The 72089-nt window shown below is 42.7% G+C and overlaps 1 long non-coding RNA gene across 2 annotated transcripts; it reads left to right on the top strand.

Moving 5' to 3' along the window:
• The first annotated feature begins 20177 nt into the window (after positions 1 to 20177).
• On the top strand, positions 20178 to 65610 carry LOC115098635. 2 transcript variants are annotated; one of them, XR_003858586.1, is made up of 3 exons: positions 20178 to 20256; positions 63398 to 63919; positions 65224 to 65610. It is a non-coding gene; the product is annotated as an uncharacterized LOC115098635 (long non-coding RNA). The 2 variants fall into 2 exon arrangements; XR_003858583.1 differs by lacking the exon at positions 20178 to 20256 and adding an exon at positions 55957 to 56112.
• The last annotated feature ends 6479 nt before the right edge of the window (positions 65611 to 72089 follow it).

Genomic DNA, 72089 nt, shown 5'->3' with positions numbered 1-72089 from the left:
CGCATGTTATAAAATCCGGGGTCGGCGCGCACAAGGGTGCACACTTGTGCAACCTTGCGCGCGCCAAGCACTAGGGAGAATAGTAGGCCCTATGGCTTTCCCATTCCCTCACAAGGCCTTCTCCGAAATCGGAGCAGCATGGAGGGGAATTTTTTTTTGGTCCCCCTCATCCTTCCCTCCCTTCCACTATTTAACCCACCCCCCAGCCCTACCTAAATCGAGTTACGCGTGCCAGCCGCTGCCGGCGAGCTGTGCCGGAGCACTTGGCCCCGGACCGCTGCCACGCTCCGGACTGACCCCGCACCCCAGGCCACGCCCATGGACCGCCCCTTTTTTGAAGCCCCGGGACATATGCGTGTCCTGGGGCCTGTGCACGCCGCCGAGCCTATGTTTTTGGGTTTTTGCGTGTATCTTACGCGCGTAACCCTTTGAAAATCTACCCTTATTGTAGTCTACATAGCTGTTTTTTTTATAAGCACCCATATGAAGATTTTTCTTACAGCACTGTCTCCCACCCTAAAAGTAGGATCTGAGAACGATATGCATCTTTACTGTTGTCTGAGTGCAATTGTAATAAAAGCATTGCTATTCTGTCGGGGGCAGTTTCTCCAAATGAGTTTATTTTGTGTATATAACAGGAATAAACCTCATTCCTAAGCCATGGCATGTTAGAGCTGATTTCAATCTCTCAAATTTACTGCTAATGCCCTTCTAGTACTTGGATTGTGCCAAAGATCCTTGAAGCTGCCTTCCATCTCCTACTGCTCATTGGGATTGAGGATGTGGATGGAAAAGGATTGAAGATTGAGGGCAAAACAATATGGGTAGGGAAAAGGCTTCCTGGCCTTCTATACTACAGTGTGTCATAAACAAATGATGAACCTATGACATTGCCTGCTTGTAATGCTGAAGAGATATAGGAAGCCTAGTTTAAGGTATTTTGGACCACTAAGAGACAAATTCTATACGTTTCCCTCTGGATTTATTAATCCAAAACTAAAACACACAACATTTTATGGCAAATTCATAGCCACAGTGGTTTGGCTCATCTGTAATTCTATACCATGAGAAGGGCTTGATTGTGCAAAAACATATTCTGTATGCTGTAAAAACCATAATACTGCACTTGTATATGTTTCATAATAGTGATACTGCTATCCCACATCCAGCATCATATCCCATTAGGGGTTCCATGTATAGTTATACTGCGGTACACCATAATGATTTGCACCATTTTTTGTACTATGTGCAGATGGCGTTATTCACTGATGACATTAACTCACATCCATATTATCATTCATGGCAGTAGGTCAATAGTATCACTTTCAGGTGCATGTTGTCAGCATTCAAAGTGAATACACTCAGCCTCTTTGCAAATGCTGGTTTCTATCAAATCCTGAGATCATGAGATATCAGTAAACATGGGCTATTGCAAGTTTACCTCAGGTGGTTCATTGTGATAGAAATAGTGTTCAACATATTTGCATTTTAGGAAGGGAATAGCTTGTGTTGCAGAGAAAATATGCTCTGTAATTTTAAGATGTGTTGAAGGACTAGAGAAAGAGAAGAAACAAAACCATAATAAAAGTAGGCCATAATGAAGTATTTGAAAAAATTCAAATGTATTGACTGGGAAAGACATTTAAGAGGTAATTTTGTAAATATCCCGCATTGCTGTAAAGTTGGACAGGTATTTTACAACCAATTTTTAAAGGGAAAGTATGTGTGAGAATTAATCCACCACCAAAAACTCCTTGATGCATTTATGTTTTCCAATGTGAGCACATATATTTTTTGGAGGGAGAGGGGAGAAAAAGCCACACACACTTTTGGGAAATTGAAGAAACTCTATCAATGTGGGATCAGAAAGAAACAAGAAACCCAATGCGCACAGAAATTCCATAACACGGGGAGCCTACCTGGAGAGGACGCTCCGAAAGGAGAAGGGCAGCTGGGACAGAAGCTCTGGTGAGCGGAACTCGCCCTCCTCCCCCCACCCCGTGACGTCATCAACAGCGACGGCCCGGCTGTGTGGATTTAAGGGGAAGCACAGCGGCGCGCAGAGCCGCTGGCGCGCAGCCAAGCCGCGCGCCAAAGGGGCGCGCCCCTGGGGAATTTTTTTTTCTCTCCCAGCTTTCTTCTCTTTAAGACTGGTTCAGATAAACTGATGGGCAAAAAGAGGAAGATCAAGGCCACAACATCGACGCCATTGGGGAAGGAGATGAAAGGCCCAATGGACACTCATAGTATCCGGAATCAACCTTCTAGAGAAAATTGCTCAAGAATATATCATATCTCTTCGGGGGACCACGGCAAGTCCAGCCCAGGACCAGAACTCCAACAGCCCTCCCGACCTAGAGGGGTAAGTGTTTTTAAATAACCCCGGAAGAAAGGGAGGGAGGTAACAACAAGAGAAAATGGACAAAGTCCCTAGAGCAGGCTTCAGGGGAGATCCTGGTGCCAGATAACATCTCACTAGTGGGACGTATGGAAAGCCATCACCAAAGTGGAAAGGATGGTCTCCCAGTCCATTACTCAATCCACTGTCTTCTCAGCTGAAATTAATGTGAAAATGGAGGATTTCAGTAAAAGAATTGAAAAAGTTGAAGCCTCTAATGTGGTGATGGGATCTCAAATAACTTCCCTACAGACAACAGGGACCACCTTTATAAAAGACACTATGATCTTATATAGAATTTAGAGAGTATGGAAAATTCATTACGCAATAAGAATCTGCGATTTTTAAATTTCCATATACTACGAAATTACTTTCTCCTCAAGAACTTTTTAAAAAAATATGTTAATGAGATACTACATATTTCTAACTGATATATTTTAATATCTAAAATGTATTATGTATCAAATTATAGGAGAGAGGTAATAGAACCTGAAGGGAGGAATAGATGTTTTGAGTGAAAAAAGCCCAAATTTAACATCTTTTTTAGAGGCTTCAATGGATAATATATCCACAAGAGCCACATTAATTGTGGCTTTCTGTTTAGAACAAGATAAAAATCTTGTTCTACAAAAATATTTCCAGAAACAAGAAATTTCTTTTTTGTGGTAAATTGATACAATATTTCCTGATGTATCTAGGAATACTCAAAGCAGAAGGAGACAATTTCTTTTGTTGCGACAAAGAGTGTTGGCCCTAGGGGCATCATTTTTTTTAAAGTTTCCTTTGCAAATGTCTCGTGACATACCAAAAAAATAAGTTTGTTTTTCTTGAACCTTCTAACTTAGAAGTATTTCTAGCAGATAAAGGAGGATAGGGATTGAGAATTATGTTGGAAGTATAGATGGTCAAAAAAGTTTATTCTCTCTGTATTTCAGATATGAATATTTATGAAGTTTAATTTCTTAAATGCTCCCCTATAATGTGGACTTATATGGATAACAAGAAGATATTTTCCTGTGATGTAATATTCCAAATATGAGAAGTTTCAGCTTGTTTAACATTATGCTTATTCTTTTTCATTGTAAGAAATGTTTGAGAAATTTAATAAAGTATAAATTTAAAAAAAAAAAAAAAAAAAAAAGAAATTCCATAACACAACTATAAACCACAAAAAAAAGCTCATTGTGTTGGGAGACTCAATCAGAGGCACTAATTTGGGAACTCTTTTCAAGGGGCACACTATAGTTAAATGCTTTCCAAGATCCTCAGCTGGTAGAGGTCTATAAAAATAATGAGTGGAATGTTTATTCCTTCAAAAAGTACAAAGACCAGGGAACACAAAATGAAGTTACTAGGTGATACATTTAAAACTAATAAGAGAAAATATTTTGTACTCTGTGCATAATTAAGCTCTGGAATTTGTTGAGAATTTGTTGGAATTTGTTGACAGAGGATGTGGTGAAAACTATTAGTATAGCTGTATTTAAAAAGGTTTGAATAAGTTCCTGGAGGAAATGTCCATTAACATTTATTAAGGTACAGTTGCAGAAATCCACTGCTTATTCTTAGGATAAGCCATTTGGAATCTATCTACCCCTTGGGATCCTGCCAGGTTCTTGTGACATGGTTGGCCACTGTTAGAAACAGGATACTGGGCTTGATGAACCTTTGGTCTGACCCAGTATGACAAGTCTTATGTTCTTAGAAATGCTAATCAGATAATCATTGCAATCAATGAAGAAAGTAAGGACTCTGAAGTTGACCTTATCATCTATCTTGGAAACCAACGACCTTGCTAGAAACAACATCCAAGCAGTACAGAGAGATTTCCAGACTCTGTGGAGCAGATTAGGCACATGGTGAAGACTATTGCCTTTTCGGAAATGTAATGGTAAATGGAACCTACTCGGAAGAGAGAGCTGTGTTAAGTGGAATGCTACAGAGATCGGTTTTGAAATCGGTTCTGTTTAATATCTTTGTGAGCGTCATTGCGGAAGGGATAGAAGGTAGAGTTTGTCTATTTGTGAATGATACTAAGATCTGCAACTGAGTGGACATGCCTGAAGGAGTAGAGAAAATGAAAAGTGATTTAAGAAAGCTTGAAGAGTGGTCAAAGATATGGCAGCTAGGATTCAATGCCAAAAATGTGAAGAGTCATGTATCAGGAATCGGTAACCCAAACAGAGCGCTATGCTTGTATGGGAGGTGAATGAAAGACTGATGTGCACGGACTAAGAGAGGGATCTTAGGGGTGATAGTGTCTGGGTATCTGAAGAGGGTGAGAATATGACAAGATGATAGCTAATGCCAGAAGAATACTGGGCTGCATAGAGAGAGGAACAACAAGTAAGAAAAAGAAGGTGATAATGCTTTTGCACAGGTCCTTGATGAGGACTCACCTGGCACCTGTGTTCAGTTCTGGAGCCTGTATCTGAAAAAGATAAACAGGATCGGTGTGGGGTCTGTATCAGAAGATCTCTGATAAGAAGAGGTGCAGGGAGATATGATACAGATTTTCAGATACCTAACAGGTTTTAATGATGTACAGAATTTGAACCTTTTCCATTGGAAAGATAACAGTAGAATTAGGGGTCATGAAATGAAACTCCAAGGGGAGGGGACTGCTCAGAACCAAAGTCAGCAAATATTTCTCACAGAGAGGATGTTGGAGACACAAAGAATTCAAAGGGGCATGGATAAACACTAGAGGGGTGCATAGGGTTTTTTTTTATGCCCATTTCATTTTCAGATTGGGGGTGGGCCAATTTCGGTCCACCCCCAGATCGGAATTTGTTTTGCATTGAAATTTCATTAAAAAAAAAAACCATGCCCCAACGCTTCATATTTAATTAAATATAAAGCCCCACCCTCCTGACCCCCCCCCCCAAGACTAACCCCAAAGTCCCTGTGGTGTTCCAGAAGGGGGCCCCGCCTGGTGTTGGGGCGAGGTTTTTTGGGGGGGTTTCTAGGTATACACTTCCCGAAAAAAAATTGCTAGGAAAACCACTGAAATTTTGGGGGTTTTCCTATCAATTTTTTCGTTTCCGAAATGCAAACGACTGCATATCTCTAATAAATGCTTGTGGATCTTTAAAGGCTAGAGGACGGAAATGAGATAAGCATGCAGGGGGGTACTTGCTGGTATGGCAGTTACTACATTTAGGAGAAGGCATTGAGATTACTACCCCTTAACCAGTATGCTTTGATGCTTTTAATGCAACTGCAACATTACTCCCCACTTAAATGGCAGGGGGAAAAAGAGGAATTGGAGTCAGACGTTAACCGAGGGCCCCAACTTCCATGATCTGGGATACTGATACACAGACATAAGGGAAAAAAGCACAGGACTGCTTCTACAGCTAAGTCCTAAAGGAAACAAAGGTCCTACAGAAAATTACTGATAGTGGAATCTTCAACTCATGACCCAGCCTTCTCCCAAATCATCATATAAATATCATAAATAAATAGATAATCCTGTTGTACAGTTAATTGTACAGTATGTGTATTGCATTACCTCTATGTTGTGATGACAAACAGAGTTTATTTCCAGAAAGGCCAACATACCAACATTTCTCTTTGACCAGTAAGCTTGATGCCAGTCTCAAGAATAACATTTGTGTTGATAAAATTAATTGATATATTGATGTATGAATGAAAGCTTATTATCTGTTAAGAAAAAGAGTCTGTAGTATTTTACATTCCTACAGCAAAAAACACATGTTCATCATTTTCAGGTCCTTAGCTGATAGAAAACAATCCTAGCAGGTCAAACTTTTTATCACCATATTTTTATACCAGTATAAAAAGAAACATTTTGAGGCTGGAGAAACATGGGCATTTTATACCAGCAGTTCATGACTAGGGTATTAAAGCCACTAGTTGAACCCAATAGAATGTGTGTTTGAGAAAGCACAGACTGCCATGTTAATAACTCAGATTATTTAGGATACTGGTCGGCAATTTCTAATTTACACTACAGCCTTCATATCATCTATAAAGTATTTCTCAGAGTTTTAAATATATTCTTTAAAATTGCTTCATTGTGATGAAATCCTGTATGTAAAATTGCTGTTGTAATGTAACCTGAGTGAGAATGTCATAAAACAACAAAATAACCGTACAATAAACTTTTCTATAACCTGAAACATGTCATTAACTTTGACAATAATGTGGCACTTAATGTACCTTCATGGGTACATATGGCAGTCCATTCATATTGTGATGGTGCAGTAATCTGATGCTAATATTTTTAACAGATAACTTCTTAAGTAGCATAGTGGGATTGTGGACATTACAGTAAGGGATATACTGTAGCACATGACTTTAATTTTGGACATAATGCAGCTTTGCAATATCATAGTGTGAAATACATTCACTATCAATATGATTCAATTAGTAGAAGCTTTCAATCTGACATGAAAATGTAGTTTGAATAAATCATAGAGGTAGATCCTAAGATTACTCAGTGCCAGCAGATATTGTATACTTATGGATCACGCTAAGTAAATGCACTTTTATGCAAGAAATTATTCCAGTCATTTTCTGTGAACAGTTTCTAAGGGGTCAGCATCTTGATTTGCTTGTATTCATTTGGTAAAAATAAAACTGATAGGTTCACGTCGAAATACATTACCAGCTTTTAGTGGAGGCCACACATATTTTTATTTATTATTTATTTAAAGTCTTTTCTATACCGTTGCTAAGTTATATACCATCGCAACGGTTTACAAGTATGCACATAAGTAGTTTGGAGTAAGTGTACTATAGTACATTCTAACAGGTGCCATTAGTTTCGGTTACATTAAATCATAAAAATACGTACAAATGTTTAGTGATGTAGGTTCTGGCCAGGTATACCTAGAAGGTACTTTTTACAGGTCAAAAAAAATCACATTACTATGTTATATTATTAACATTCATTGTGTACTCAATTTGTTAAAATATTTGTAATGCACATTTATGAGATAGTGCTGTGTGCCGGTACTCTTCTGTTTATTTCCAGTGTAGTTTCTATTCTCCGGTCTCTTTATAAAAGGCTTGTTAAAAGCCATGTCTTTAGACTGCTCTTGAATGTTTTGGGTCTCTCTGTAATCTGGTCTCCAAAGGCATTGTGTTCCAGAGTGTGGGTCCTGCTAAAGACAATTGCCCTTTCTCTTACCTGGGTAGTCTCGCTGTCTTGACTGAGGGATATGGTTAAGAGAGCTTTGTTTGCTGATCGAAGGTTCCTGTGTGGGACACGTACCTGTAGTGCAGAGTCTAGCCAGTCCGGTTTTCATCATGTATTAGTTTATGTATGGTGCATAGTGGCTTGGTATTTTAGTCTTTATTCTATGGGTAGCCAGTGAAGTTCGGCCAGAGTTTCAGTTATATGGTCTCTTCTTCTTTTTCCAGTTAGTATTCTCGCTGCTGTGTTTTGTAGAATTTGAAGTGGTCTTGTTGTATTTGGGGTCCTAGAAAAAGTGCATTACAGTAATCGATACTGGCGAAAACTAGTGCCTGAAGCACTGGTTCTGAAATCTGCAGGAGTTAGTAACGGTTTAAGTTTTCTGAGGATCATGAGTTTTGGCATAGCCTTCTTTTACTTTTAGAGAGGGGCATGCCAAGAAGTAAAAAAAAAAAAAGGATGGGAGAGTGTAAATTCTAATTGTTTTCTAAAGCTTTGTTTTATATTTGATTTATTGTCTGTTAATTAAAAAAAAAAAGATTATTAATTATACGAGAATGAGTTTTTCTTCCTAGCTTATCCACAGAAAGCAATTCCCAGCAAGTTCTCTGATGCCACTTGTTGCAACATCATTTTCAAAATAAGCAGTATGCATATTCATTGTATTGAAAGCAAGTCAAAAAGCTGAAGGTCTTATAACCAAGAATTATGGATGAAGGATGTTGGAAGAAACTCAAATAAACCATTTGACAAGAATGAGCCATTTTTTCAAATGCTTTAGCAAAAAAAAAAAAGTTGCTTTTTTAGTAATACCTGGGATTAATTAGTCCATGGTAATTCCCTCTCAAAATTTATAGCTTTCATCAAATGTATAAAGTTATATCAAAGTACAAAAACTTTAATAAAGTTGCTTCGGGAAGCCATACTTTTAAGGGTTTTATAAGATGAAATCAATTGCAAAAATTAGTAATGTGCTTTAATTGTGGAGTCTTTTTAAATAGAATGGTGAAGTGGCTTTGATGTTTAAAATACCATTATGGAATGCATGACTGATTGACAGAGTAATTATTAAATATGTAGACCACAGAGAACAAAATAACTACAGTTCATGTTGAAGAGAGAACTAGGATTTCACACATCAACTTGGAACATGTTAATATACTCAGAAAGCTTATGCCAAATGCCTTTGTATGAAACAACTTAGTAAGTTCTTCTGAGAGATATACAGTTTTGTTGAAATCTAAATGCTTTTTGAAAATTGTTGTCCATACGATTATACTTTTTCAGACATTTCAAACTTTACATTGAACTTATTGATATAGTTGCTCATAAATTTCTATAGAATGCCTATGGTTCATGGATAAGGTTTATCGAGAGTGAAGCTGACTGCACACTAATGATGCTGTATGATTTAGGTTACTATCTCTTTTGGCACTCTGGTGTGTGACAGCCAAAACTGGCCCTCACAAGGGTCAACGTCATGAATATGTGTTGATGCTGGCTAACTGTGGAAAAGTAAATCCCTTCAACAGCTGCCATAGTGCCATGAAAATCTATTCAGTGGATTCACAGCATAACTGGCCACACTTTGCAGACTGCGGTTGTTTTCTTATCAGAGGGGTCTGCAGTTTTTTCATTCAACGTGATGACTTTTTAAAACATAAAACCCCCAACACATTTCTTATTATAAAAGAGTGACAGGGGAATTTTGAATATCATTAAAAATAATCCATCAGTGGGATATGTTGTGATGGAGAAGGTTTCAGAGAAGGGCTACCAAATGATAAGGGGAATGGAACAGCTCCCTATGAGGAAAGACTAAAGAGGTTAGGACTTTTCAGTTTCGAGAAGAGACGGCTGAGGGGGGATATGATAGAGATGTTTAAAATCATGAGAGGTCTAGAACGGGTAGATGTGAATCGGTTATTTACTCTTTCGGATAGTAGAAAGACTAGGGGGCACTCCTGAAGTTAGCATGGGGGCACATTTAAAACTAATCGGAGAAAGTTCTTTTTTACTCAACGCACAATTAAACTCTGGAGTTTTGTTGCCAGAGGATGTGGTTCTAGTGCCAGTTAGTATAGCTGTGTTTAAAAAGGATTGGATAAGTTCTTGGAGGAGAAGTCCATTACCTGCTATTAAGTTTCACTTAGGGGCGGATTTTCAGAGCCCTGCTCTCGTAAATCCGCCCAAAACCGGCGGATTTACGCGAGCAGGGCCCTGCGCGCCAGGAAGCCTATTTTACATAGGCCTACCGGCGCGCGCAGAGCCCCGGGACTCGCGTAAGTCCCGGGGTTTTCGGAGGGGGCGTGTCGGGGGGCGGGCCCGAACCGCGCGGCGTTTTCGGGGCGTGTCGGGGGCGTTCCGGGGCGTGGCCACGGCCCGGGGCGGCCCGGGGGCGTGGCCGCGCCCTCCGGACCCGCCCCCAGGTCGCGTCCCGGCGCGCAGGAGGCCCGCTGACGCGCGGGGATTTACGCCTCCCTCCGGGAGGCGTAAATCCCCGACAAAGGTAAGGGGGGGGTTTAGACAGGGCCGGGCGGGTGGGTTAGGTAGGGGAAGGGAGGGGAAGGTGAGGGGAGGGCAAAGGAAAGTTCCCTCCAAGGCCGCTCCGATTTCGGAGCGGCCTTGGAGGGAATGGGGGTAGGCTGCGCGGCTCGGCGCACGCTGGCTATACGAAATCGATAGCCTTGCGCGCGCCGATCCAGGATTTTAGCGGATACGCTCGGCTCCGCGCGTATCTACTAAAATCCAGCATACTTTTGTTTGCGCCTGGAGCGCAAACAAAAGTAGGCTATTCGCGCTCGTTTTAAAATCCGCCCCTTAGAGAATAGCCACTGCCGTTAGCAATGTTAACATGGAATAGGCTTAGTTTTTGGGTACTTGCCAGGTTCTTATGGCCTAGATTGGCCACTGTTGGAAACAGGATGCTGGGCTTGATGGACCCTTGGTCTGACCCAGTATGGCATTTTCTTATGTTCTTATGTTTTGTATCTATAAGCAAGGCTCAGTGTGAGTTTAATGTATTTTTTCCAAGAACCAAGACATTTATTTTTTGGCAAAGATGTTCTGCAATAATATAATTAGACAGAAGTGATAATGGGTTAAAGCCTCTCTGGAAGATGTATATTCAATGGGGTAGATTTTAAAACATATGCGCGCGCGTCCATATGCGCGCAGTACCCGGTACGCGCATGTGGACATGCCGATTTTATAACATGCGCGTGCATGTTTTAAAATTCATTGGCCATGCGCACATGTGTGCCGGATTTTATAATACACATGCACATGTGCGGGCAGCATGCACAAGGGGGGGTGAATTTTTGCAAAGTCCGCTTGGCGACACAATCGCTCCAATTAAGGAGCGGACTGGGAGGGAACTTCCATACCCCTGCCTAACCTTCCTTCCCCTTCCCTCTCTTCCTCCCCCCCTAAAACTAACTTACCTTGCCTCTATTTTTTTTTATTGCTTACTGCTCCTAGGGAGCCGAAGTAATTTATGTGTGCTGACTGGCTGCTGGTGTGCACTTCCCCGGGACAGTGGCTAATGGTCATTGTCCCAACCTGCATCTGTCCCACCCTACCCTGCCCTTCCCCGGCCCCCCCTTTCTCAGAGCCCAGCACTTGTGCGTGTATTGCCACTTATGCGCGTGGTCAGACCCTTTTGAAAATCCGCGAGGCACACACAGGATCCGGCCACACACATAAGTGCCAATTTAAAATTCATTCTTGTCTCCATTCAGGGAATGGAGACAGGAATCAGGAAATGTTTCCTTGAACAAAAAGGTTTTTAACTAGGACTTGAAAGAACACACTGATGATATATTTGGGGCCTTGTTGAGTTTGTTCCATTGATGAGAAGCTAGTAGGAAGAAGGCAGAGAAAGAAGCTACCTGCCTGGTGCAGGGAATGAAAAGGGGAGGATACAAGGCTGAGAGGGAAGAGCATGAAGTGGGAGTTTGCACTCGATTAGATAAGAAAGATAAGGAAGGGACAGTCTATGGATGCATTTAAAGGTGTCAACCAGAAGTTTGTATGAAAACAAATTGGAAGACAGTATGGAGAGATCCAAGAATGGAGTGAGATGGGTATGTCAGCCTGCTGGAAGAAGAGACAAACAGAGTTTTGGTGGAGCTAAAGAAGATGGAGAGAGTTATAATAGTCTATGTAGGACAGAAAAAAAATAATTAAGAAACAAGAAGTGGAGGAGTAGCCTTGTGGTTGCAACAGCAAGCTGAGAGCCAGGTTTCAATTACAACTGACACTCCTTGTAGCCTTGGGCAAGTCACTTCTCCCTCCATTGCTTTCGGCAAAACTTAGGGGCTGATGCAATAATTTTCGCAGAAAGTGGGCTCTGACTTTTCAGCGCCTGCTTTCTTAATGCACGCATGGCGCCTGCAAGGGGGGCGCCATGCAATAAGCAAATTAGGGGGTCACGCTAGCAAGGAGGTACTAGGGTCACTTGCGCAATCTTAGCGCCTCCTTGCTAATGCGACCCCGCAGCGGCTGCCGGTTATGAAGACCGACGCCGGTAAACTCGGCATCGGTTTTCATAACCGTCCATCTGCCAGTAATAAAAACGGACGCTGAGTTTATCGGTGGCCTTTTTCATTACTCTTATTTCCTACTTGGCACGAACCTCAGTGGCATCCCCTGTGATGATGTCATGCTGCCCAGATATTTAAAGCCTACAATGTTTGCTAGCCTTTGAGTTAGCAAGGGGGATTCTTACAGATGGAATTCGCTCTCCGTACTGCTTTTCTCTATTTCTTCAGTAAAAAAACAAACAAAGAAATAAAAACCTCGGCAGACCACTGTTATTGAAGACCGACGCCGATATACTCGGCATCGGTTTTCTTAACCGGCCATCTGCCAGTAATAAAAACGGACGCCGAGTTTATCGGTGGCCTTTTTCATTACTGGCAGATGGCCGGGTAAGAAAACCTCAGGAGCGTTTACCTGTGATGACGTCACGCTGCCCGGATATTTAAAGCCTACAATGTTTGCTAGCCTTTATGTTAGCAAGGGGGATTCTTATGGATGGGATTCGCTCTCCGTAACCAACTACTCTGCCTCTCCAATTTCCATTGGACTCTTAATGCTAACGGGGTACCCGCTCCTCGGGGGCCTCGCTTGCTTTTCAGGTCGCTATCAGGAAACCGGTACTCGCTCCTCGAGGGCCCATGTTCCCTGACTCGCTGCCTGCTCCTACCTTCTCTTCTGCCTCGAAGGATTCGCTATCTTCAACACCTCAGAGCTGTTCCCTGGAACCAGGTACTTGCTCCTCAAAGGCCTGCCTCCGTTCCAGCCCTAGTGCCATCTTCTATGTGGAACTGCTGAGTGAGTACATTACTTCAAGCCTCTCAGCTCTCAAGGATCAGGTAATCGCTCCTCGAGGGCCTGCTCTCCCTATCCTGGGGTCTCCATACTGGGACTTTGTGCATATTCCACTGTACTCATTATTCTCAGTTCTTTCCACTACAGCACTGCTACCAGAGGAGTCGCTGTTCCAGCGCCTGAGGGACACTAGCCCAGCCGGGCTAGTTCTACTGCTCACCACTGCCACCTCTGGTAGCTTCATCACATTGTCTAATAAAAGATAAATCTCTGTGTTTGTGTGTCCTAAACTGAGCCTGACCTGTGGCCCCTCAAGGGACTTCCCCCCGTGGGCGTGGTCAGCTGCCACAGAGTCCAAGGGTCCACCTAAACCTCACTATTTATAACAGGAGGGAGCTTCCCTAACCCTGACCCTATCATTCCTCCCTCTTCCTCTCTCCTCCCCATCTCCTAAACCTACCCTAACTATCCCCATATTTATTATTTTTGTACTTACTGCTCTTAACATAGAAACATAGAAATGACGGCAGAAGACCAAACGGCCCATCCAGTTTGCCCAGCAGGCTTTCACACTTTTTTTTTCTCTCACATACTTATGTTTCTCTTGACTCTTAGTAACCTTTTTTATTCTATTTCCCTTCCACCCCCGCCATTAATGTAGAGAGCAGTGTTGGAACTGCATCTAAGTGAAATAGCTTAATTAGTTAGGGGTATTAACCACCGCAATAAGCAAGCTACACCCATGCTTATCTGTTTATCCAGACTATGTAATTCAGTCCGTGTTGATTGTTGCCTGAATAATGATCCACCTTTCTTCATCCCCGCTGCCGTTGAAGCAGAGAGCCATGCTGTCTATGCATTGAAAGTGAAGTATTAGTCTTGATCCCCTGCTGTTGAAGCAGAGAGCTATGCTGGATATGCGTGAAGTGTCAAACTTCCTCCCCCTGCCGTTGAAGCAGAGAGCTATGCTGGATATGCGTGAAGTGTCAAACTTCCTCCCCTGCCGTTGAAGCAGAGAGCTATGCTGACTATGCATTGAAAGTGAAGTATCAGTCTTGCTTCCCTGCCGTTGAAGCAGAGGACTATGCTGGATATGCATGAAGTGTCAAACTTCCTCCCTGCTGCCGTTGAAGCAGAGAGCTATGCTGGATATGTGTGCAATGTCAGACTTTCTCCCCTGCCATTGAAGGCAGAGAGCTATGCTGGATATGCATTGAAAGTGAAGTATCATTGAAAGTGAAGTATCAGCTTATTTGGTTTGGGGGTAGCAACCACCGTAACAAGCAAGCTAACCCCCTGCTTTTTGTGAATTATATGTATTTTGAAATAAGATAAAAATGTTTGTTCTATATTTTTTGATATGTCCACATGTGTAATATGATGAAATATATATATGATATCTGTGAATGTTGTACAGATAGTTTAATTTTTGTGTATTTGTGCTGATATGTATAAAGAAAAAATAAAACAAATTGTGAATTTTTTTTATGTATGGTTGTTGGAGGATAGGATATACTGAATATACAATATATTAGATTAATGATGCCCCTACATGTATATGCTGTAATGTCCTCCCTGAGCTAGTACATGATAAAATATGAAAAAAATACCCACTGTTAGAGATGTGCAGAGGCAAAAAAATTTTTGTTTTGGTCTGTTCATTCATTTTGTAGGTCACCTTCATTCATTTCATTAGTTTCAAACAAAACAAAAATTGTTTTATTTTTTCAGTTTTTACTTTTACTGTCTGGGGAACTGATAAGCATGGGGGTAACGTGCACTGAGCAGCAATTGCTACCCTTAACACAAGGCAAGGGATTACTACCCTTAACCAATAAGCCTTCATGCTTTTAAGTGCAACTACAATATCACTCTCCGCTTTGATGGTAGTGGCCGGGGGGGGGATGGATGAAAGAGGAATTGGATTCAGACGACAATCAATACGGGCCCTGGACTTTTATGGTCCAGGGTACTGGCTATGTAAAACATAAGCGAAAAAGCAAGGACTGCTTCTAAGGCCAAGTCCATAAGCAAAACAGTCAGCTCTGTCTGAATTTTCAAAAAAGCTCATCAACCAGTAAAAATGTTGTTAGCCAGTAAATATTTTATGGATTATCATAAGGCTTGGGGAATAACTCTACGGAGCAGCAGTTGCTACCCTTAAGAGAAACATGGTGGTAACCTGCACGGCACAGCAGATACTACCATAAGAAGATAAGTATGTGCATTAGTTTCAAACGAAATTGAAAAATGAAATGAATATGGGCTGATTCATTTTTTTTCTGGGGACCCCCGAAATGAATTAAGATGGTCCCCTGAATTAAACAAATCCTATTTGTTTCAGTCATTGAAATAGAATGATTTCTATAAGCCATTATAGAAATTATAGGAAAGCAACGTGTAATGTGTACAGTTAAAAACTGATACAGTGTAGAGCCGACAGTCAGTAGAGAAGGGGAGATGAGCATGTTATTAAGGAGATGAGAGGAATGATGTATCACAACAAAGCAGTTTGCCAGTCTGACTTATCATTGCAGACCAGGTACAGTGACACTGTCATGCTGATCTTGAAAACTGTACAAAAATATAGAACCCAATGTCTATAACATGAAACTAAATACAGTAAATCAATACATGTTATATATAGATTGAGATTGAGTGTACCTTCATACGATGCGAACCTGCTAGGTTCTGCTATCGTGCCTGTGAGCCTTAAACTGGCTTCTAATCATTAGGTACCTCAATAAGATGGTTAAATTGTGTTAGTGTCCACTGTGGCCTCTTCAAATACATGTACATGCAAGTACATGGGGTGGCAATGGGGTCCCCGGTGGCCCCAGATTTGGCAAATCTCTTTGTGGCACAATTTGAAGAGGCCACAGTCTATCCTTCCAGTTACTTCAGTCATGTAACACAATGGACAAGATATATCGATGATATCTTCTTTGTGTGGACAGAAACTGAAGCAAACTTACTCCAGTTCCACCATTGGTTGAACCAAGCACATCCCAATTTAAAAATTTACAATCACATACCACAGCAACATCATATCATACCTGGACATCAAAATCATTAAGAACGGATCAACATTGCAAACCACCTTATATAGAAAACCGACGATAGAAACAATCTACTCCGCTTCGATAGTCACCACCCCAGAAGATTCAAGGAAGGTTTACCAGTAGGACAGTTCTTCAGGATACTAAGACTATGCTCAGAACAAGAAGAGTTTCATAAACAGGCTCAGGTCCTGACCACACGGTTTGCAGTTAGAGGTTACCCTAAACAGGTGATCAAACACGCTTATAAAAGAGCCACATATTCCGATAGGGAAACACTGTTGCAATACAAGAACAAACCAGATATTTCAGACTTAATCTGTGTTCTTCCACATACACAATTAACAACACAGATAAGGAAAGTGCTCATGAAATACTGGCATGTACTTAGTCCCTACCCAGAGTTCAATCATGTGCCCATGTTTTCCATATTCAAGAGGCCGCAACATACGTCAGCATGTCATCAGGGCAGCACTTCCCAGAACCAGTTAACCCAGTTTACTACAGGACAAACCATTTGCGGTAAATGCATTTTTTGCTCACAAGCACACCAGGGCACTACTTGGAATCATCCCATCACAGGACAAGTAGTCAAATTAAACCATGACGTCAACTGTAACACAGATCATGTTGTCTACACATTACAGTGCCCCTGCCCCTAGGTCTATATAGGGCAGAAACAAAAGAAAAATAAAGATCCGGCTGACGGAGCACAAATGTCGAATTAATAATCAGGACATCAAAGCTCCCATGGTCCAGCACTGCATAGATTCGGGACACACATTCAGTGATTTGAATTGGTCAGTACTGGAGCATGTACGTTCCTCGTGGCGAGGTGGGGACCGCGTTATATCCTCAACAGAAAGGAAAATGAATGGATTTACCGCCTTAACACTTTGGAACCAGAAGGGCTGAATGATAAAATAGAGTGTTCAAAATGATTTGAAATACACTCAGCCACAGTAACAACGTAAGCACAAATTTTGACGTCAGTAGGAACGCCCCCAAACGTCATGATTTTGATTCGGAGGAATCCCTTTAAATATGGCGGCATCATAGCCGCTTCCCGCGTTAGTAAAAGGAACCGCTCAGAAACAGCCATCAAAAATACAGTAAGTACAATGCGTCCTGACATGCCGACAATGTCCCTCTTATAAATTCATGAGGCAGTATTGATTTTAACAATAATAGAGTTTCAAAAGGTGTCTCCTTTATGCATTGTATAGCGGAGTATTACTGAGAGCCCTGCTAACGTCAAGTCCACAATATCGAAACTGCCGCGATTGCAAGTATTATCTTTCCATATTCACAGTAACCGAATTAAGTGACACAAAAAAGTCAATAATATAAGGATGAATGTTATGGTATGTTCTTTATGTTATGCAGATTTCCACAGTGTTCTAGCAGTCTCTCTCTATAAAGTACAGCCCTTGAAGAAGGAGCCTCGCTCCGAAACACCCGGTGTCGGCGGCTCGAGACTGACTGTGCAAACATGAGATAAGTGGCGTTCGAGAGAACGCAATACCGTGGACAATAACACAATTTAACCATCTTATTGAGGTACCTAATGATTAGAAGCCAGTTTAAGGCTCACAGGCACGATAGCAGAACCTAGCAGGTTCACATCGTATGAAGGTACACTCAATCTCCATCTATATATAACATGATCTTGAAAACTGAGCATGTCAGAGATTGCTCTGCATTGCTCCTCAGAACATTGTCTGAGTGAAAGGCATAGCCCTGAGTTTTTGCTAAAGTTTTTCTGCAGCATATTTTATAGTCTCACTGTGCTAGCAACAGCCCATCACACAAGAGGTGATAGCAATGAGGCAGCCCTGCGTCACAATATCTGTGTCTCAATAGCAGTTTTGTGTTGCTTCGCTTGCAGTTCCTGTCTAGTGATTGAAGCCTTAGGTACACTTGAGATTAGTAATTTATTTTCTGGTTGCCTGGCAGTGAGCACAGTGTGGGCAGTGGGTATAAATGAGCAGTGAGGGCAAGGCAGAGAGTGCAGCATAAAAGGCTGGGTTGTGAAGCCTATCTGTGTCAAAGAAGTAGTGCAGAGCAGAGAGTGTAACACTCACTGCAGCAGTTTCTCTGTGTTCTTCACACAGCAGTGGGCATTACAATAAAATTAAAAATATTAAATAATTGTTGTAATCTTTACATCCCCAGTGACATAAAAATAATCATGTGAAGGATAGGGAAAGCAAAGCAGTTAAAGTAAATGTAATGTGTCCACAATTGGCCAGGTTGGCACTGGCAATGGCAGTGCCAGGAAGGACTCAAAAAGTAGTCCCAGTAAAGCAAACCAAGAAGAGAGTATGTGTAGGAGGAACATCCCAAGGTTCTAAAAGAGGATACCACAAAGAGTGACTTCAAGGTGTAAGATCTGGGTATTATCACACTTAGCATATCTCAAAAGATGCTCAAGAGAAACCATGTTGATATAAGCATGTGATAAAATTTAGAGTAGTGCCAGAGGTTTCGTGCAAAACCAGAAAATTAGGAATGGAACAGACTGAGGGCAGCTCAATGATGTGGGAAATGTTATGTAAATAAAGTGGCCCTCACTACTTTCCTGGAAAAACATCCCACAATCATTAGAGAAACCTTTTGGATGTACTAATTGTGATAGTAACCTTTACATTTGGCAAACCCATTCTACAAGAAAATGTAATATTCACCCCTGCACCTTGAGGGTCTTGTGCCACTCAGCCTTGCTTCCATGCTCAGAACCTTACACCTTGGAGTTTCCTTTGCCACTGTGCCTTGCTGCCATACTCCAGAGCTAACAGCTTGCTAATCTGGGAGGGGGGAGGCTGCTTTGCACCTTTCAGGGTGCTTTGGAGCCTTCCAGCCATTCTTTCTGCTGCTTGGCCCCTTTATCAGTGCCTGTCTTGGAGGTTTTACTGCCACCTTTTTTGCTTTGTCTGTCTTCATGCCGCTATAGGATGCACTAATCTCAGTTTTGCCACATGAGAATGCCATCAGCGGCGTTTATGGCACTGTTGCTGGTGCCCTCTTTGAAGCTTTGGGTTGTACTTCCCCACTTTTTCTGCTTGTTTGTTCTACTTACAGTGACCTGGTAAATTCCTGCCAATACTGGTAACCCCCCACCCCATCCTTTGCCCCTTTAACGGGATTCGTACGCTATTCTGCCACTTTTGGTGCCACTTTCCAGTCTTCTCAGTTTTCTAGGTACTTTTGGAGATCTTTTTCCTTCTGTTGATTTCTTCCCACAGTTTTTAAAGACATTGATTAGAAAAAAAAAAACCCCTATTATGAAGTCCTGTTTAGGCTGAAAATGACCTGTAATGCCCTTCCCCCATTGACTTTAATGGCAAACAAAAATGAATCATACTAAAAAAAACTATTTTTTTTCATTTGAAATTAAGGAAATGAATTACAGTCCCCACAAAACAAATTTTAAAACAAAACAATGTTTTCCTCCTTATGTCTACAAGAAGCTTGCTGGGCAGACTGGATGGACCATTTGATCCTTTTCTGCTGTCATTACTATGTTACTGTATTTGTTTATGATTATAGTCAATGGGGGAAGTAATGCAGCCTATTGTGGGTTCCCAAATTGGGATTTTCTGATCATTTCTAATGAAACTGGTAGGTAGACTGTGCTGAGGGCTGTAGTGGAATTTCTGTGGGTGTCAGCTAGTTTTATTATATTCCTACTTTTTCACTGCGTTTTTCACAGGTGTCCCTGTTGGCCTGAGCTTTCATTGAAAAATGCATGCCTCAGCAGCACTAGAAAAGCATGCTTTATTGGGGCCTTTCCTTTGGAATCAGCTGCCTCAGGAAATCTGTTCACTTACAGATATCTGCTCTTCCATTAGCAGGTTAAGTAGGCACATCTTTTGTCCAAGCTTTTATCAGTTATTGATTATTATTATTTCTGATTAATGCTAATTTGAATAATACTTTAATTTTATGGTAGGTTTGATATTTTTGTTCCCAGTTTTAGATTGTTAACTTTTTTAAAACCATTAATGCTCTTTTTTTCTTTTTCAAGGATTTAATTTATTGTGCTATGTTTTCATTGTTGTTCCTTGCTTTAGGGGCACATTGTGCTAATTAGTGACTTAAAAGACTGAGAAATAAAGGTTTATTGGAGTGGCTAAAGGCTGCAGTATCTTTCTTGGATGTACTAATATCATCCCTTCTGTATATATCCTTATCTTCCCTTTCAGCTAATGCTAAAAGTGGAGTAGCCTAGTGGTTAGCACAGCAGACTAACCACCAGGAGACTGGGGTTCACATCCTGCTGATGATCCTTGTGAACTACAGTAAGTTATGTTGCCCTCTGTTGCCTCACATATAGTCTTTGATTGAAAGCCTGATGGGAACAGGAAAATATGTAAAGTACCTAACTGTAACTCACCTTGAGTGACCAATGAAAATAAAATAAGGAAACACTCCATGAAATAATAGCCATTAGATATAAAAATGAATCATCAAAGTATTTTTTCACACCATCACGCAATCAGGTGGTGGAATCTATTGTTAGAAGATGTAGTCAAGGTGACTAGCATGGTGAGGTTTAAAAAAGGTTTGAACAGCTTCTGGGAAGAAAAGGCCATAGATATTAGTTAGGTAGACATGGGAAAGCCATTTCTGTCCTTGGGAATGATTGATAAGAAATAGATCTACATTTTGGGATTGGCTGGGTACTTGTGAACTGAATTGGCCAGTGTCTGAGTCAGAATGCTGGGCTCAATAAACCTTCCTCAGCTGTGTGGCACCTGATGATGTCATTCGGGCCCCGGCAGCTGGGAGGGAGGAAGCAGCCCCTGCTGCAAGCCTGCGATCCTTTGATTTTTCAGAAGCAGGGAGGGGTGAATGAGGAGATTGTGGCAGCAACTTGGGGGTGAGCAGTATTAAGGAAATCTTGCACCGGCCACCTGCAGTGAGTGAGGGGACTGTGAGTGAGAAGGTGGGGGGAGGGGGAAGATTGCTGAGGACTGGGAGGAGATTGGGGAACAAGGTTTCTGAGGAATAAGGAGGCTAGGGAACAACTGCCGGGAAGTAGAGGTCTTGGAGGGGAGGGAGGATGTTGAGCAAGACTGCTGGGGAGTGGGGGATCTGGGTGGGAAGAGGGGCTGTGGAGTAAGACTTCTGGGGAGTGGGGTTTCTGGGATGGGAGAGGGATCTGGAGAACTGTGGAGTGTGGGATCTGGAAGGGGAGAGGGGGCTTGGAATAAAGGGGCAGATTTTCAAAGGGTTATGCGCGAAACTTACGTGCGCCGAGCCTATGTCCAGGGGCTTTGAAAAAGGGGCGGGAAGGGGGCGTGGGCAGGGCCCCGGTCCAGGGGCGGGACCGAAGCCTCTGGCACAGCGGCCGTGCCAGGGGATGGCACGCCAGCAGCCGGCCAGCGCACGTAAGTGGCAGGCGTAAATAATGAAATGAAGGTAGGGAGGGATTTGGGTAGGGCTGGGGGGTGGGTTAGATAGGGGAAGGGAGGGAAAGGGAGGGAAAGGTGGGGGGGAAGTGGAGGAAAAGTGGAAAGTCATCAGGGCTCCCCTAGGGCTCAGCGCGCGCAAGATGCACAAGTGTGCACTCCTTGCTCGTGCCGACCCCCGGATTTTATAACTGCGCAGGTTATAAAAAAGGTTTGGATAAGTTCTTGGAGGAGAAGTCCATTAACTGCTATTAATCAAGTTCACTTAGGGAATAGCCACTGCTATTAATTGCATCAGTAGCATGGGATCTTCTTAGTGTTTGGGTAATTGCCAGGTTCTTGTGGCCTGGTTTGGCCTCTGTTGGAAACAGGATGCTGGGCTTGATGGACCCTTGGTCTGACCCAGCACGGCAATTTCTTATGTTCTTAATTTCTTAAATCGGGTGTACATTTGTTCGCGCCGGGCAGCGCGCACAAATGTACCTTGCATGTGCAGGTTATAAAATCTGCCCCAAAGACTGCTGAGGAATTGGGGCTCAGAGAGGGGCTTTGAAGCAAGAGTATGGGAGTGGGGTTCTAGTAGGGGAGAGGAGGGGAGAGGAGGGGAGAGGAGCCTGGGGAGCAAGTCTGCTGGGGATGGGTGTTTGAGAGCCTGTGACTGTGTGTGCATGAGAGCCTGAATGTATGTGTGTGTGTGTGTGTGTGTGTGTGTGTGTGTGTATGACAGCCAGAAGCCTGAGAGTGAGAAAGAGAGAGGTTATGTGTAAGAGAGAGGGAGTATAAATGAAAGTATGTGTGTGAGAAAGGGACTGCAGAACTTCCACTTACTAAGGCCCTACTGACGATGCTATTAGTTTCGGTGGGACTGTGCTGCTTCAGAGGAAGAGGAAGTGTGCACCCTGCCAGAAGGCGCCTGAAGTCAAAGCTAGGTTGGACCCCAGAGCCGGAAGTTGTTCCCTTGGCCGGGGGAGCTGAAAAAGATACTGTTGCTGCCTGCTGCTTCAGTGTTCTAGACCTCTCATGATTTTAAACACCTCTATCATATCCCCCCTCTGGTGTCTCTTCTCCAAGCAGAAAAGTCCTACCTCTTTAGTCTTTCCTCATAGGGGAGCTGTTCCACTCCCTTTATCATTTTGGTCGCCCTTCTCTGTACCTTCTCCATCACAACTATATCTTTTTTGAGATGAGGCGACCAGAATTGTATACAGTATTCAAGGTGCAATCTCACCATGGAGCGATACAGAGACATTATGACATTCTCCGTTTTATTCAACATTACCTTTCTAATAATTCCAAACATACTGTCTGCTTTTTTGACTGCCGCAGCACACTGAACCGATGATTTCAATGTGTTATCCACTATGACGCCTAGATCTCTTTCTTGGGTGGTAGCTCCTAATATGGAACCTAACATTTTGTAACTATAGCATAGGTTATTTTTCCTATATGATTCACTTTGCACTTATCCACATTAAATTTCATCTGCCATTTGGATGCCCAATTTTCCAGTCTCAGAAGGTCTTTCTGCAATTTATCACAATCTGCTTGTGATTTAACTACTCTGAACAATTTTGTATCTGCAAATCTGATTACTTCACTTGTCATATTTCTTCCAGATCATTTATAAATATATTGAAAAGCAAGGGTCCCAGTACAGATCCCTGAGGCACTCCACTGCCCACTCCCTTCCACTGAGAAAATTGTCCATTTAATCCTACTCTCTGTTTCCTATCTTTTAGCCAGTTTGTAATCCACAAAATGACATCGCCTCCTATCCCATGACTTTTTAGTTTTCTTAGAAGCCTCTCATGAGGGACTTTGTCAAACGCCTTCTGAAAATCCAAATACACTACATCTACTGGTTGACCTTTATCCATATGTTTATTAACCCCTTAGGCAAGACTTCCCATGAATAAATCCATGTTGACTGTGTTCCATTAAACCATGTCTTTCTATATGCTCTACGATTTTGATCTTTAGAATAGTTTCCACTATTTTTCCTGGCACTGAAGTCAGGCTTACTGGTCTATTGTTTCCAGGAGCGCCCCTGGAGCCCTTTTTAAATATTGGGGTTACATTGGCAACTCTCCAGTCTTCAGGTACAATAGATGATTTTAATGATAGGTTACACATTTTAACTAATAGATCATAAATTTCATTTTTTAGTTCCTTCAGTACCCTAGGTGTTATGGCCACCGGCCGTGGCAAACCGCGACCGGGGCCGACTGTCATGGCCGCTGGCCGCGGCAGACCGCGGCCGGGTCCGGTAACTCACCCGCGACATCGGGGGAACCCGGAGGCTCTTGCTGGAGCAGGGAGCTCCTTCAGATGTTCTTCTTGCGGCCTCGGCCACTGCTCGGGCCAGCCGCGGAGCCCAGCGGGGCTGAGTTGACTCCTCCTCCTTCCTGGCTGCTTAGGGCCGCGCGCATGGCTGAAGAATAGATTTAAAGGGGCCACGACAGGAAATGTCGTGGCTCCCTTCTGAAGCTGCTTCCTCTTTTTGGGTATTTAAGGCAAGGTCTGCCTCTCAGACCTTGCCTTGGTATTGAGGCTCAGTTCCTGGTTTCCTGTTTGGTGTTCCGGATCCGCTTCTCATCCCGCTTCTGCTCTTCTCCCCGTTGGATTGATTCTTTGGCTCCTGACCTTTGGACTGGTGTTGGCGACTTCTCTGGCTTCGACGTGGACTGGCTCTGGACCCTTCTCCCCCTTGTTCCTGGATTGGCTTTGGACCATTCTCCCGTCTGCTCCTGGACCGGCTTTCGACCTCTCTCTGGATTTCGACCCTTGGATTGGACTGGGACCATTCTTCAAACCTACTCCCCGACCTCTTACGACCTGCTGGAGGCGCCAGCCGTCTGGAAACCATGACCTGCAGGAGGTGCCTGCATCCAGACCATCTTCATTCTTCATGGAGTCTCCTAAGTCCCAGCGGCCGTGTCCCTACGGGCTCCTCCTGGGGGGGTCATGAGCTTCCAGGGTGAAGTCTTCAGCTCTACCTCTCCAACAGGCCTTGCCATCTGACGGTAGAGACCGACAAGGGTTAACTCCCCTCTCGGCAGCGCTGACTCTACTTCGGAACAGGAGTCCACTTTCCAAATCGTAACACTGGGATGCAGACCATCCGGTCCAGGTGATTTGCTACTCTTTAGTTTGTCAATCTGGCCTACGATATCTTCTAGGGTCACAGCGATTTGGTTCAGTTCGTCTGACTCATCACCCTTGAAAACCATCTCCGGAACTGGTATCTCCCCAACATCCTCATTAGTAAACACAGAAGCAAATAATTCATTTAGTCTTTCTGCAATGTCCTTATCTTCCCTAAGAGCCACTTTAACCCCTCCATCATCTAACGGTCCAACCGACTCCCTCACAGGTTTCTTGCTTCGGATATATTTTAAAAAGGTTTTATATGAGTTTTTGTTCTACGGCCAACTTCAGTTCAAAATCTCTCTTCGCCTGTCTTATCAATGTTTTACACTTAACTTGACAATGCTTATGCTTTATCCTATTTTCTTCAGATGGATCCTTTTTCCAGTTTTTGAAGGATTTTTTTTGGCTAAAATAGCCTCTTTCACCTCACCTTTTAACCATGCCAGTAATCATTTTGCCTTCCTTCCACCTTTCTTAATGCGTGCAATACACTTGGACTGCACGTCTAGGATTGTATTTTTAAACAATGTCCATGCCTGTTCAACACTTTTAACCTTTGCAGCTGCACCTTTCAGTTTTTTTCTAACTATTTTCCTCATTTTTTTCAAAGTTTCCCTTTTGAAAATTTAGTGTTAGAGCTGTAGATTTACTTATGGTCCCCCTTCCAGTTATTAGTTTAAATTTGATCATGTTTTGATCACTATTGGCACATGGCCCCACCACCGTTACCTCTGTCACGAAATCCTGCATTCCACTAAGAATTAAATCTAAAATAGCTCCCTCTCTTGTTGGTTCTTGAACCAATTGCTCCATGAAGCAGTCATTTATTACATCCAGGAACTTTATGTCTCTAGCAAGTCCTGATGTTACGTTTACCCAGTCAATATTGGGGTAATTAAAATCTCCCTTTATTATTGCACTGCCAAATTGGTTAGCTTCACTGATTTCTCTTAGCATTTCATCATCTATCTGACCATTTTGTCCAGGTGAACGGTAGTATACTTCTATCACTATACTCTTACCCAAAACACATGGGATTTCTACCCATATAGATTCTACTGAGCATTTAGTCTCTTGTATGATCTTTATCCTGTTAGACTCTATACCCTCCCGGACATTGGTGGAGTTGTTGCTGTTTGAGTGCTGGAAGTTAATTATGTTTTGATATAGAAAGTTTATTTCATTGTAATTCCATTTTCTTGTGGCTCTCTGAGGGTCATGCTCTCAGTAGATGCATTACAGTAGGCCTAATACCATATGAGCTCCAAGTGTCTCTTGCTTTTTTGCAGGGTTTTCTGGTTGGCACCACAGCAGTGCAAGTAAATATAATATAAATATTCTAAGTGATATTTTTACAACAGAAGACTGCTTTGAATGTCCTTTTTCATGTGAAATCTGTTATTAAAAATTTTTAATTTTTAATTGTGTGTGAGGAGGGTGTGATGGGGTGAGGGGTGCAAAGCTGTAAGGTTTTCCTAGGGTGTAGGGATGTGAATCAGGTCCGGAATCGGATCTGCAATCGTAATCGTGTGATCGGGATCGGAATCATAACCATTTTTTTATCGGCTGCAACAGATCCCAAAACTGATAAACTCACCCCGACCCCTAAAATCAAATTCTATAGAATCCCCCCACCCTCCTGAGCCCCCCAAAACTTTCTTTAAGTACCTGGTGGTCCAGTGGCCCTCCCGATTCCCCCCCCCCCCCCAAAAAAAAAAACTTTTTTAAAGTACCTGGTGGTCTAGCAGGGATCCCTGGAGCGATCTCCCGCTCTCGGGCCGTCGGCTGCCAGTAAACAAAATGACGCCAATGGCCCTTTGCCCTTACCATGTGACAGGGGCTACCGGTGCCATTGGCCGGCCCCTGTCACATGGTAGGAGCAATGGATGGCCTGCGCCATTCATGGGGTTTCCTATCTGTTTTGGGGGGGGCTCCGATATCTGACCAATTTTGAAATATCATACCGATATTTCAAATCGTCAGAAAAACGATTCACATCCCTACTAGGGTGCTTAATATCCTTGTACCGGCCATGGGCATTGATGTACAAACATTTAACAGATTCTCTCAACTTGAGTGTCATGTGTTGTCATGTGTTGTGTAATGGGTAAGGGCGCAGTTGTTCACTTGGCCATCAGTGCCACATTGCCTGACTTCGGCCCTGAGGGTGAGGGGTGGATTGACCACTGCTCAGCCCTTAATTAACTGGCTAACTGTAGGATAGACATTTTTCCCAACTAGAATTGGTCAGATAACTAGCTGGCTAGTGCTGAATATTGACGCTAGCCAGATAAAATAAAACTCCACCTCCTTGTTCTGCCTCAATGTATCTGGTTAAGTTTTCACTGGGTAATGACTTTACCTGAATAAAATTTGGCCACTTTTGTGGAGAGGGAAATTGTAAAATCAGGGATTGTCTGGCTAACTCCCGAAGTTAGCTAGCCAAACCCTTTTGAAAATTTACCTTGTGCTTTCTCATCATTAGTCAAGTCATTTATACCTCAGTACACATTAATATCCAATTGATACTTTATTCATATTTTTCTGTATCTTTGGATCATTTTTATATTGGTCCCATAAAAGATTATATCATAACCTATAAAATAAATTACTAATTAAAGAAGTGATGCATGAAACTATTAGTTTATGGCTTTCAGTGATATTCTTTATTCATTTTGACACTTTTTTTTATTCATAATTACTCTTACTATAAGATATTTTATTTGCTTAGTTATGCACTTTAAATGTGTGTAGGTCTGCATGATTCAATCAGTGCATTTTATGCCTTCTTCCTTTTTGGTAATAATCTGTATAAGTATTCAATACAATTTTTGTTAAGTGACCGAAGGAAGAATTTTTGAAGGACATTTCAGATTAGAAAATTCTTGAGGAAGATCTCAGAAGGATGGGACACCATACTGAAGGAGTTTTTTCAATAAGGCATATCGTTTCCATTAAAAAGAAAACAATAGAAGCAGGGGTCACAAAATGAAACTCCAGGGAGGACGACTCAGAACCAACATCAGGAAATATTTCTTCAGGGAGAGGGTGGTGGATGCCTGGAATGCATGAAAACAGGCAAGGAATTCAAAGGGGCGTGGGATAAACACTGTGGATCTCTAAAGGCTAGAGGACGTAAATGAGAAAAGTGTACGGAGCGGTAACTTGCTGAAGGCATGGAGATTACTAACCTTAACCAGTAAGCCTTGATGCTTTTAATGCAACTGCAATATTGCTCCCCACTTAGACGACTAGAGAACGGAAATGAAGAATAGTGTGCAGGGGGATAACTTGCTGGTGCAGCAGTTACTACTGACAGATGCTCCCCGCTTACACGGAAGGGGGGGGGAGCGAAGAATTTGGATTCAGACGACAACCGAGGGCCCTGACTTCTACAATCTCAGATATTGCTACACAGACATAAAGGAAAAAACACAGGACTGCTTCTATGGCCAAGCCCTAAAGGAAATAAAGAAAGTGTGCAGGGAGGCAACTTGCTGGTGTGGCAGTTACTACTTTTAGCAGAAAGCATGGAGATTACTACCCTTAACCAATAAGCCTTGATGCTTTAAATGCAACTGAAACATCGCTCCCTATTTCAACGGCAAGGGGAAAAGAGGAACTGGATTCAGACAACAAGCAAGAGGGCCCTGACTTCTATGGTCTGGGATACTGATACGCAGACATAAGAGAAAAAGCACAGGACTGCTTCTATGGCCCATAAGCAAAGCACGTCAAGCAGCACTGTCTGAATTTTCAGGAAAGCTTCTCACCCAGTAAAAAATGTTAGTAGCTGAAATTTTTATGGGTATCATAAGGTTTGGAGATAACTGTACAGAGTGACAGTTACCACCCTTAAGAGAAATACAGGAGTACCTGCACAGTGTGGCAGTTAAGCTTGCTGGGCAGATTGGATGGATCATTTGGGCTTTTTCTGCCATTTTTACTATATTACTTTGGCATCAACACAAACCTTAGATTAATTGGAAGTCATGAGTTCCATATTCAGTCATTGTCCAGACACCAACATTAGCCGGATAACCTTATGTTAAAGTTAGCCAAATAACTTTATTCGGCTACCTTTAGGAAAGCTCTACAGCACCACCAGACCGTCGGGCCGATTCAGTAAAGTCTGCGGGAGAGCGGGCGAACGCCTGCTCTCCCGGCGCACACACAGGCCACTCGCCTGTGCATGTGATTCTGTATTTAAATGAGGCCCGGCGGTAGAAACAGGCAAAAGGAGGCGCTAGGGACACTAGTGCGTCCCTAGCGCCTCCTTTTGGACCGGAGCGGCAGCTGTCAGTGGGTTTGACAGCCAACGTTCAATTTTGCCGGCGTTGGTTCTTGAGCCCGCTGACAGCCACGGGCTCGGAAACCGGATGCCGGCAAAATTGAGCGTCCAGTTTTTAGACCCGACAGCCGCGGGCCGACTTCAAATTTTTTTTTTCTTTTTACTTTTTTTACCCTTCGGGACCTCCGACTTAATATCGCCATGATATTAAGTCGGAAGGTGCACAGAAAAGCAGTTTTTACTGCTTTTCTGTGCACTTTCCCGGTGCCGGCAGAAATTAACGCCTACCTTTGGGTAGGCGCTAATTTCTGAAAACAAAATGTGCGGCTTGGCTGCACATTTTGTTTTCTGAATCGCACAGGAATACCTAATAGGGCCATCAACATGCATTTGCATGTTGAGGGCGCTATTAGATTCGGTGGGTTGGATGCGCATTTTCGGTCCCTTACTGAATAAGGGGTAAGGGAAAACGCACATCCAATGGCGAGTTAACAGTGCGCACTGTACTGTATCAGCCCGTTAGCTGGATAAGATATCTGGCTAAGTCTAAACAACCTTCCTGGTTTTCTTAGTTGTTAATGTACAGTAGCCCCTTTTTCTGGTGGTAGGTATGAAGCCAGGGCCACTCTCAGTTCCAGGGCTTAGTTCTTGCAAAGTCCCACTAAACCCTGGCATAGAGTTGGGGATAGGATAGACCTCCCAGGCCCAAACCATATTGTAACTGTCCTTTATGTGGGTATACGTTCAAATTCTTAGTCTCTGTACTGGAGATGGCCAATAAACATGCTGGACACATAAGGAAGATGTTCCAGAAATAAAAGTTTAATCTTCAACTTATTAAAAAACAATAAATTGCTGCCAGCTGCATTTTTTTGTTGTTACAACCATATTTATTTCATTTTCAGATTTTTAGACCACCCTTCCCAGTAGAGGCACCAGCGCAGTGTACAACATAATTAAAGTACAATACGATAATAATTAATTAAACATTAACACAAATACACTAATCCATACCTAACCAAATAAATTATAACATAAAATCTGAATAATAAAAATCAGAACCAAAGCCAGAATTGGCCTCTTTTCCACCTACTTATTCTGAACACACATGTATGCATGCCCTTCCCGGCTTCTTAAAATTGACATGCATATGTGGCTGTTTTTGCACAAGCAACACTTTTAAAATGTACGTCTATGCCATTAGTGAGCCCTTGGTAAATACTGTGGAGTAGGAGCATACTACCCCCTTTTACCTTACAAATAAATAGTACACCTTCAGTTTCATATGATGCTCTTTTGTTTACTTGTGCAGATAGGCTAGTTTTAGTGTACTCATGCTAACATTTTTCCAGATCACTTTAATGTGCTCATTAGGTCTTTTTGCATAGTATGTTATTTTTATTATGCACAATGTGCATATTAAAGTGTTTTGCTTTGCAATCCTTTTCTTTAACTACATTAAAGTAGAATCTCTAGAAGGACATTAAGTTGGTTAAAAAAAATGTGAAATGGTATACACTTAGTTCACTCTGTGGTCTATGCTTCTATCCTGGCCAGTCTCTTTCCACTATTTTTTTCAAATGCAAGACATTCACAAGGGTATAGATGAGGGACAATAAAAATAAAATACTGAAGAACTGGAGTAACAAATGAAATGATATATTGGTGCATTAACAGAGAGTTACAATAGGTGATTGATTATTCAGCAGAATGCTGGAGTCTCCTAAGAAACCACATTTAAGCTGTACCAACCTAGGGCAGAGCAAAGACGCCTGGAGCCTGGCATCCTGTCTCTAACAGGAGCCAGTCCAGGTCACAAGTACCTGGCAGATCCCAGAAAGCAGATCCATTCTTTGTTGATCATAGTGAAAAGTGCTGGTTTTCCCATGTCTACCTGGCTAATATGGGTTTATGAACTTTTTCTTCAGGGACTTATCCAAAACTCTTTTAAATCTAGCTGTGCTAGATGTCTTGACCATATATTCCAGCAACAAATTCCATAGCCTGATTGTGCATTGAGCGAAAACAATATCTTTTGGTTTTAAACTGCTACCTGTTAAGGGAGTGCATCAGTAAAACTTTTGTTTCATTTTATTTCTTTTTATTTTTTCCCCCTTTTTTCATTTTTTGTTTGGTTAGGTTTTCTTTTGTTTGTTTTTAATTTTTCATTCAGTGTGCACTATTTGAGTTGTAATGGTGCACACTGATTCTAATAGTGTGCACTAATTTGAAATAATGCACACTAAATGAAACAAATTTTAAATGAAAAACAATAAAACTGCAAAGTTTTATGAATTTTTTAAAACATTTCAGTTTAAAAACAATATGAAATGAAATAGGCAAAGTTGTTGATACTGCTAATGTCTTTGAAAATGAAAGCACATCCCTTCTACCTTTTAGTTTCATAGAGTGCTACCTATCTGACAGGCCGATACAGTACAGTGTGCTCCGACGGAGCGCACTGTTAGTCTGCTATTGGACGTGCGTTTTCCCTTACCTCTTATTCAGTAAGGGGAGGAAAACGCGCGTCCAACTCGCGGCAGCTAATAGCGCCCTCAACATGCAAATGCATGTTGACGGCCCTATTAGGTATGCGCGCGGGATACAGTAAGTAAAATGTGCAGCCAAGCCGCACATTTTACTTTCAGAATTTAGCGCCAACCCAAAGGTCGGCGCTAATTTCTTCCAGCGCCGGGAAAGTGCACAGAAAAGCAGTAAAAACTGCTTTTCTGTGCACTCTCCGACTTAATATCATGGCGATATTAAGTCGGAGGTCCCGAAGAGTAAAAAAAAGTTAAAAAAAAAAAAAAAATTTGAATTTGGCCCGCGGCTGTCAGGCCGAAAACCGGATGCTCAATTTTGCCGGCGTCCAGTTTCCTAGCCCATAGCTGTCAGCGGGCTCGAGAACCGACGCCAGCAAAATTGAGCGTCGGCTGTCAAACCCGCTGACATCCGCCGCTCCTGTCAAAAAGTAGGCACTAGGGACACAATAGTGTCCCTAGCGCCTCCTTTTCCCCATTTCTACCGCGCCGCCTAATTTGCATAGTGAATTGCACGCACCGGCGAGGGGCCGGTGTGCGCGCCGGGAGAGCGGGCGTTCGTCCACTCTCCCGCGGACTTTACTGTATCGGCCCGTGAAAGAGTAAATGACCATTCCCTATTCACAACTTATGATTTAATAATCCTCTTATTTTGTATTCTGTTTTCTGGCACTTCAATGTGAATTATATTCAAGTACTGTAAGAACATAAGAAATTGCCAGACCAAGCCAGCATCCTGTTTTCCACAGTGGTCAATCCAGGCTACAAGTACCTGGCAAGTACCCAAAAACAAAGAATATCCCACGCTACTGATGTTCGTAATAGCAGTGGGTATTTTCTAAGTCAGTTTGATTAATAGCAGGTAATGGACTTCTCCTCCAAGAACTTATCCAAATCTTTTTTAAACCCAGCTCTGCTAACTGCACTAACCATATCCCTTGGCAACAAATTCCAGAGCTTAATTGTGCGATGAGTGAAAAATAATTTTCTCCGATTAATTTTAAATGTTCTACTTGCTAACTTCATGGAGTGCCCTCTAGTCCTTCTGATATCCGAAAGAGTAAATAACCGATTCACATTTACCCATTCTAGACCTCTCTTGATTTTAAAGATCTCTATTATATCCCCCTCAGTCGTCTCTTCTCCAAGCTGAACAGCCCTAACCTCTTTAGTCTTTCCTCATAGGGGAGCAATTCCATCCTCTTTATCATTTTGGTTGCCCTTCTCTGTACCTTCTCCATCGCAACTATATCTTTCTTGAGATGCGGCGACCAGAATTGTACACAGTATTCAAGGTGCGGTCTCACCATGGAGCGATACAGAGCATTATCACACCCTCTGTTTTATTCACCATTCCCTTCCTAATAATTCCTAACATTCTGTTTGCTTTTTTTGACTGCCGCAGCACACTGAGCCAACGATTTCAAAGTATTATCCTCTATGACGTCTAGATCTCTTTCCTGGGCAGAAGCTCCTAATATGGAACCTAACATCTGTTACGCCCGTCGGTCGCAAATAGCTGCGACCACTAATGCTCACCTCTTTTTATGCAGTCCTGACATCATTGGGGAAAATGGCGACCTCCACCAGCTACTGCTATCCTCCCTGGCGTTCTTGGGACAGCGTGGGCTCTGCCAATTGCCATCTTGCTCATGGGATCACTTAGGCGCACGCGGGCCAGTATTAAGCACATCATGGTGGGCAACTCAGGGGCGTCCCCTCCGGATGACGTCTACACTCTGCTGTACTTAAGCTGCATGGCCCTGCCTATCGACGAGTTAGCAAGAAGTTCCCTCATTGCTGAATCTGCTCCTCTCATACGGACTTCCAGTTCCTGCACTTCGGCGTGAGATGCTCTGGGTACCCGCTCCTCCGGGGCCCTTCCTCGTCTCTGGCTATCCGCTCCTCGGAGGGCCTTCTACCTTGGACTGCACTCTGTTCCCGTTCCCCGGGACCTCTCCTGGAACTATCACTCTGTGAGTACCTTGTCTTCACGGACTACTACTGAGTCAGCTTTATCGTGAGATCCTCTCTGGTGTACCCCATACCTCGGGCCACTGCCATGCCAGCACTAGTGAGGAGCTACCTCGGTGTATCCTGCGCTGCAGGTCATTGCCACGTCATCACTACAGAGCCTCTCCAGTGTATCCTAGGTTTCAGGCCACTACCATGCCAGCTCTGGTAAGGAACCACCTTGGTGTACCCTGCGCTGCAGGTCATTGCCATGACATCGCTACAGGTCCCTCGCCGATGTACCCATACCCCGGGCCACTACAGTACCACCCCTGAGTGAGGAATCCATCGATGTACCCTGCGCTGCAGGCCACTACCACATCATCACTTTGGAGAGACTTCTTCGGTGTACCCCACTCTGCGGACCATTACCGGATACTCTTCTGAGGCACTCCCTCTGGGTATACCCCTTCTCAGACTTTATCTCTCCTCCAGCACCCCCCGCTCTGTGGGCTGTGCCTTTTCTAATTTTATAATAAAGACTCTATTCCACAGCTGTGTCTGACGTCTGCTGAGACTGCGCCTCCCGACGGTGAGGCTCACAAGGCTCCTTCCTGTGGGCGGTACCATCTCTCACCTCGACCCAGGGTTCACACACCTACAAGTCATAAGAACATCGTGTAACTACAGCATGGGTTATTTTTCCCTATATGCACCACCTTGCACTTGTCCACATTAAGTTTCATCTGCCATTTCGATGCCCAATTTTCCGGTCTCACAAGGTCTTCCTGCAATTTATCACAATCCACTTGTGATTTAACCACTCTGAATTAGAGATGTGAATCGTGTCCTCGATCGTCTTAACGATCGATTTCGGCTGGGAGGGGGAGGGAATCGTATTGTTGCCGTTTGGGGGGGTAAAATATTGTGTAAAATCGTGAGCCGGCACACTAAAACCCCCTAAAACCCACCCCCTACCCTTTAAATTAAATCTCCCACCCTCCCGAACCCCCCCCAAATGACTTAAATAACCTGGGTGTCCAGCGGCGGTCCGGAACGGCAGCGGTCCGGAACGGGCTCCTGCTATTGAATCTTGTTGTCTTCAGCCGGCGCCATTTTCCAAAATGGCGGCGGCCATAGAACAACACGATTCCACGGCAGGAGGTCCTTCCGGACCCCCGCTGGACTTTTGGCAAGTCTTGTGGGGGTCAGGAGGCCCCCCCCAAGCTGGCCAAAAGTTCCTGGAGGTCCAGCGGGGGTCAGGGAGCGATTTCCCGCCGCGAATCGTTTTCCGTACGGAAAATGGCGCCGGCAGGAGATCGACTGCAGGAGGTCGTTCAGCAAAAGTCCAGCGGGGGTCCGGAAGGACCTCCTGCCGTGGAATCGTGTTGTTCTATGGCCGCCGCCATTTTTCGGCGCCATTTTGGAAAATGGCGCCGGCTGAAGACAACAAGATTCAATAGCAGGAGCCCGTTCCGGACCGCTGCCGTTCCGGACCGCCGCTGGACACCCAGGTTATTTAAGTCATTTGGGGGGGGTTCGGGAGGGTGGGAGATTTAATTTAAAGGGTCGGGGGTGGGTTTTAGGGGGTTTTAGTGTGCCGGCTCACGATTCTAACGATTTATAACGATAAATCGTTAGAATCTCTATTGTATTGTGTTCCATAACGGTTTAAGACGATATTAAAATTATCGGACGATAATTTTAATCGTCGAAAAACGATTCACATCCCTACTCTGAATAATTTTGTATCATCTGCAAAACTGATTACCTCACTCGTCGTATTCCTTTCCAGATCATTTATAAATATATTGAAAGCATGGGTCCTAGGACAGATCCTTGAAACATTCGACTGTATACCCTTTTCCATTGAGAAAATTGTATATTTAATCCTACTGTCTGTTTTCTGTCTTTTAACCAGTTTGTAATCCACGAAAGGACATCGCCACCTATCCCATGACTTTTTACTTTTCTTAGAAGCCTCTCATGAGGAACTTTGTCAAATGCCTTCCGAAAATCCAAATATACACATCCTCTGGTTCACCTATATCTACATGTTTATTAACTCCTTCAAAAAAGTGAAGCAGATTTGTTAGGCAAGACTTGCCTTGGGTAAAAGCATGTTGACTTTGTTCCATTAAACCATGTCTTTCTATATGTTCTGTGATTTTGACCTTTAGAACACTTTCCACTATTTTTCCTGGCACTGAAGTCAGGCTAACTGGTCTGTAGTTTCCCAGATTGCCCCTGGAGCCCTTTTTAAATATTGGGGTTACATTAGCCACCCTCCAGTCTTCAGGTACAATGGATGATTTTAATGAAAGGTTTACACATTTTAACTAATAAATCTGAAATTTCATTTTTTAGTTCCTTCAGAACCCTGGGGTGTATACCATCCAATCCAGGTGATTTACTACTCTTCAGTTTGTCAATCAGGCCTACCACAGCTTCTAGGTTCACCGTGTTTTGGTTCTGTTCATATACTGTAATTATTTCCCTATTCTCAGAGGGCTCACAGCAGAGAGTGAAGGGATTTGCCCAAGGTCACAAAGAGCAGCAGTGGGATTTGAAAACCATTAGATTACTCCTCCACTCCTCCTCGATCAGATCTCTTCTCAATCAACTCATCTTCAAGCTAAAGAGCTCTTACCTGTTGAGCCTTTCTTCATAAGTGAGCTGTTTCATTCTTTTTATCAGTTTTGTTGCCTTCACTGTACCTTTTCTAGTTCTGCTATATCTTTATTGAAATGCGACAACCAGAAGTGCACAATACTCAAGGTACGATCGCACCATAAAGAAGCATTATGATATTCCATATTATTCTCCATTTCTTTCCAAATAAATCCTAATATACTATTTGCTTTTTTGCTCACCACTGCATACTGAGCTGAGGATTTCAACATAATGTCCACAATGATGACTCCAAGATCCTTTTCGTGAATGGTGACTCCTCATACAGAACCCAGCATTGTATACCTATAGTAAGAATGATTTTTCCCTATGCACATCACTTTGTATTTGTCTTCATGAAATGTCATCTGCAATTTAGATACCCATTCTCCTAGTCTTACAAGGTCCTCCTACAACTCCTCACAACCTGCCCATGTTTTAATACCTTTGAATAATATTGTATCATCTGCAAATGTGTTCACCTCACTCATTACTGCCTTTTCCAGATCATTTATGACTATGTTAAATAGCACTGTTTCCAACACAAATCCCTTTCTCCAATGGGAAAACGAACCAATTTAGTTCTATTTTGTACTTCCTGTCTTTTAACCAGATATCAGTCCATAATAGGGTATTACCGCCAATCATGACTTTTTAAATTTCTTGAAGAATCTCTCATGAGGTACTTTGCCAAATGCCTTCTCAAGGTTCAGATACACTATTATGTACCAGCTCACCCTTCTCACATGTTTAGCAACATCTTTCAAAAAAAATTGAATAGATTGCTAAGACAGACTTCCCTTTGCTAAATCCATGTTGGTTCTTCTCCCCTAAGCAAAGGTGTGCAAATGGTAGAATTGCATGGGGTGGCAGGCCCTGGGGAGCAGCATCGGAGAACCAGATGATGCCCAGGTCTAGCAGTCCAAAATTTTAAAACTGGCACGCTGCCTCCAAGCCCATCCTACCCGGTTAGTAGGTCCTAAATGTCTAAATGGGGCAGGAGAAATACTCAGACACTCATGCCTGACTTGCCATAATGTAAAAATGTCATTTGATGGCCCCATTTTTTCGTACACTGCTCTTGCCCTTGCTTTTCACTGCTTGGCTCATAGGGTTTTGAGTTGTTGTTTACCTTTCAGAAACATCCAAGTCCCATGAAATAGTTTTAAAGTGTCGCATGCCAAGTGGTGCACTATAATGCTTATTGGATGGAAAAGTATCGGATAGAAAAGCCAAGGGGCCTGTGCTATTCTTCTGCAAGTACTCCCACCAATTTGTTCATACAGAGGATATTTTCTGGAAGAATATATGCAGTGATCTTTCCATCCACAGATGATTGATACATACAGTTGAAATAATTATATCAAAGGAGTTAATACAATGTGTGGGCAATAAAAAAAAAATGAAAAGGCTAGCAAATATAGCTTGAATAGAAGCAGAATTATAGTGGCTTATGAATTTCACTTTATACTGTTCATTAATGTACTAGATATAAACCATAAAAACAATAATACAAATAGTTTGAGGGGGAAAGGGAATAATATGTACAGGGATATGAAAGATTGAAGTAAGCCCTAGCAAGGCTCTTTGTCTAGCAAACATTTGGCCTTTGATAAGTGCAATAATGAGCAACCCCACAGGCTTTAGAGTCCCAAGGGTACTTTGTAACCATGGGACTGCAAGCTTATTTTCACAGGGAAGGACGACGGATATGTTGAGGGACCTCAGAACAGTTTTTAAAATTATTCTGAGGTGAGGAAGGGTACTTAAGAAACTCCAAGGCACTTTTAAAAAAAAAATTATTCTGAGATTGGAGAGAGGGGGAGTGTACAAGATGGTGCTCCAGAGTAGTTTTACAAATTATTCTGAGGTGCAGAAGAGAGAGAGGGTACTTGAGGGACTCTGAGGTACTTCTTTTCAAATTATTCTGAGGTTGGGGAGGCAGAAGAGACTCCGTAGCACTTTCTAAAATAATTTTGACATGCAAGATGGAGGGAGGCAAGATGGCCAGCCAAATTTTCGTTGGATCTTGCAGGGCCCAGATTTGGCCAGCTAGCTTAGGTGGCTAGCAATAAAAAATCAATTCTAGCTGTCTAACTTTCTCCTCCTTCCTCCCTGCCCCAAACCTGACTGCACCCTCAATCCCATCAAAAATCTGAAAAGATAAATTGTTTCCTAGTGAAAGGTAAGGGGCTACATTCAGGATGCAAGTCCCATCAATTTTCAAAGGTTTTAATCTAGCTGGCTATGTCCTTATTTAGCCGTCAGGATCCCTTTAAATATTGGCCTCCTCATGTATAAAGCAAATATAATTGAGATACATGCAGTCAACACAAACACAGTTTGGAAGAAGCAGAAAAGCTGAATACTGTATTCAACTCAAGTCCAGGAAGCAAATAGCAGTCAATGCCAATATCGAAGCTGGGGAGAGTCTGTGGCAAGGTACAGAAATGGAAGCTGAGCAGGCAGGAACTAGAGCTACAAAAGGGAACTAGGAATTAGAGCATTAGCCAAGGAGATGTAACAGCAAGCAACATATACCAAGGAGATAATTATATACATCCATCAAACATGGCAAGCTCCTACCGGTCTATTCAGGTGACAGAGAGCAGGTAGGATGCAAAGCTTCAGGGAGAAATAGTGAGTTATTTGAAAGACATCCAGAAACAGATGGAAGCGAGTTTACCAGAACAGTCTCCAGGCTGAGATGTAGCAGGGCACAAGTTCAAATTGACTAATGCTGGCATATTGGGAGGGTAATATTGTAAGAGCTTGTGTTTGGCTAAAGTCTGTATATAGAAAGTACACACAGATTTTATCCTAAATTTTCAAAGTGGATTTATGTGAATAAATCCACTTTTAAAATTAGCAGGTGTGCAGAAAAACTTGTGTGGCATACATATACACAGGATTGATGCAGCATATACGGTAAATATTTTAAAATAAATAGATTTATACATGCTTGGGAGCAGGTGTAAATATGTATATGTAGATATATACTGAGGAACAGGTGTAAATGTTTACTCGGGAGGAGTTGTAAATGTGTATGTGTAGATGTGTACTCAGGAGCAGGTATAAATGTGTATAGATGTGTACATGGGAGCAGGTGTAAATGTGTACATATAGCATACTCGGGAGCAGGTATAAATGTGTACCTGTAAATGTGTACTTGGGAGGAGGTGTAAATGTGTATGTTTACATGTTTTCTCGGAAGCAGGCATAAATGTATATGTGCAGATGTATATTCAGGAGGAAGTGTAAATGTGTATGTATAGATGTGCTCTTGGTAGCAGGTATAAATGTGTACGTGTACATGTGTACTCGGGAGGAGTTATAAGTGTGTATGTTTACAAATGTACTCGGAAGCAGGTATAAATGTGTATGTGTAGATATATACTCAGGAGGAGGTGTAAATGTGTACATCTAGATGTGTACTTGGGAGGAGGTGTATGTGTGAGTAAATGTTCAGTCAGGAGGAGGTGTAAATTTGTACATCTAGATATGTACTCGGGAGGAGGTGTAAATGTGTATGTGTAGATGTATACTAAGGAGCAGGTGTAAATGTGTACCTGTATATAAGAACATAAGATTTGCCATTCTGGGACAGACCAAAGGTCCATCAAGCCCAATATCCTGTTTCCAACAGTGGCAAATCCAGGTCACAAATACCTGGCAAGATCACAGGAATATATGTACTAGGGGGATGTATAAATGGGTTTTAGAAAATATCTAAAGGGTTGTGCCAAGGGGATTAGAGGAGTAGCCTAGTAGAGCAGCAGACTTCAAACCAGGGTTCAAATTCCACTGCCACTCCTTGTGACCTTGGGCAAGTCACTTTACCCTCCATTGCCTCAGGTAAAACAGGAACATTAACTTTCAAACCAGTGTGCAGCATGCAGGCACACATTGGCATATGTGCATCGGCCTATGCCAAAGGAAGTAGCCATTTTATAACTTGAGGCACATATATGTGCACATGATATAAAATACCCTGGCCATGCGCACATGTGCGCTAAATTTTAAAAGGGTGTGCGTATGGGCGCAAAAATACTGCTTCTATGCCATTTCAAAATGGTGCCGTACATTGGGGTAAATGAGTTAGTTAATTCTAGTACAACCCCAGTGGATAGCATCAGTTTATAAAGAAAAAAGAGGATGCCATCGTCAGAGCTGTAAGGTCTGGGCTCCGACTTGGGCCTGAACATAGGCCGATGCCCAGGTGTCAAGAACAGGCCTCCAGGCCAGGCCCTAGCGTCAAGCCCAGCATTGGGCCTGGGTCTGGGCCAAGGCCCTGGTGTTGGGACTCGGCCTCCGGGCCGCAGCATTAGGCATAGAACCGGGCTTCGGCCTACACCGAGGCCCAGGAGGGGACTCAGCCTCTGGGCTGGGCCCCAGTGTCGGACCTGGGTCTAGGTCAAGGCCACGGCCATGACATTGGGCCTGGGTCCAGGCCCAGGCGTCAGGACCTGGCCTCCAGGCTGCGGCATTGGGCTTGGGCCCAGGCATTGGCCTGGGCCCAAGCAGAGGCATTGGGACCTGACCTCCGGTCCAGTTCCCGGCTTCAGGCCTGGTTTCAGGTCAAGGCCCTGGCATTGAGCTTACACCTGGTCTCCGGCTAAGGCCAAAGTTGGGGTGACCTGCCTTAGCCTACGCAAAGCCAAGGCTTTGGCCTGGTCCAAAGCCTTTCTGGCGGGTCCCAACCAAACCAGGTAAGTGGAGGCCAGGGGAGTCCTGTCCCCGGCATTTTTCCAGGGAAGGATGCGAGGCCCTGGTTTGGGTTTTTTTTGGTTCATTTTTGAGGTGGTATATATATATATTTTTTTTAATGTTTGATTATTTTTTTTCACACAAATGAAACATTTCACGAACAGAAATTTGTGGGAAAAAAAACCTCCCACAAACAAACCGAAAAACAAAAACAAATTGTTTCTCCCTTCAGACCCCTGTAAAGTACTGTACTTACTTAAAAGACAATGGTGATGTCTGATGAGTAACTGAAAAGTGATAGTGAAAATGTATTAAGGACACTTAAGAGACCTGAATATGTTCCAACAGCAGTTACTTTGTTGTACTTTCCAAGCCTAAATACTGAAAAGATTTGTGTATAAAAAGGGATAGAGATTTAGATTAGATATATTGACTTATTATTCACCTCTACAAGCTCAATCACAAAATAAAATTGTACAAAAAATGTCCATAGCTAGCTTTACAGTAGATTTAAATTATCTGCTTACCTTCATCCATGAAGAGAGATTTACACATCATTGCATTATATTTTTTTCCACAAATTTCAAGCCTCTTGAAAAAGGTAGACTTTTAGCATTTTAAAAAATTGTGCTAGACTGGTTACTGATTGCAGAGCTTCAGGAAGCTGTTTCTAGATGATGGTCCCTGTAATCAAAAAAGCACGTTCCCGTACTTCAGCGAGATGTGCTGTCTTTATTGATGGAATCTCTAATAAGCCTTTATTGGCTGATCTTAAGACTCTCAAAGATTTATAAATGCAAAGAGTTGAGTTAAGCCATTTGGGGGCTATTGCATAGAGTAATTTATGTATCAGTAATAGTGCTTTAAATTTTACTCAACAGAATATTAGAAGAGAAAATGTGTGGGGGAATTGAGCTGGTTTTAACTAGATGCCTGATTATGGACAATAATAAAATTGTTATGGATTGCATCTGAGCTGCACTGGTGATTATGAGGAAACTAAAAATAAATTTAAGAGGAACATAAGGAGAGTTGTTTTCAGGTGCTTCCTTTTTGTTGTGGTTTGTAACTAGAACAAATTCAAGGTGATTCATGATTGTGAAAGGTAAAAATCTCAGACTTATAGGCCTGTATCCCAGACACTGAAGGTATTTTAATAGCAGTCCTAGACTTGTTTCAAAGAATAGATAGAGGGGAAAACTGCAGACTTAAAATATAGGGTCTCAGATGAGAGTGAGTGGAGACAGCTATTAGCACTAGGAGAGCTACTTATAACAGATTGTCTTAGGCTCAGAATTATGGAGAGAATGGCTACGGTAGAGGTGTGAGAACAAAGAGAAGTAGTGAGCCTTGATTTGAGGCTCTGATGGTAGTTGTCTACCTATTTGTGCTGGCATAGGCTGACTTTCACTTGAGCCAAGATTCCTGAACAGCCCGTCAGACAGACTGCAATATGCCTTGCACCTGGAGCCACCCCACAGTACTCATTAGGGATATCCTGAAACCAAACTAATTTATGGCCCTCCAGGACTGCAGCTTGACACCACTGTTCTTGGATATAGCTCACCATATTGCATCTAAATTAGAGAGATAATACTGTATGTTTTCATTATGAAGGGTAATTATGTAAATCCGAAGAATCCTATTTGTAATAGAATTTTGCTGTTGGAAGGAAGTTGACAAAATAGAAATCCAAGGGGGCAGAGCAAGATGGTAGATGCATGTATGGTCATGTCTCTGGTTTGCTATTAATCTTGATTGAGTTCTTGTGGATTTTTTTTCTCTTATTTACCTGGTTCAATGGACAAGAGGAAGGAAAAGATCCGGCTCTTTACAAATGACCCTCAGTCTGTCCCAGTATCTAGCCCTGTTGACCATTTTGTTTGATAGGGAGCAACAATGTCTCTAACCTCTGATAGTCTGCTAGTAGTTGAAGTGGAAGAAGGAGAACTGTGGATTCCCTTGGCCATGGAAACATCTCTGAGCCCAGAAGTTTGAAGGATACCGCTAGACCCAACCACAGGAGCATAGAGTCAGCCGGTTTAGGAGCAGTAGCTTTCTGATAGTGTCAACAGAGCGAAGAGTTTGAGTGCAAAACCCAATGGGACAGCAAAAGCAGAGTTTAGGCAAATAAGTGGGTTCTGACTTTCTGTTGTGATTCAGGCAGGGGCAAACTAAGTTGGACAATTATCTCTCAGATAATAGAAGGACCAGGGGACACTCCATGAAGTTAGCAAGTAGCTCATTTAAAACAAATCGAAGAAAATTCTTTTTCACTCTGCACATTGTTAAGCTTTGGAATTTATTGCCAGAGGATGTAGTTACAGCAGTTAGTACAACTGGGTTTAGAAAAGGTTTGGATAAGTTACTAGAGCAGCGGTTCTCAACTTGTGTGTCATGACACACCAATGTTTCGCCAAGCACCAGCTGGTGTCCTGGAGTGTCGCGGCTCCCAGTGTCCCACAGCCCCAGTTATACTTCTCTTTACTTTTTTCCTGCCCCCGCGGGCCAATGGGAAAACTCCTCCCTTCTTCCTGCCCCCATGGGCCAATTGGAAGCCTCCTCTGTTCTTCCTGCCCCCGCGGGCCAATTGGAAAGCTCTCCCGCATTTTTTACTGTATCGGCCTGTTAGTGCCTCTGGGTCATGAGTATTTCTGTCTCTACTCCAACTATCTTCATAGTTATTTTCAAATTCCCTTGGTACTTACCAGTGATTATTATTCTTGCCTTGCCAAGCCAATGATTTACATACTTGTTGCACCTCTCCTGGTCCCTTGGGGATGTCTTCATGCTGCTGTTAGTGCTGCTTTGCTGCTCTTTTGGTGCTGTCAGGTTTTGAGGCAACTCTTCTTCCTGTCTTAGCCCTCTCTCAATGTTTGGATGTGTTGTTATACCACTATATGGTTTACTTTCTATCAAAGATGAGTGTCTGCTCTATGTGAGTGTGTATCTGTCCACACTCCTAGGTGACTATGGATTATTTTAAGACTATAAACCCCCACCTTGTTACCATACGCCTCACTGCAATTGTTGGTGTGTTGCTGCCTTGCTCTGCACTTATGGTTTGTGGTTTTAAACTCCAGTATTCCTGCTGTCCCGGACCCTTCGTGGTGACTTTGGGTGACGGGTGTTTCTACCTCTATTCTTGCTGCCGTCAAAGTTACTTTCAAATTCCCTTATAGTATGTACTTAGACTGTTGGTCTGGTCATGCCATGTCATGATGGTTTGCACACTTGCTGTACCTCTCATGGTCCCTTGGATATGTTTATGCTACTGTTAATGCTGCTTTGCTCCTCTTTTGGTGCATTGGGGTCTTTATATCACTGTTGTTGGTGTTCTTTGCTCCTCTCTTGGATCCTTGGGGTGTTCTTGCCATCCTTGGTACTGCTTTGCTCCTCTCACAGTGCCTTGAGATGTTGGTGCCTCTGTTTGGGCTACTTTGCCCCACTCTTGGTGTCTTGAAGTGTTCTTCCCTCTGTTGCTGATGTCTGCCTGCAAGCTTCATTATATTTGAATAGAAAACCCCAATTATGGAGCCCAAAATAGGATATACTGGTTCCCCTATTGACTTTAATGGGAAATAAAAGAATGAATGACATGCATAAACAAACAAAAAAAAAAGAATTTGTGATGAGGACTTTCCCATCATTAATACAATCCCCAGTATTTTTCTATCATTAGGCATTGGGAGAGAGTTTTTGCATTTTTTAATCCTCCCCTTGCCAAAACCCCACCGTTTTAGGGGATAGGCTTCTTGAGGATATCATCCCTGAGAGCTTGCTCAGTTCTTTAGAGGATTAGGTGTGGCTGTAAGAGCCAGAAGGAAGGAGAGACCTGCAGAGGATTGGAGATGGAGATTCCCCCAGAATCTCCAGCAAGAAGCTGTTGGAAAAGTGGTATTTCAGGAGAGAAGCTGGAGACCCCCTCGCGATCTCAAAAACCAGTGATTTAGGACTTGGAGAAGATTTTGAGATTTTTGGAGTCTCAGGACCAGAACTCAGAGATTTGAAGAAGATTTTTGCAAAGATTGATCTGTTCAGAGGGAAAGGCACCCCTCAGTATCCCAAAAAAATAGATCCAGTGGGGTTTTTTTTACCCAAGCTACCAGAAAAGCAAGGGTGAAGAGATTTGTATTTTGGACTCTTGTAGTAGTAGAGATGACTAAGAAGTCAGGTTGGACTCTTGAATTAGAGACATTTGAACCAAGTTGGATTTGGATTACAAATTGAGAGTTTTTGATCTACATTTTTGGATTTTTGCTATGATTAATTGTACAAGGGACATGGACAATGATTCCATTTTTCAGTGTGACTATTGGATGATGCTGATTTTGATTTATTTTTTTTTATATTGGACTGGATGCTGTTTTTATAAGTTGCAGTAAATGTTTTATTTTGAACACCACCTTGGCATCTTCGCTTTATTTATGGTGCCTGCGCCAGGGGCCCTGGAGATTAACTTTTTCCCCCCAAACCGGACTCAGACCCGGACCTGTGGCACCCCAAATGGTGTTTGCAGGGGCCGGCTACAAAATTATGGAAGCAAACCAATGGAATTAAACCAAACTGAGAATTATTTCCACACACAACCCTCCTTTTTACCCAGGTAAATAGCTTTGGAAAATTGAATAGCTTTGGAAAATTGCCTATTCAGCTGTATAAAACATTCTTTACAGGATGTTTCTATAAGGAAGGAAAGATTGATTCCTAAAGAAAATCTAAAGTAACTTGCAGTGTTCCACAAATTAATTATTCGTTTGAAATGAAACCATAGACCCATAATAAGTCACTCTTATAATGTGGTATTCCTGGGTAAGGACAAAATACATTGGGAGCCATGGCTCATGGCTTACAACTTCTCAGACTGCATTTCCTTCATACTTCAGCTTCATCAAATAGCAGAACATCCCCTTTAATCAGAAGAAGATCTGCTGATAGCTTTCTTTTGATGTAGACTCCGAAAATGCCTGTTCTCTAGTGATTCTATGATGCAAACTGACGTTCATCATTGACTGTACTGTCCCTCTAAATCACTACGCCAATCAAAATTTGATCTGGACACTAAGACTATCTAATATGAAACAAGGATGGATTTAAAACACTCGCCAGAGACCAGCCAGTTGTTAAACATAATTTATCCCAGGACAAGCAGGATGCTAGTCCTCACAATAGGGTGACGTCATCCATGGAGCCCTTAAGCGGGAAAAACTTCTGGCAAGTTTCTAGAAGCTTTTAACTGGCTGCCTGAGGCTACTGAGCATGCCCGGCATGCCATGATATTCCCTGCCACAGGGGTCTCACTCCAGTCTTCTTTTTTCCGCGCTGCTATCTGCATCGCGGTTTCCAGGAGCCCCGTGAGTTACCTCACAACGACTAACTTTAATTTTCAACTTTTTACCCTTTACGGGTCTCGCTCGGTTTGTCACCGGCTGGTGACAAACATTATACTCTTTTTTGACAAAAAGGAATCCGAAATCGAAGGATTTCGACGGAGAAAACTTTCGGATTCAAAAAATGTCCGGCCTGCAACCGGACTATGTCGATCACGGACCCGCACGTCGAGTGCATGCGCTGTTTGGGTGGAGACCATGACATCGCCTCTTGTGCCCAGTGTCAAGAAATGACGGTGAAAGGTAGGAAACTTCGCCATGAAAAAATGGCTCAGATTTTTCAAATCCGGGCATCGCCGTCACCTTCGTCATCGACTAAATCTTCACCGGTAGGCTTATCGAAGAAGATACTTCTAAAGACGAGAATCCCAGAAGGTTCGGGGGACGCTTCATCGCCAACACCATCCGTGGCATCGTCAAAATCCGTGTCTGAGGTTCGCACAAAGCATAAGCACCGTAGACATCACTCGATTCCTCCATTGCCACCGCCGGAGGAACCGGTATCCAAACACCGGAAATTGTCATCGACCTCCGTAACGCCTACAGAGGAATCGATACCATCGACTTCCGTGACGGACTTAACCGCTTTGATTAAGAAAATTGTCACTGATGCCCTTAAAGAAAGCATGCCGGCGACATCGCCGATGCCGGCCCTAGGGTCGATGCCGACCTCCGGGTCGATGCCGACTTCTCAGTCGATGCCGGCCATCGGGCCGATGCCGATAATTCAATCGATGCCGACTATCGAGTCGATGCCCTCCTCGATATCGATGCCGGTGCCATCATCGATCTCGATGCCGATGCCGGTGCCATCGTCGATCTCGATGGCGAGGACGACTGCAGCGTTTTCGACAGCATTTTCTATGCCGATGGAGACGGCCTGCTGCTCTTCAGCGATACCGGCTGATCCAATGATTTCTACAGCTTCATCGTCGATACAGCTGTCAGAGCCATCGATGGAATCGACTATTTTACAAACCTCGATGTCCACAATGGCATCCAGGCCTATCTCCTCATTGATTCCCATTTCAATGTTCTCTTTTCTAACTACAGCACTGTCTACTGCTGCACAAATAACACCACATTACACCCTAGCTCCGTCCAGAGCTCCAGGGCAGGGAAAAAAGGCATCAGGAAAGTCCAAGCACACATCCCTGCAGGCTCCAGAAGTTTCTTCTGAGAGAAGACTGCATGCAATGCTTACAAAAAGATATCAGGATCTTTTAGCTTCCTTGCCTTCACAACCTGAGGAGGAAAGTGATGCCAGTGATGGTGCGCAGGACACCCAAGATCCTTTACAAGGACCATCTGGGATATCACCATCAAAAAGGCTGGACCATCATTCATACCAGCCACCAACAGATACATGGTCAGATACACAATCGGAGCACTCTTCAGAGGATTTTTTATCAGAAGGTACTCCGCCTCAAGCCAAGAAACAATCTCCTCCTGAGGATTTATCCTTTGCTTCCTTCATCCAAGAGATGTCAGAGTCCATCCCTTTTCAGCTCCAAGCGGAGAAGGATGAAAGACAGCAGACACTGGAGATACTACAATTTGTAGATCCCCCAAAACATAACCTGGCTATCCCAGTACACGAAGTACTACTGCAGCTTCAACAAAGGATTTGGGAGCACCCGTGTACAACACCTGGAGTAAATCGTAGAGTGGACTCTACGTATTTAGTCCAAGCAGCCCCAGGGTTCGAGAAGCCACAACTGCCACACACCTCATTAGTTGTGGAATCTGCACAAAAGAAGTCACGCAGGTCTAGAACGCACGCCTCTATCCCTCCAGGAAAAGATAACAGATTCCTAGACCTTATGGGACATAAGATTTACCAGGGAGCGATGCTGAATTCTAAGATTGCTGCGTACCAATTGTATATGACGCAGCATCAAAGAAATCTGTGGAAACAGATTGAAGAGTTTCTCCCATCTCTACCTCCACAACAGCAGGAGGCAGCACAACAGATTGTGCAGAAGGGTCTGGATGCGGGCAAACATGAGGTACGAGCGGCGTATGATGCGTTTGAGACTTCTTCCAGAACTGCAGCATCAGGCATCAGTGCACGAAGATGGGCCTGGTTGAAGGCTTCGGACTTACGTCCAGAAATCCAGGATAAACTAGTGGACTTGCCTTGCCAAGGTGACAACTTGTTCGGAACAAAGGTGCAAGATGCCGTAACACAGCTTAGAGAGCACTCTGAAACGTTAAAGCAGCTCTCCACTTTGTCCCATGATCCTTCAACTCACCCTGCCCGCAGGCCGCCGCATAGAGACACCAGACGGCCTTTTTACAGGCCGAGGAGATATTACCCTCAGACCTCTAGACCACGCTCTACAAGGCCTCAACAACGGCCTCAGCAAAGACAGCAGAGAGCTGCAAGGCCGCAGCCTCCGCCCCAAACAGCTTCTACCTCTGGCTTTTGAAAGCAGTCCCGGAGAACAGAGCCAACCAAACCCCTTTCCAAATTTACCAGTAGGGGGAAGGATTTCCCAATTTTACAACGAATGGGAAAGCATCACCACAGATCAATGGGTCTTATCCATAGTTCATCAGGGTTACCACCTGGACTTCACAGCTACCCCGCAGGAGTTTCCACCACAAAACTCCTATCTCGAGCACATTCCTCAATTACAAATGGAATTATCTACTCTTCTGAAAGCAAAAGCTGTGGAACACGTACCACACTCACAGAAGGGAAGAGGATTCTATTCCCGATATTTCCTAATTCCAAAGAAGACCGGAGGACTTCGTCCCATTCTAGATCTCAGAAATCTCAACAAATTTCTAAAGAAAGAAAAATTCAGAATGGTATCATTAGGCACCATACTTCCTCTCATACAAAGGGGGGATTGGCTTTGTTCTCTGGATCTCCAAGACGCTTATACTCACATACCTATATTCCCACCTCATCGCAAGTACCTAAGATTCAAGGTGGGACACCGGCATTTTCAATACAGAGTCCTACCATTCGGCCTCGCCTCAGCTCCCAGAGTATTCACCAAATGCCTAGCAGTAATAGCAGGACATTTGCACAAACAAGGTGTTCATGTCTTCCCTTACCTAGACGATTGGCTGATAAAAAGCCAGTCACACCAAGGAGCACTAACTTCTCTACGTTACACGATACAGTTACTTCACAGACTGGGTTTTCTCATAAACTATCAAAAATCCCACCTCCACCCGTCTCATCTGCTACAATACATAGGAGCAGAATTAGACACAAACCTTGCACAGGCTTTTCTTCCAGAAGATCGTGCTCAAACACTGTCCCGGTTGGCGTACTCCATGTCCATACAACCACAAGTGACAGCTCATCAGTTTCTCATCTTACTAGGCCACATGGCTTCAACGGTTCATGTTACTCCGATGGCAAGACTTGCCATGCGATTAACCCAATGGACTCTTCGCTCACAATGGATCCAAGCCATTCAACCACTTCATTCTCGCATCCAAGTAACCCACCAACTATGCTCATCGCTACAATGGTGGATACTCAAGGACAATTTGCGCAAGGGCCTACCCTTCCAAAAACCGATCCCTCAGATAACATTAACTACAGATGCATCCACCTTGGGATGGGGAGCTCATGTGAACTCTTTCCAAACGCAAGGAACTTGGACAAAACTCGAAGCCACTTATCAAATCAATTTTCTGGAACTTCGAGCTATACGCTATGCGCTGCATGCGTTCAAGGACTGTCTTTCACACAAGACTGTGCTAATCCAGACAGACAATACTGTAGCCATGTGGTACATCAACAAACAGGGAGGTACGGGCTTGTATCTCCTTTGTCAGGAAGCGGCACAGATTTGGGACTGGGCCTTGAACCACTCCATGTTCCTACAGGCCACTTATCTAGCAGGGATTCAAAATGTACTAGCAGACCAACTCAGTCGCCAGTTCCAACCACTCGAATGGTCTCTGAATCCCTCCATTGCGACCAAAATATTCCAACGTTGGGGACAACCAACAACAGACCTCTTTGCTTCACGTCTGAACCACAAAGTGGACAACTTCTGTTCTCTGCACAAACAGAAGAACCAACTGGCCAAGGACGCCTTTGCTTGCCCTTGGAACTCAGGCCTACTATATGCATATCCTCCAATACCGCTTATCACCAAAACGCTGGTGAAGCTACAGCAGGACAAGGGGTCCATGATTCTCATAGCCCCATATTGGCCTCGACAAGTATGGTTTCCCACACTGCTAGACCTGTCAATCAAGGATCCAATACGCCTGGGAGTAGCTCCCGCTCTCATCACTCAGGATCAGGGCGGGTTGCGCCATCCCAACCTTCAATCCCTATCCTTGACAGCATGGATGTTGAAAGCTTGATCTTGCAATCACTTAATCTCTCAACTAATGTTTCTCAAGTACTTATAGCTTCCCGCAAACCTTCCACAAGAAAGAATTATTCTTTCAAATGGAAACGATTTACGTCCTGGTGCAAGCAAAACAATACAGATCCTTTCACTTGCCCAACAACTACTCTTCTAGATTATCTGTACTATCTCTCAGACTCTGGTCTTCAGACATCGTCAATCAGAGTACATTTGAGTGCAATCTCAGCTTATCATAACAAGATAGGAGATGCACCTATCTCCACACAACCTCTCGTCAGTAGATTCATGAGAGGTCTAACTCAACTTAAACCACCAATTTGGGCCCCAGCTACACAATGGGACCTAAATCTGGTCTTAACAGGTTTAATGCGTTCTCCCTTTGAACCCATAGATACCTGTGAACTTAAATTTCTCACATGGAAAACCATTTTCCTCATAGCCATTACATCAGCTAGGAGGGTTAGTGAATTACAAGCACTTGTCACATATGAACCTTATACAAAGTTTCTCCATGACAGAGTGATTCTCCGAACACATCCAAAATTCCTTCCTAAGGTAGTTACGGAATTCCACTTAAATCAAACTATAGTTCTACCCACATTCTTTCCAAAGCCTCACTCTCATCAAGGCGAAAGAGCTTTGCACACTTTGGACTGTAAACGTGTGTTGTCCTATTATTTGAATCGCACTACGTCCCACAGAAAATCCAATCAGCTTTTTATCTCTTATGACCCAAATAAGCCAGGTAAAGCAGTGGGGAAACATACTCTCTCCAATTGGTTAGCAGACTGCATACAATTTTGCTATGACAAAGCAGGCCTTCCTCTCCAAGGGCGAGTAAAGGCACATTCAGTACGAGCAATGTCAACCTCAGTAGCACATTTTCGTTCAGTACCAATCATTGACATTTGTAAAGCAGCAACATGGAGTTCCCTTCACACCTTTGCAGCTCATTACTGTTTGGACAAGGATGGACGACAGGATTCAGCCTATGGACAATCTGTCTTAAAGAACTTGTTTCCAGTTTAATCCCAACTCCTTCTACATCCACTCTGCTGTGATCGTCGGCTGACTCATTTTCTTCAACACAGCATCACTGCTACCTCCATGGACAATGACTCAGCCTCTAGCTTGCTAATCACCCATATGTGAGGACTAGCATCCTGCTTGTCCTGGGATAAAGCAAAATTGCTTACCTTGTAATAGGTGTTATCCCAGGACAGCAGGATGTAGTCCTCACGGAACCCACCCGCCACCCCGCGGAGTTGGGCCTCAGACTTTATTATTTTATTTGCTAACGCTTATAGCTACATACAAGACTGGAGTGAGACCCCTGTGGCAGGGAATATCATGGCATGCCGGGCATGCTCAGTAGCCTCAGGCAGCCAGTTAAAAGCTTCTAGAAACTTGCCAGAAGTTTTTCCCGCTTAAGGGCTCCGTGGATGACGTCACCCATATGTGAGGACTACATCCTGCTGTCCTGGGATAACACCTATTACAAGGTAAGCAATTTTGTTTTTTTTTTGTACTGGAAAGGAGAAGTTTGACTTTGTGCTAGCAGATTTAGACAGAAAAAGAGCCATCAGCACGAGTCTTCTCAGTTTGACTCCAGAGTGATGCAGCATTAGTTTGCTGCAGAGAATGGATCTTGCAGCTGCAGCCAGGAGCAGTTTCCAACATAAGCTAACTCAAGATCTGCTTGGCTCTAACTGTGATCCTCAAGGGCCACAAACCCATCAGGTTTTCAAGAGATCCCTAATGAATATGTTGTGAAATAGTTTTCCATATTGTTGAGGCAATATGCATCCAAGTCTATCTCATGCACATTTATTAGGAGTTTCCTGAAAATGCTACCAATCTATGACACTTAAAGATCACATTTGGATACCTCTGGTCTAAAATATATTGGCAGGTGAATATTTACCTGGCTATATAATAGCAAGTTTGAATATCCTTTAAGCAATGGTGGTTACCAGCCTTTGAAGGGACTTATGGTGATATATGCCTTAATTTTCTGTTAAAATAATTGAATACATCTGTGCTATTTTTCCCAGGAAGCATAGGTCTCAAAGGCTAGTCACAGATATATTGAGTTAATCCAGTAAAAAGATCTCAGCTATAACTTGTTTGTTGACCCTTATTTCTCCATATATGAATGGACTAACACAGAAATCACAGGCCTTTCCTCATTAACGTTTGGAAGCTCTTAAATATTAACAAAGGCAAGATGGAACTTGCAAACCATCTTCATTTGTGATAGCTGATTTTCTAGGGAAAGAGGAAATAAGATGCCTAATTCTCCTCTCTCCACGGTGATTTGCAGATTCATGTAGGTATTTCAAATACATATGCTGAAGGAAAGGTGATATTTATGTTATTAGTATGCTTTTATATAAAGTACATTAGCACTAACAAAGGACAGCTCAATATTTTTGGACCAGTGTTACATAAGCTCTGAAAACAGGTGAAGCATGTATGCATCAAAGTGCTAAAATGAGCAGAAGAAAGTAATTGTTCTTACTATGGATCAGAATGGGTAAAATACAGAGGCCTATCTGTCTACCAGCGAACCAATGGGACCTTATGTTGATAATGAATAGATATGGACCACCATAGTCGATGCACTGATATGAGGGTAATCATTTTAAATATGTTATATTATTCTGATTATTCCTGCACTTTGGCTATTATGTATTTTGTGCATAGTGTAAAGTGCCTACTTCATTTTTGGGTTTGGTGCTATCTTGAAAAGAGCTATTGATTCTAAGCAGATGGCGTTTGCTCAGACTTTGGAAATCTGTTTAAGTCTCTGCTCACAGTTCAAGCAATGCCCTCCTTGACACTTTTATTTTTCTTTCACATATTTAGAGATGGAAGAAATAGCAACTAGAGCCTGTATAGAGCATGATTTTTCTTTTGCTTTCAAGACCTAACTTTGTTAGTGAACGTGAATATTTTAGTTTCAAATGCCCACTGAATGGAAATCGGATAGTTACAGATGGTCTGTAACAGTATGAGGGCTTGATTCACTACGGCTTTTTGTGTCTATGGTGGGAATAAGCTTAGTAATAAATAAACCAGTCTTCAGCGCCATTTACTGGGGAAATAGCACAGGTAGATTGACTGACTTATCTGGAAATTGCCCTCCTCTCTGTGTTTCTGGCGCTGGGTTAAAAAGAGGCATTTCCCCTGAGCATGATAAGTCTGGGGCTCTGTGTGTGGGAACAGTATGCATACATGAGATTTCCAAAAGGATGGGCTTTGTTTTGCCTATGCTAATAGCAGGTGTTTTTAGCCCATGTACTTTGCACTAGTTTCGAAGGGAAGCATAAGAACATAAGAAATTGCCATACTGGGTCAGACCAAGGGTCCATCAAGCCCAGCATCCTGTTTCCAACAGAGACCAATCCAGGCCACAAGAACCTGGCGACCCAAGTTTTTTCTCTTCGAAAACTGGCTGCAGTGCACGCGCCCTAAAAATGCCCACGTCCCTTGCAAACAAAGGGCCGCATTTATTAAAGCATTTTTCCCACAGACACAGAATGGGACAAAAGCCTTAGTAAATTAGGCCCAAAATGGGATATTCAAAATTACCACCTCAACCAGCTTTGTGGACCTTGCAGACCCCCCTTCTTCAGATGGATCTTTTTAATAGGTGTGAAAACCTACAAAGTCTCGAGGCTTAGACAGCAAGAAGTCACATTTTCAAGCATTATGTGTGACAGTGAAGTATGTTTACTCCACAAATATTGTTAAAAAAAAAAAGTAGAGAATGGCCCAAGAAAGGAAGCCATGTGGCTGCTGCTGCTGTGGCAGAGCACACTCAAGAAGGAGGCCCCTTCCCAGTCTTCAGGCTGGTGAGGGTCCCCCTGGGCATGCAATCTGGGGAAGAGGGAAGGATCCAATTCATGGAGGCTGATTATGAAAGGGGAAAAGGTAAATAAAAAAAAAAAAGACAGGGCAAATGGAATGGTGGCAAATGTTTCTAAATCTAAGATTGTTGCTGAATCTGGTCTGTACTAAAATACCATTGAAATGATTATTTCCTGTTATTCCTGCTCTGTTTCAGGCTCTTACCAGTACTTAACATGCTCATCCCAATCAATTTGAGCAGCTGTCAACATAGGAAATCAGTTTGAGCAGCTGTGTGTGTGTGTGTGTGTGTGTGCTAAGAAAATGAGGACAGAGAAATAACTAGACACTGACTTAAAAGTGGTTATTTCATATAAAAGTGTTGATGCTTCCACTCATTTCCCCTAGAATTTGCTAAGGACATAATTTACCACTGATGTGCAATAAATGAAGTCATATTTCCATCAAGCAAGCCATCATTCTCTCATCAGTTTTTGATGCTTCAGTGGTTGACTTGGGGGATGGCTATTTTTATTTCACTTACATATTTATATTTATTTTATTTATTGTTTTTCTATACCGGCATTCATGATTAGCATCACATCATGCTGGTTTACAATTAACAGGGGGTGTGAATTAAAATAAATAACTGAACAGAACTGAAAAAAACTGTAACAAGTGAAATGAAAAACTCTGAAGTTACAATAAAACAGGATACTAAAACTGGGTGGAGGAAAGTCTAAAGGAACTTAACAGAAAGAGCCATTATTTACAGTATTCTAAGAATGTCTGATTGTGGTTGTCGTTAATATGTGATTCAAATAGGGTCTGGAAATGCTTGTTTGAACAACCATTCATAGTTTATGAATAATCGTATGTTCAATAACCAATCATAGTTTATGTATAATCGTATGTTCATTTAATTTATTAGTTACAGATCACATTCCCCAATATAAGACCTGCCTGTTATGGTGTATAACAATATCATCAAACATACATTAAGATAAAAACAAAAAAACAATTTAAATTCAATAACGAATGTTTCTAACCACCACCCCCCACCATCAACTTACTTAAACAAAACACCCCATCAAACCACAACTCTCCTCACTCATCTAACTGCTGCCTCCAGCCCTTTTCTCCCCCAAACCATTTATCGAAAAATAAGCCATTTTTTTCTTTTTTTCTCTAAAGACCAGGTAATTTGACTCCTAACTAACCTCTAGAGGGGCCAAGTTCCACAGGTTGAGTGCACTCGGTGCTTATCCCTTTCTTCCTTGAATTAGTTACAGTTTATGCCTCCACCACTTCCTCTGTAAGGCTATTTTATGTATCCACTACCCTTTATGTGAAGAAATGTCTAGTACTTCATAGTTTAACCCCTTTGAACCTTGAACAATGACCTCATTGTAAAATGTAAAATGTTTGCTTCTTTTGCTTTATATTTAAACTTCTCTCTAATATTTCCTCTTCTCCTTTTTCTTCTGGGATGGACATATTAGATCCTTAAGTCTCATCTCATTGAACCTTTGATGCAGCTCCTGCACCAGTTTGGTAGACCTTTAGTCTGTTTATATTATTTACAGCAAATGGCCTCCAGATTTTATTTCCAGACTTTCCAGACTTTTATTTATTTATTTCCAGACTTTTATATACTGCACATACAGAGTGATCGAGAAAGGTCCAATATACCTTGGTGCAAACCTTTGAGAGGGTACCTTGAGCCAGATATATCGAATGCTCAAGCAGACTTTCTGGCCAGGAAGGAATTCAGGAGCCAAGCGTCGGTGACTGTCAGCAGATCTCTTGGCCTGGGAAGCGGCTTGGCGTAAGCGAAGGTTCGTCTGTTCCCATAATGCCTTGAGGGCATCAGCAGTAGCCTGCACAGCAGGGGAAGGTACTGAGAACGGTGTGGGCAATGGTGGTTGCGGTTGCTTTCCATAGACGATAGAAAATGGTGATGTACCTGTAGCAGTAGCGATATGGGAGTTGTGGGAAAATGCCGCCCAAGGAAGGATTTCGGACCAATTGTATTGGCAATCATTTATGTAGGCGCAGAGAAAAGCCTTTAAAGAGCGATTCATACCCTCAGCTTGTCCATTGGCTTGAGGGTGGTAGGCTGTTGTCAGACTGATGTTAATGCCAAATTTCCGACAAAGGGCACGCCAATATCTGGCAACAAATTGTGGACCTCTGTCAGAGACAATGTCCTTGGGTAGGCCATGCAATCTGAAGATATGGTGAAAGAACAGATATGCCAACTCAGGAGCAGCCGGTAGGCGGCCCAATAGAGGGAGAAAAAAGGCCATCTTTGAGAACCGATCTATTGTTACCCATATAATGGTATGGCCCTTAGATGGTGGCAAATCCACGATGAAATCCATAAACAGGTGGGTCCATGGTTCCTCGGGAGCCGGAAGTGGTTGCAGCCAGGGTCGACCGATCGGGAGTTTTTGTTGAGCACCAGTGTTACAGGATTCGACGTACGACTTAGCGTCAGAGACCACAGTGGGCCACCAGAAGAACCGCTGGAGCAGTGCCAGGGTTTGTTCTCGTCCTGGGTGACCAGCAAACTTCGAATCATGTGCCCACCGGAGGACTCTTTCTCGGAGTCGTCGAGGCACAACAGTCTTCCCAATAGGGACTGGATGAGTTGCAGACAAGCAGATATAGGCTGGATCTATTATGTGACCAGATTCTTCCGGAGTATCTTCTGGCTCAAAAGAGCATGATAGGGCATCTGCCCAGAGGTTTTTCCCAGCTGGACAGTATCGAAGTTCAAAATTGAACCTGGAGAAGAATAATACCCATCGGGCCTGGCGGGCATTGAGACATTGAGCATGGCTCAAATGTTGCAAATTCTTGTGATCAGTGAATACAACAAACTTGTGTTGAGTGCCCTCTAACCACGGGCATCATTCTTCAAGGGCCAGTTTAATGGCGAGCAACTCGCGATCTCTGACACTATAATTTTGTTCTGCAGATGAGAACTTGAGAGAGTAGAATGAACATGGGACTATGGATCCAGAAGTGGTGGTCTGGCTCAAGACCGCCCCAGCCCCAATTGCGGAGGCATCCACCTCAACCAGGAAGGGGTGATTTGAGTCTGGGTGATGGAGACAGGAACCAGCTAAGAAAGCTTCTTTGAGGCGACGAAAGGCTGTCATAGCTTCCGGAGTCCAATTTCGAGTATCTTGGCCCTTGCAAGTCAATGCAGTCAGAGGGACTGCCAAGGTTGAATAATGTGGAATGAAATGACGATAGTAATTTGAGAATCCTAAGAATCGTTGTAGTGCCTTAAGACCCAAGGACTGTGGCCATTCTTGGATTCCTCTGAGCTTGGCGGAATGCATAGAAAATCCTTGTTGCAAAATGATGTATTCAAGGAAAGGCAGACTGGATTTCTCAAACAAACATCCAATTTTGCGAATAAGTGATTCTCACGGAGGCGTTGAAGGACGGTACGAACGTCAGTGCGGTGCATAGCCAGATATCTAAAAAAGACAAAGGTATGCCATGACCTTAGTATACAGTAGGTCAAGGGCAGACTAGCTGTTATAAACACTGGAGTAGGTAATGCTGATGACTTGATGCTTTTGAGGGTAGGGGATGCCAACCTGTGGTTGAAGTGGTGATAGGTTGCTATGGGGCTGGTAGGAGAAACCTGAGGGCTTTGATTCAGGGGAGAGAAGAAATCTGAGGTGAATACTACTTGGAAGAGTTTGCATGTTTGGAAAGGTGCTGTGATGGGGCAGGGTATCAGAAAGCAAGTGGGCAGGCTGATCTGTTCTCTTTGATGCTTTCACCTGACCAACTGCAAAGGGGATGCTCATGGGGATATAGGGAAACGACCCTGTCATTGTGTGTGTGTGTGTGTGTGTGTATGGGAGGGGGGGAGGTATATGAACCTGGTTGTGATTGGCAGGGAGCTGGAGATACTGGGTTAGTCACAGGGCCTGAGCTTATGTGCCAGCAAGGGGCAAATGCAGTCAGAGCAAATGTCCCGAGACCAGCTGATTTCTTCAGGATTGCAGGGGGAGGTAATCACTGCTTATCCTCTTGCCTTGGATAGTGCTTTTGGCAATTAAGAACCTCAAGTGAAGGTGATGGGGCTTTGGGGGATGAGCAATACATGGGAAGGGGAATAGTTAGGGTTTGGGCCAATATTGGAGCATCTCTCTTAGCAGTAGGCACAGGTTGTGGCTCAAGTAGGAGCAGCTGCATTTTTCACAATGGTTGAGAATTGTCATGGCGGACTGGAGTTCCTAGTGGGGCAACAGTTCTAGAAGCATTGGGGTGGGGCATGGGATCTGGGTGGCTCATGAACCCATTCATTGGTAGTCATGGAGGGGAGGGGGAGGGGGACATTCTTCCTGGTCAGTGGGCAAGTTATCCCCAGACATGGGGTTTCCAGGCTTGAGGGGATGGGGATTTCCATTAAGAGAGAGATGAGAAGATGCATAAGCGAGTTTCCCTCTTCATGGACTGTATATGGAAAGGATTAGGTGGACTTTTCATGTTTTTTCTTTTTTAAGCTCCAGAGAAGGGGTAACGGTTTGTGATGAAAAGATGGCATGGCCTTCACAGCAAAAGAAATGGAGGGGGCTGCCAATACAAAGGCCGGCTTCAATAGTCACAGTGCAGAGCTCCTAGAATGTTGAGCATACAGAAGTCTGGTCCAACTACCAGAAAGAGAGGTCAGCAGCGGTAGTTGCTGTACAGAAAATGATTGCAAGAGAGGCTGTAGTCACTGAATGGAGTGAGTATGATGCAGGTGGTGGGATGGTGAAAGAGAGAGATGAGGGACAGGGTGAGTCAGTGGCTATAGGTGCTAAATGACTTAAGATGGTAGAAAGTGGAGGCAGAGTAGTTGGTCATCCTCATCATCTGGGGGTGATAGAGGCTCATCTAATTCCAGGTTTTCATCTAGTTTCCCCAAAGGGGAGTGGTGTCCAGCATTAGAGCCACAGGAAAGGAAAGCTCCTGCAGTAGTAACTTTATCAAAGCATTAGAAAGGAGTTTCTCTTATGATTTTTTTTCTCTTATAGACTTTGGAAGTCCATAGACATATTTCATCTCTTAGAAGGGCATGGTGGGACTGATAAAGACAAGAAAAGAAAAAAAAGAGTGAGGAAGGTTACCAAAATTATCATTAATTGTATAAGGGATTTTCTAAATTTTGTAAGTGTGGTAGGCCTTTATGATCCTTTGCAGTCTGGTGTACTTTAAAGTATGCTGATGGGATTTTAGGTGCACATACGGACTATGAAGGTTGAACATGATGAAAAATTCCAGGATAAGATGGAAGGGAATAAATTTATGTCCTTGGGCATGGAGGACATTAATCTGTGTTTGACTCAAGTTCTGATGCAGGAGGAGGAAGAATGGTATCAAAAGCCCAAGGGTGGTACAGCATGCATGCAAAGCAATGGATGGCCAGGAGACAATTCAAGTGCCACTGGGGAAGGAGATTTGAAAGGAAGTTGGTAGACAGCCAGAGCAGAGCAGAGGAAACATACTAAGGTACCAAGACTGGTTTGGATCAGTGGCAGCAGCAGTGGTGCTGGGGATTATTAAAAACTGAAATCATAGTAACAGAGCAATGCAACAAGAAAAGTAGCCAACAAATTCCCAAGGTGTAACTCGAGGACTGAGTTGGAGGAAGAATGGTGTCAAAAGCATGAGGAGTAGTGCAAGGGCCGTGCAAAGCAACAAATGGCCAGGGTAAGACCAAGCGTCAAGTATTGTAAGGGAATGCGATTTACACAGAGTGAGGGAGGTATTTATTTAATTATTTAGACATTTTATATACTACCGTTCCATGTAAAGATCACAACGGTGTACAAAAGTAACATTCACAGCTAGGATCAACACATAAGGATAGATTACAGAGGTAGTATTCATTAACAGACATCAAATGAATGTTCCTGCTACATATTAACTAAAGATCTAGGGCATAGGGCGTGGAGAACAGAACATTTAATAATATACCAGATTTCACATTGTAGACAGTATGTTGTGTTGAGGTTCTTACATTCCCTCGTTAAATGTATTCCTCGTGCTTTAATTGCATTTCTCTTGTCTTTCTTATTGTAGTTCATCCTCCTTCCCCTCCCTTAGTCCCCTCCCTCCTCCCTCAATGCACCACCTTCCCATGTCCCCACCTCCGACAGATCCTTCAGTTCTAATTACTTGGTCTCGCATATGATGTCTATCTCTCACAATCGCATTTATCTTGTAAACTTAACTATTATGTCATGATTTATATAACCACACAAATGTATATGTTGTAAATAGATCCTTGCCTTTTGGGCAATTCTTCTTTACCCCCCTCCCCCCAATCTTTCCCTCCTGCTTCCGCACTCAAACATTCCTCCCAATGTTATCTATTTTTATCTATATTTACCAATAACTACTAGCTAAGTTTCTATAATAAGCCTCGTTTCTAATTTTTGTAGTTTTATTCACTGTTCTCTTATAAGTTCTATGTAAAGCTCTTGTTGCTGATTTTTGAAGTTCTATTGTAAACCGATCTGATGTTTCTTTACGAAGTTCGGTATATAAAAGCCACAAATAAATAAATAAATATAAATAAATAGTTCTCTGCATTCTGATGATTTTAAGTTAGGTTATAGGCATTTTTGAATAGCCATTTTTTTAGCTCGCTTTTAAATCTTTTTGTGTCTGTTATCAAATGTAACATCTTGGGTAGAGAATTCCAAAGTTTTGGACCCGCAGTGAAAAACATACGATCTCTTACTTGTGACAGATGTGTGCTCCGTATTGTGGGAAGGTGTGTATGTCTGTAATGTCACGCTAATCATACTGGTGTTACTTGATTGAATGATTTTGAATATTAATGTTTGTACTTTAAAATAGATTTGGGATTATACTGGCAGCCAGTACAGAGAAATCAACAAGGGTGTAATGTGATCAAATTTCCTAGTTCCTAAAAGAAGTCTTGCTGGTGCGTTTTGGAATAATTGTAATGGTTTTAGGCTGCTTGCGGTGAGACCGGGTAATAAGGAGTTAAAGTAGTCTAGGTTGGATAAGATTTGAGTTTGCAATACAGTACGGAAGTCCTCACAGGTTAATAAGAGGTTTTAACCAATGTAATATACGCAGCTTGGCATAGCCTGTATTAATTAATTTATTGATGTGCATTTTCTAGGGATGTGCAGGCAAAAAGTTTTCGTTGCGTACGTGATACGTATTTGTGGGGGGTCAATTCCATTTCATGCGGAAGTATGGAGAATTCAATAAGTTGTCGATCTGTAAATACGTTACTACTAAATTAACTACAACCCCCCACCCTCCTGACACCCCCAAGACTTACCAAAACTCCCTGGTGGTCCAGCGGTGGGGTCCGGGAACTCACTCACACCCTCGGTGCTAGTTTCATCATGGCGCCGATAGCCTTTGTCACAGGGGCTACCGGTGCCATTGGTCAGCCCCTGTCACATGGCCATCGGCACCATCTTGTGCTCCTACCATGTGACCTGCACAGAGGTAAAAACTGTAACCAAAGGGAGCAAGACTGTGGTGCTGGAAACATATTTACTGTACCATTTGCAACAGTAGTAACAGTAATGACTTTACGTTTGGACACTAACCCAGTGCATTTATTTGGGCACATAGTGAAGAGAATTTACCCCTCTCCTAGGGACAACACCAGAGGGGCTTCAGTCACTCTTGCACTGGCCTTGAAAGTAAATCTTCACGCCCAAGAAAAGAATCCACACCCTGGGGTAAGAGTCACATAGAAGAGCTAGCCAGGGTCCCTGTCCCAAAGAGTTAACAATTTTATGTATTTATTATTTTTTTATATACCAACATTTAATCTGAGATATCACATATTTATATTCAGGTACTGTAGGTACTTTCCCTATCCCCAGAGGGCTTACAATCTGAGTTTTGTACCTGAGGCAATGGAGAGTAAAGTGACTTGCCCAAGGTCACAAGGGATGACAGTGGGACTCAAACGCCGGTCTTGTGGTTCATAGCCCACTGCTCTAACCACTAGGCTATTCCTCATCCCTATTTTATTGTCCCACCCTTGCAGGACAGGAACACTGGGGTGGGGATCCACGTATACCATAGTGCTCTCCAAAATATGAGGCTTCAAGAAACTCCAGTTCACTTTGAAAGAAGATGTCACTAAACAGGAGAAGGGATTTTGAATCATTCCACACATACTGAGGGCTTGTTTTCCTTAAATAATTTCAAATTTACCCCTTTGTTCAGTTTGGGTTACAATTGGATAGAGACTGGTTTTGAAAACTCATGGCAAAAAGAAAAGCAATTCTTGTATTAGAATGTAAGGTTTTTTCCTGCTATATCTAGAGCCACGCAAGATGTAAAGGGGGAGTGCAATATTAGAGGTATTAGAGCACAAGGCAATGGGGACTTCAGAAAACCTTCCTTAAGATGGGGGGAGAATCTCCAGGAAGCATTAAATGGATGGGATAAGCTCAGGAAAGTAGAACAACTGTGGGCAAAACCAAAAGGAGATAGAGCAGGATAACCAATAGTTTTGTTAGAAAAGTCAATCAAGGTAAAAAGAAAAAAAAAAGAGAGGCCACTGTGGTTTTCTAAAGAAACAGCTGAAAAGCTAAGGGGAAAAAAAGGTTAGCATTCGTGAACTACAAGAGACTTCAGAAAGAGAAAGAGAGGCAACAATATCTGGAAATCTAAGAGAAGCTGGGAAAGCAGACAGGGGAGCAAAGGCACAAATGTAATAAAACATGGCAAACCCAGTAAAACAGGGGACATGATTTTTTTTCAATAAATTAGTGACAGGAGGAAGTGCAAAAGTGGGATTGTACCCAAGGTTAAATGGGGGGGATCAAGAGGTTGAAGAGGAGAAAATGAAATTGCTTTTCAGTGTGCTCTGGTTCTCTGAGGAAGGGCTTAGAGCAGGGGCTTAGAAAACTGCCACAAAAAGGAATGGACATGAGATAAACCTCAAGCAAAGTTTTGGAATACCGTGTTCATGGAGAACTAGCAAAATGAAATCAGTTACAGGGACGCATCGGAGGGTAGTAATGGAATGCAGGGCAGTCCTGGCAGCCCCACGGTCTGACCTTTTCCGTGCTTTTTTTTTTTTTTTTTTTTTAAATCCAGGAGTGGTTCTGAAGGTCTGGAGACAGGCAGATGTGGCTCCTCCCCCTCACAAAAGGAGTCTGATCTCAGCCGTGAGGAAATGAATGGGATCACTGCAAAAAGCAGACACGTGCTGGCCAGACCCTGCCGTCTGAAGGGACTGACCAAAGAGATCCCAGCGTTAACCGATTCCTCACAAAAGAGGAAGGAGCACAGCTGCAGGCAGCTTGCAATCTTCCATCAAAATTAGATAACGGAAGGTAAATCATTTTATGCCCCAAACCAGAAAAATCTGGTGACAGCTAAAAGATGAACGAAGATGGATAACTCTCCTTTCTGGTAGATTCCACAAGATGAGCAGCACGACAGGGACCCGTAACGTTATATCTTGATTTATGAAGACGCAGGTGGAGCCCTCGTGCCCTCCAGACTAGAAAATGAAATACTGCAGTGTGAAATAATTCTTCAGGCTCTGCTGCAATAACGCTGAACTCCTCTGGAGTCCCTTTCACTGGTTTGGTATCTCCATATAACTTCTTGAAAGTGAGATTTGCATTTTCTTGTTTTTAAATGGCTTGGGCCTTACTAACTGTGAACAGTTAATATTAATTTCTGTTTGACACAATGGCATACAGAGCTCATTTAACCTTTCCCACAAATGAGCATGAAACGCATTCCATTGCAGTTTCAGACATATTAACTCGTACACATTTGAAGCTCCAAAGGAATGCATTTCAAACTGCGGTAAAATTAGATGAGGACTCGACTGTATTGCATTTTTTTATTTTAATTACACATCAAAAGTAGGGCAGAGTCATTCATTTACGTTCAAACACCAGGGCGGCCAAGTGGATCCATGCCCTCTGGCTAGGGTAAACCAGTCTTGGTTCTCCCATTTTGCATCTATGAACTTGAGTTTCCCATTTTTCTGAGACAAGGCACATTGCAAATCGATAAACAAAATGGGGTGCAAGCAGGATTAATTCTGGCTAGATGACAGAATGACTTGGTAACCGTGGTGACTGGCCACAAAACGAAGAGCCTGTGAAAACTGCTGTCTGGCAAGCGAAACAACCGGCACAGCACCAGCCTTTCATTTTCATAAATGCTGCAGTTACCAGGACAATTACAAATATTGTCACATCTAAACACAGACTAAATTGCCACATGGCTCTATGTCAACAAGAACAAGCTGAGCCAACCCTGTTTTTTTTTTTATTCCCATTTCATACATGCATGGATTTCATTCCCATTTCATACATGAACAGAACCTAGCAATGCAATACGAATCCGTGCATGCAATGGGACTACATCAGCCAGGAACTACAAGTCCCTGAATGCAATGGGAGTAAAACCAGGAACTAAAACCCCCTATCTCCTCTCTCTGAGTCACTGGACCAACCCTTACCTTTCATAACCTAGCAACTGCGGCAAAATATTTTGGCCCTTGGAACTTCAAAAAGATTTATGCCTCAGCTCTCTTAGCCAAGTTCGCTCAATACATTTAAAAGCGATAAGACAATTTTCCCTTCAAATTTACCTAATAGAAGGGTTCAGGAAGGCAGATTAGGTTGTACTGAACAAAGAGAAAAATAAAAAAGAAAGCTAAACGGGTGGAAAAGGAATCTTTCCTGCTATTTGACGCAGGCTCGGTGCAAAAGTGAATTACAATTCAGTCTGTGTCAAACTTTCATGCATGCTTTCATGCGTTTTATAATGCTTAAGCCACAGACAAAGCATGCAGACAAAAATACCTGCCAGAAACAACTGACAGTAGGCTCTACAGAGGCACAAATATGCACTGGAACAATCTAGTTAAACACTGTTGTTTTCTTTTTCCTTTTCAGAAAGATTCTGCCAAAAGTTGTTTTGGTTGTGCTGACTGAAGAAAGAGAGCGAGACAGAGTTTGAGAGATAATAAGGCAACTCTAATGTACAATCTACAGTAATGCACAATTACAGGCAATGCAAATTACTTTCTGGGACTTGGCAAATCACAGATAATAACGACTGAAAGGAAAGCAAAGGGTTTTGAATTTTTAAAAAAAATGATGGATTATTACCCTTTACAAACAACAAATCTGAGCATAAATTATTAAAGATAAATTTGATTAGTAGATCATTTTAATGATGAAGTACAGTAAATCTATTCCAAAATGTCTGCATATAAAAGGTACTTCTCTCCAGATATTGCATGCTTGTAAATTTGTTTTGATAAAGGCATTTTTCCAGTTTCCTCAAAATTGTGAGTATTTTTTTTTTTAATTGGACCCAGACTGAAAATGTGCCTTGTTCGAGCTTAAAATCAAAACACTGGCACATTCTTAATTATCTAAATAACTTTAATGTCATTTTATGTAACTTGCCACATTTTGCCTAAAAATCATATGGTACTAGCATATGTGCAACAGCACCTGAATGCTTTTTATATTTCAACATTTTTTTATGGTAATTATATAACAGCAGCAAAGCAAGTCAAATAGTAAGGAACAGCTGTTCGAAGACAAAAGGAAAGTGAAATTTCCCACTGGTGTTTAGTGCATAAAGAGTTCCTTATGGTAGGGGGAAAGGTGGGGAAATTATAGCGATTCAAATAATTGGAATCTTTCCTATATTTTTATTATTAAGAACATTAAGGACTGATCTAATGGAAGAAGCGCTGAACTGAAATTTGCCTTGAGGGACATTTTTCATCTCCCTTGAAATTTTTACTTTTTATTATTCCTTGACTCTAGTCACGCTTTTATTTCAGTTTTTGGAGGTACAATGCTTTTTTTACATTTTTTTTTCTGTATTGTAGACTGAACCTCAGCAACAATGTAGGATTTTCAGACTCCGCGAATAGGCCTACTTTTGTTTGCGCTCCAGGCGCAAACAAAAGTACGCTGGATTTTAGTAGATACGTGCGGAGCCGTGCGTATCTGCTAAAAACCTGGATCGGCGCGCGCAAGGCTATCGATTTTGTATATCCGGCACGCGCCGAGCCGCGCAGCCTACCCCCGTTCCCTCCAAGGCCGCTCCGAAATCGGAGCGGCCTTGAAGGGAACCCTCTAACGCCCTCCCCTCACCTTCCCCTCCCTTCCTCTACCTAACCCACCCGCCCGGCCCTGTCTACACCCCCCCTTACCTTTCTCCGGGGATTTACGCCTCCCTGAGGGAGAAGTAAATCCCCGCGCGCGAGCGGGCCTCCTGCGCGCCGGGCCGCGACCTGGGGGCGGGTACGGAGGGTGCGGCCACGCCCCCGGACTGCCCCGGGCCGTAGCCACGCCCCCGTACCCACCCCCAAAACGCTGCCGACACGCCCCCGAAACGCCACAACGACCGGGCCCGCCCCCGACACGCCCCCCTCCGAAAACCCCGGGACTTACGCGAGTCCCGGGGTCTGCGCGCGCCGGTAGGCCTCTTTGAATGTAGGCATACCGGCGCGCAGGGCCCTGCTCGCCTAAATCCGCCCGGTTTTGGGCGGATTTAGGCGAGCAGGGCTCTGAAAATCCGCCCCTGTGTCGCTTACAAAGTAGCAACTTGGTGCGTACTTCTGAACCTCACCCTGGAACTCCTGTAAACCGTCCCTTTTTTTCCCGTTCACATTTCTGTGCGATACTGCAAGTACGTGTGTACTCTTGAGGCTTAGAAAATAACATACGCATGCGTATATGCTCATTTTACACATGCAATCTCCAGGTACCTCCTGGAGAATTACTTCCTAAGAAAGCAAAACTGACTCACTGCAGTTCTGTCCCGTCAGTTAGTTGAAGTTTATTTTTTCTGCTTTTGATCATCTCTGATTCATTTTATTTTTGCTTTCTTCTTTTTCATTCTATTCTCCGACTAGTGGGCAGAAAAATACTTCCTACTTACCTGGAGGCATGTGAGCTTTAATCAGCACTGTAAGACATTTTGGGCTCACTGCAGACAGGGTGGGAAAGACTGGGTCTGATCCAGGCCGATGGAGACATAACACTTAATTTCCATTGGGCCAGGGAAATTCCTGGAAGCTGATCTCTGCACACTGTGAAACAGATGTAGAGGGAAGTTCTGAACTGCAGCATAAATCAGTAAGTCATGGACGCAGTATTCAGTGCGATGATATATCTTTTGCAAAGGTGGCTTATTCAGACCACAGAAAGTATTTCCTGACTGTTGCTATTGCAGTGGGTTTCTCTGCACTAAACAGTGATAATTCAGTTGGCACGTGAAGAAAGACTTAGGAAGTGCTTAGTTTGCCCAGAGTAAATTGTGATATCAATCTTTAGTGACCTTTGGACGGTAGCCTTAGACTTGTACTAGTATTGAGATGTAAATATATATTTTTTTTGAAGTGATGTAGAAGGAATACCATAGCACGCTTCAGGGCAAACTCAACCAAAGTACTTTCTAAATATTCCAACAACTAAGTGGCCTTTGAACTATAAATGGAGCACTGAAATGAAGGCTTAGATATCACAAAACATTGTCTATACTCTACCTTCTGCATTGCATATAACTTAAAATTCTTACAGTAGAATATTTATTTGAACCTTTAAAAACATGCCTTGTGTTTGTGTAACAAAGCTGAGATAAGGTGACTTGTACATCTTTTTTTAAACGAAATGGAAGTACATTGCATTGCACAATATTCAGTGTCAAAAATCTATCTTTTAGATTCGTACCTCACCATTCCAGTAAAAAAGAAAATACTGCTAAAAACGGCTAACAGTAAATAATTCAACAAATTACAAATCCGTGCAAGCTATAAATATAAACAAATATAAAATACAATAAGAGTCAAAGCGGAAAAAAGCTATTGCATTTGATGTAATTTTCTCCATAAAATATTTGACATTAGATTTGAATTTGATTGAATTCTGTGATGTAATAGAAAGATACATTCATGATTCCTGCCTACAGTTTTTGGAATGTCTGTCTTCTCATATGAACTGATTCAATTAACTGTTGTAGTGTTCTATTCTTTGTGTATATTAAAAAAGTTTATGAGTATATGTAGGTGAGTTAATCAAAATGTGACTGGAATCTGCCACCACAATTAGTTTTGCTCACAGTTAGTGTATATATAACATGCATAAAAGATGTTTTTGGACACTAGAAAGTGTTCTCATTTATAAAAGAATACAGTTTAGAACTAGCTCTGAGACATTTTGAGACCAATATATATTTGACAACCTTTCATGAGTAAAACTCTATTTAGCCTATTTTTATTTCCTAGATATCTACTGAGCACAAGAACTAATACAAATCCCTTCAAAGTGATCAGGAATAAGCTACATTATATTCTTATAGTACTGAGTGTCTTGTTCAATAGTATGTGCAGATAAAACCATTGACCACCACATCTCAATTACCTAAGCCCACTAGGGACCAAGCTATAACAATGTGCAAGGACAAAATTACTTTGTCCTCCTAGTTAATCAATTCAGTCTCCATAGAAGCTAAAATGTTGAAATCAATGAAGTTTTCATTAGTGCTGAGTTGCCTTTTCTTTTTTCCTGGAGAGTAAATCTCCTTTATAGTCGCTTTTTCTTAATAACTCCTCTGTTAAAGAATGACAGTACCATGGCATGCCTGGGATAAATTATCTATTATATATTTAGATCTAGGTATGATTTTAAGTATCTGTTAAAGAGTCTGGTCTTGAATTTGTCAAGGAAGCTTTGTAAATATTTGCTAGCAAATGCTTGCAGATAAGGAGATAAGCAAAGGATTAATTATTCTAAATGGTGAGGAGTAGGACTTGGGAAGCTGAAGAAGCATGCGCCAAAAAGGTTCATGCATTTGTCTTTTAACACAGTAGTACAATTGCATTTTTTTTCCATCATTGGTTTCCATCATTCTGTCATTGGTTCTTTTTGACTCCAATGATAATAGCCATCCCTGAAAGTCCAGTGCGACACCAGATGATTTCCTCCTCTCTTCCTCTCAGTTACTCTGAGGATCTTCAGTTAAAGCCAGTGTGACCTAGAGTCAATGCGACAGTATGGTTGAATGGGAATTTAGCCCTTATGGGGTGGCCAACTCAGGTCCTCGAGAGCCACAGGCCAGGATTTCAGGATATCCCTAATGAATATATACACTGCCTCCTTTGTATGCAAATCAATCTCATGCATATTTATTTCGATATCCTAAAAACCTGTCCTATTTATGGCTCTCGAGGACCAGAGTTGGCCACCCCTGCATAAAGTATGGTCTTCAGATGCAACAATCCTGATGATAGTACAGTGCCTCCCTCTAGTGGTCAGGTATATTACTCTGTATACCTTTTCCATATGCTAGGAAAGGTATTGTGATCTGTTTTCAAAACAAAAATTTGCTCAATTGACCAAGTTGCTTGTTTCTTATGGTCAGTTACTAAAACATTTTGCTAAGTGCAAATGTTTTCTAAATTGAAAGGAAGTTTTGTAAGTGTTCCTGTGCTAGTAGTGCACACATATACAGGCTGATTCAGTACAGTGCGCTCCGGTGGAGTGCACTGTTAGCCCAGGTTTGGACGTTTTTTTTTCGACGCGCTAGCTTTACCCCTTATTCAGTATGGGGTAATAGCGCATCGAAAACGTGCGTCCAACTCCCTCGAAACTAATAGCGCCCACGACAGAAAGCAGAAAGCCTGTGAGGGAGTCAGTTGGACCGTTAGATGATCGAGGGGTTAAAGGGGCACTTAGAGAAGATAAGGCCATCGCGGAAAGATTAAATGATTTCTTTGCTTCAGTCTTTACTGAAGAGGATGTTGGGGAGGTACCCGTAATGGAGAAGGTTTTCATGGGTAATGATTCAGATGGACTGAATCAAATCACGGTGAACCTAGAAGATGTGGTAGGCCTGATTGACAAACTGAAGAGTAGTAAATCACCTGGACCGGATGGTATACACCCCAGAGTTCTGAAGGAACTAAAAAATGAAATTTCAGACCTATTAGTAAAAATTTGTAACCTATCATTAAAATCATCCATTGTAACTGAAGAATAAGAGGGTGGCTATTGTAACTCCAATATTTAAAAAGGGCTCCAGGGGCAATCCGGGAAACTACAGACCGGTTAGCCTGACTTCAGTGCCAGGAAAAATAGTGTAAAGTGTTCTAAACATCAAAATCACAGAACATATAGAAAGACATGGTTTAATGGAATAAAGTCAGCATGGCTTTACCCAGGGCAAGTCTTGCCTCACAAATCTGCTTCACTTTTTTGAAGGAGTTAATAAACATGTGGATAAAGGTGAACCGGTAGATATAGTATACTTGGATTTTCAGAAGGCGTTTGACAAAGTTCCTCATGAGAAGCTTATAGGAAAAGTAAAAAGTCATGGGATAGCTGGTGATGTCCTTTCATGGATTGCAAACTGGCTAAAAGACAGGAAACAGAGAGTAGGATTAAATGGACAATTTTCTCAGTGGAAGGGAGTGGACAGTGGAGTGCCTCAGGGATCTGTATTGGGACTCTTACTTTTCAATATATTTATAAATGATCTGGAAAGAAATACGACGAGTGAGATAATCAAATTTGCAGATGACACAAAATTGTTCAGAGTAGTTAAATCACAAGCAGATTGTGATAAATTGCAGGAAGACATCGTGAGACTGGAAAATTGGGCATCCAAATGGCAGATGAAATTTAATGTGGATAATGTGGAAAAATAACCCATGCTATAATTACACAATGTTGGGTTCCATATTAGGTGCTACAACCCAAGAAAGAGATCTAGGTGTCATAGTGGATAACCCATTGAAATCGTCGGTTCAGTGTGCTGCGGCAGTCAAAAAAGCAAACAGAATGTTAGGAATTATTAGAAAGGGAATGGTGAATAAAACAGAAAATGTCATAATGCCTCTGTATCACTCCATGGTGAGACCGCACCTTGAATACAGTGTACAATTCTAGTCGCCGCATCTCAAAAAACATATAATTGCGATGGAGAAGGTACAGAGAAGGGCGACCACAATGATAAGGGGAATGGAACAACTCCCCTATGAGGAAAGACTAAAGAGGTTAGGACTTTTCAGCTTGGAGAAGAGATGACTGAGGGGCGATATGATAGAGATGTTTAAAATCATGAGAGGTCTAGAACGGGTAGATGTGAATCGGTTATTTACTCTTTCGGATAGTAAAAAGACTAGGGGGCACTCCATGAAGTTAGCATGGGGCACATTTAAAACTAATCGGAGAAAGTTCTTTTTTACTCAACGCACAATTAAACTCTGGAATTTGTTGCCAGAGGATGTTGTTAGTACAGTTAGTATAGCTGTGTTTAAAAAAGGATTGGATAAGTTCTTGGAGGAGAAGTCCATTACCTGCTATTAAGTTCACTTAGAGAATAGCCACTGCCATTAGCAATGGTAACATGGAATACACTTAGTTTTTGGGTACTTGCCAGGTTCTTATGGCCTGGATTGGCCACTGTTGAAAAGCAGGATGCTGGGCTTGATGAACCCTTGGTCTGACCCAGTATGGCATTTTCTTATGTTCTTATGTTCTTATGACATGCAAATGCATGTTGATGGCCCTATTAGTTATTCCCGCGCAATACAGAAAGTAAAATGTGCAGCCAAGCCGCACATTTTACTTTCAAATAGTATGTAAGATAGTTTGACCCAAGCTGAACATTAAATATATGTGCCTCTCTTTAAACCGTTGCGATGGTGCATATCAAATGATGATATAGAAAAGATTTAAAATTAAATAAATAAATAAAATTAATGCCTGCCCAAAGGCTGGCGTTAATTTCTGCC

The sequence above is a fragment of the Rhinatrema bivittatum genome, chromosome 1 (assembly GCF_901001135.1).
Source record: "Rhinatrema bivittatum chromosome 1, aRhiBiv1.1, whole genome shotgun sequence".
NCBI lineage: Eukaryota > Metazoa > Chordata > Amphibia > Gymnophiona > Rhinatrematidae > Rhinatrema > Rhinatrema bivittatum.
This window is presented reverse-complemented; position numbering and strand designations above follow the sequence as displayed.